Source organism: Nelumbo lutea, chromosome 4 (genome assembly GCF_056320005.1).
Source record: "Nelumbo lutea isolate HS-2025 chromosome 4, American lotus-T2T, whole genome shotgun sequence".
NCBI lineage: Eukaryota > Viridiplantae > Streptophyta > Magnoliopsida > Proteales > Nelumbonaceae > Nelumbo > Nelumbo lutea.
The window spans coordinates 21,896,184-21,968,272 of record NC_142687.1 but is presented as its reverse complement, the minus strand read 5'-3'; the positions used below and the strand labels follow the sequence as shown (position 1 = coordinate 21,968,272).

The 72,089-nt window shown below is 40.2% G+C and overlaps 1 protein-coding gene, 1 long non-coding RNA gene and 1 pseudogene across 2 annotated transcripts; all 3 read right to left on the bottom strand.

Moving 5' to 3' along the window:
* Positions 1-24,578: 24,578 nt before the first annotated feature.
* On the bottom strand, positions 24,579-27,506 carry LOC148854541 (pyrroline-5-carboxylate reductase-like; annotated as a pseudogene).
* Positions 27,507-31,449: 3,943 nt separating this feature from the next.
* On the bottom strand, positions 31,450-34,683 carry LOC148854540 (uncharacterized). Its single transcript, XR_016112296.1, has 4 exons — positions 33,720-34,683; positions 31,856-32,437; positions 31,625-31,768; positions 31,450-31,542 (listed from the first exon to the last, which is right to left on the bottom strand). It is a non-coding gene; the product is annotated as an uncharacterized LOC148854540 (long non-coding RNA).
* Positions 34,684-42,318: 7,635 nt separating this feature from the next.
* On the bottom strand, positions 42,319-64,367 carry LOC148854539 (mitochondrial import receptor subunit TOM40-1-like). The gene is made up of 11 exons (XM_088984687.1): positions 63,722-64,367; positions 58,559-58,640; positions 58,346-58,445; positions 58,129-58,224; positions 57,942-57,992; positions 57,482-57,547; positions 56,228-56,329; positions 49,537-49,605; positions 49,367-49,450; positions 48,455-48,550; positions 42,319-42,772 (listed from the first exon to the last, which is right to left on the bottom strand). Exons 1-11 carry the CDS (start codon positions 63,855-63,857, stop codon positions 42,716-42,718), a joined length of 939 nt encoding a protein of 312 aa, XP_088840813.1. The 5' UTR covers positions 63,858-64,367; the 3' UTR covers positions 42,319-42,715.
* Positions 64,368-72,089: the final 7,722 nt, after the last annotated feature.

Sequence of the window (72,089 nt, the reverse complement as noted above, 5' to 3'; positions counted from 1 at the left end):
CCGAATAAAGCAATTCCCCCCCTTCCCTCCTCACCCAAGTGAAGTTCTAGTAGACACAGAAAAGCAAATAAAAGCAAACAGAAAGGCATGGCCTCGATGGGACCATGATAATGAACCGCTCCATGTCCCCATCCGATATATATATATGGATGAGTCATGCATAATGCTGCAAATTGGATACCGAATATGGTTCAATTAAAGGTTGGGGTCCATGCATAGGATCCGAATTGATCCTCTTACATGGATCTAAAAAAAAAAAAATATTGCAGATCCCGTCCAATAATGACCCACCATGGTTACAAAATAACCCAAGCAAAAGCTCCTTTACTTCTACAACCACTTCCCCAAATTTGGGTAGGCCTTGTTCCGCTCCAGACCTAATCTATTTCATTATTGCACTGTTAATCCAAACTTATAATATATCAAAGCTCCTTCAGATGACAACAATGGTTATGTTACGTTGTGATTATTGCAATTAAACTATCAACATTAATTTGAATCACTGGAATTGAAGGCGGGGCCAAACTTTAGACAAGGCTGAGACCGTGTCCTTCTCAGACAAAGACTTGAAAGGAGGAGAACCAAACTTGTAATAATAGTACGTCCTCATCATCCTTTAACTACTTCCATGGCCCATCAAATGATCTTTTACTAACAATCACATAATATTTTCTGCGTCCACAGTTTATTTATTTATTTATTTATTACTTTTTTCCCTTCTTCTCATCAGGCTAGCTATATCCAGTACTGATGGAGCAGCCATCAATATCAAACGTTAACCCATGCCGGAAAACATGTTTTTTTTTTCTTTTCTTTTCTTTTTCCTTTTAATCCAATTTAGATTTTAGACTTACCTCTTGGAGGAATGCAAGTGAGGATTGAACTCGCAACTCCAAAATTGTGGTACAAAATCAACATCCAGGTATGGAGCAAAGCCATAACGTGTATAATTCTTACAGTCAATAACAGTGTGTAGATGAGGTATATATATAGCTAGATTAATTGATGCATTTCAAATACAGCCCTTGGAGTAACTCCTCTAAAAGGAAAGAGCACAAGAGACATTCCTAAGGAGCTAAGTTACATGCCCTAATAACCAACAAATCGCATTTCCTTTTGATCTCTTCAAAGGTCTAATTAATATATTAGCTAGCTTAATTTGTTTCATTATCCAAGTGGGTTCAAATAGAAACCAAAACCAGAAATTTTAATCTCTTTATCAGAAATGGAAATGGTACGTGGGAGCATTACTCTTGCTGTACTTAATATTTTCTTCTCTAGCTACTTTATATATGGGTCTTGTGCCCATAAAATGGCAACTAACTCATTATTAGTTGCACTTAATTTTAAGAAAGAAATTGAGCTTCTTAGAAGGATTTTCTAAATAAACAATGTTTCTGCCTCCAATTCAGGATAGAGGAAGGTTGGGTCAGTTGATAGAGTGCCCATATATCAAAATCATGTGATTTTGATCTAGCAAATTAAAAGGCTTGCCTAATTGGTTCAATTAGGGTTCTTTTTTAGATAATACCACATATTTCTGCCACATGGAGTAAGTCTAGTCTAATCCAAACCATCCACAGCAACCACAAGAAAAGGGAAGTTGTGTATTTATTATGTGATGGAGCGCGATCTGGTTGGTCTTAGCTGTTCGCTGCCTTGCTTTCTAATGGGGTAGCAGGGATCCTGAAACGGGAGAGATGGGAAAGCTCCGGGGGGAACCCGGTGTAGAGGCTCCGAAGCTCAAGTTAGAATCTTTCAAAAGCAATGTAATACCAGATAGCGCAAAGTTTTTGCATACCTCTCTTATCGGGGGGGGGGGGGGGGGGCAGGGGCTCTTATAGTCGCTTCACGTACTCGTCCCGATGCCCTTGTCAGATCGGGTATGATTACTCTGGCGCTTGTCAACTCGGCTGTCGTCCCTTCTGCTGAGACAGAACCGTCACTGCCTAACCGTCTAACTGGAGATGGCGGCGTCAGTGGCGGTGGCAGGTGGCCGTTTAGAGTGCTGCTGCCAAAACGTCAGATCCCAAGTCAGTCAGGCGTGGCGCCCTCGGGCACGGAATTCCCTGGTGCCAGGCATGGTATGACTTGTTTGGCTTTGGTGCCTAGAAGATGATGCGAAGTGCTGAGCGAGGCGGTCTTGAGCTCGGAGGTATCCCGAACTGTAACAAGGTGGGTCAGTTCGGCGAAGTGTGTCCCGAGCTGTTACAAGGTGGCAGTTCGGCGAAGTCTACCCCGAGCTGTTACAAGGTGGTAGTTCGGCGAAGTCTATCCCGAGCTGTTACAAGGCGCAGTTGGGCGAAGTCTGCCCCGAGCTGTTACAAGATGGTGGTTCGGCGAAGTCTACCCCGAGCTGTTACAAGGTGGGTTAGTTCGGTGGAGTGTGCCCTTGTTGCCGCCTAGGCTTGACCCCTTTTGCCAAGCTATCGTTTCTGCCACGTGTCTCATAATAAAGAGGTCGGGCCAAATTTTCCTTCATCAATTGCCCCCCACTCCTTGCGCCGAGGGCTTTGCCATGGTGCAGGGAGTTTTCACGAGGTGGTTGTAGATTTGTCCTGTCCTTCAAACCTTCGCTGTACGAGACGCTTTTGCTAGGGTTTTTTCGGTTTTCGAGAAGGCTGGAAACGTGCCTTACTCAAAAACGCCGGTGGTTGTGACCGTGCGTTTTAAATTTCAAACCAACTCGTGCCGCTGGGACGTGACAGCGGGTCATTTCAAAAAGGCACGCCACTGCTGTACGTACGCCGTCGACTGTCAGGGAGACGTGCGGCGCGTCAGATTCGAAAAGACGTGTGTCGAAGCGACGTCGGTTTCAAAAAGACGTGCTGACGTTTCGCTTTTTTCGGAAAGACGTGCGCCAATCACGTCTCGACTTTAAGGGTTGCGCGATTGGTAAGAACGTGGGTCGTCGGATCATCTTCAGTCTGCACGGTCGATTCTTGGTTACTGTAGCTATAAATAGTGGGGGACCCCGGTTGGTTTGTCACTTCTGCGGTTGTCTATCGAGTTCGCGTCCAACCTTCCAACTCGCGTATCTCTTCCAGCTCGCGTCAAGGCTGGTTATACAGTCTTCACGGTTCTTTAGTTTGTTCTTCAAACTTTCCAGTGAGTACTCTTGAACCTATCTTTTCCCCAATGTCTAGCTTTGATAGCTCAGACGATTCTTCGAGTAGGGCCGACGTAGGTTCCACCAACCGAGCCGTGTCCCCAGACTGCCTCAGTGACCCCGAGGTGGAGCTTGAAGACTATGAACTAGTGGGCCGAGTTGCTTCGGGCAGTTTGGCGTCTACCTCCCGCCGAGGTCGGATGCTAGACAGGTTTGGTCCTTCGACCATGACGCCTGAGGGGCTTCAATCCATACTTCTGTCCTACAATCTTCCTGGGGGGTACACATATTTCATTCCTTCGGGTAGCTTTCCTTGGGAACACGGTCCCGACGAGATCGTGATTTTTCGAGAGCAGCTCGCCGCAGGGTTGCGACTTCCTTTCCATCCCCTCCTCGTCGAAGTCATAAACCACTTCGGTGTCACCATTGGCCAGCTTCATCCGAACTCTATTCGGAACCTGGTGGGGACGATATCCCTTTTTTGCGAGCAGAATTTTGCCTTGGACTTAGAGATATTCTCCTCTATCTTGACGCTCAAGAGGCAGGCGGGTCCTCTTCCTGGGGGGAGACGGGCGTATTACCTTACTCCTCGCCAGGGTTTTAAGCTTCTGTACGATCTCCCTAACAAGGTCCCGGTGTGGAAGCGGGACTATTTCGGCGTGCAAAGTGCACAAGGATGGCCCTTTCAGACCGGGTGGGGTGAGGCCGCTCCTGACTCCGGCGTAACTCTTGATAAAGAGACGGTGAAGGGTCTCCGGCAGTGGGCACGGCAAGGCTTAAAGTGCCACCACTACTTAACGGAGGCTAAGCTTTTTGCAGCCGGCCTGAGCTCGGGTAGGTTTCTGACTATGCGGTTTCTTGCTTGCTATGTTCCTTCATTTTTTCTGATGTCGAACTCGTTCTGCAGGTGTGATGGATGCGGAGAGAACTCGCGGCGGGCGTTTGTTCCAAGGTATGAAGAGGAGGAAGCGGGTCGCCAAGCGAACTCGTACCGAGCTGCCCCTGGATGAGGAGCCCCAAGCCCCAGATCATACGACAGAGGATCTGCCTAGGGAGCCCGAAGTGACTCCACCGGTGCATGAGACTGTCGGGGCGCCTTTCGCTGAAACCACTCATACGGGCGCTCCTGCGTACTCAAGTGCTCCTCACTCTGGGTCTGCTCATACGCGGGCTGGGCCCTCAGGCTCGGGAGCTCAAGGGGAGTTTAGGAGCGTGTTGATGCCGAACTACGCTCTTCAAAAGAGTAGGGATGCTACTTTCCCCGAGGAGGTCGCGGCGTGGACCGATCTTCCCTTGAATCAGGTCGCTTGCCGCGCCGTAACACATGCAATGGTGGTAAGTGAGATTCCGTCTTCCTTTTTTATTCTGTTGCTTCTGCTGTTATTTGCTCACTTGTTTCTTTTGGTAGGTGAATTCTTCAATTCATGCCTTGGCTGGCCAAGTAGAGAGGAGCTCGCGACAGGCGCGAGCTGCTGAGGCTGCTGCTCATGCGGCTGAAGAAGCCTTCCGTGCTGTAGAGGCAAATACCCGGGCTGCTGAGGCGGCTACTTACGCTACTGAAAAGGCTGCTCGCGTCGCGATGGCCAGACAGGCGAGGTCTCAGCGTGACGCCGAGGCCATGGGGGTAGTTGTCAAGCACATGGCGGACTTGAAGTTGGATTTGCAGCATCAAGTCGAGTATCTTCAGGAGGACATTAGGGAGAAAACACAGATTTTCTCCCAAGGCATTGAAGATGCCAAAAAGAAGGCAGTTGAAGACTATATTGCCTCCCCGCGTTTTGACGATCTGATGGTGGACTCTTACAGGAGGGGGTTCAAGTTGAGCCGGTGGATGATCCGGAATACATACCCCGACCTCGATGTAAGTGCCATAACCACTTCGCGCATAACTCAGGAGATGGCCAATGCTGTCGATGGCGAGCCAGATTCTGAAGGAGAGGCAGGGCCTTCGGGTGTTGTTGAAGTGCCTTCCGATGGCGAAGAAGTAGCTCCGGGAATGTAAATTTTTTTTTTTTTTTTGCCAATGTACTGTTTCTTGCAATGGAGTCTTTTTCCCCTTGCTCATCTTCCCCGAGCTGTTTCTTTGCCGGGTTTTTAGATTTTTGTGGTCTTTTATGCTGTGAACTAATTTTTTGCCGAGCTGATAATGTGCTGAAGTTCCTCGGCTTGCCTTGTGGCACGGCCTGACTCCGTCCACTTCGCTAGGTGGTTTATAGGTAGTATCGCCTCAAGTTCACGATGTTCCACGTTCGGGGTACTCGTTTGCCTTCCAAGGTTTCGAGTTCATATGCGCCCCCGAGCGCTGTTTTTACTTTATAGGGACCTTCCCAATTAGGTCCAAGCTTGCCGACGCCGGGTTCGGGCACCATAATTTTCCGGAGGACCAGGTCGCCGAATCGGAAGCTTCGCCGCTTTACTCTGCTATTGTAGTAGCGGGCTACCTACTGCTGGTATGCCGCTATTCGGATGTGCGCGAGGTCCCTTACCTCGTCCAGTAGGTCGAGGTTGGTGCGTAACTCGTCTCCGTTCGTCCGATCGTTGTACGTTTCTAATCGCAACGTTGGTATTTCGATTTCCGCCGGGATCACCGCTTCAGTGCCGTAGGTGAGGTTGAAGGGGGTTTCTCCCGTGGCTGCTTTTTCGGTCATTCGGTGAGCCCATAAGACACTTGGTAGCTCATTGGCCCACAATCCCTTAGCTCAATCCAGACGTGCTTTCAGTCCGCGCAGGATGGCTCTGTTCATTACTTCGCCTGACTGTTTGCCTGTGGGTGCGCGACTGACGTGAAATTTTGCCGAATCCCCATGTCCTGGCACCATTCTTGGAACTTGATATCCTCGAACTGTTTGCCGTTGTCGGAAATTAGAACCCGAGGTAATCCGAAGCGACATACTATGTTCTTCCAAAAGAAGTTCTGTATGTTTCGGGTCGTAACAGTTGCCAGAGGTTCGGCTTCTATCCACTTCGTAAAATAATCTACCGCAACAACTAAGAATTTTCGCCCGCCTGCTGCTGGTGGGAATGGCCCGAGGAGGTCGATGCCCCATTGTGCAAAGGGCCACGGGCTGGCGAGGTATTTGAGGTCGGAGGCAGGTTGATGGTGGATGTTAGCGTGCTTCTGACACTTGTCGCATTTTCTAACGAGCTCGACAGCTTCTGCCTTCATCGTTGGCCAATAGTATCCTTGTCAAAGTGCCTTTTGGGCGAGTGCTCTGCCCCCCAAGTGTCCGCCGCACAGGCCTTCATGAGTGTCGCGGAGTACAAACTCGGCTTCGGTAGGTCGCAGGCACTGCAAATAGGGGAGCGTGTACGACCGTCGGTACAACCATTCGTCTATTATGACATATTTGGCCGCCTGGCGCTGCACCCTTTTTGCGGCATTGCGTTCTACAGGGAGGGTTCCGTCTATCAGGAAGCTCGCGAGTGGATCGATCCAGCTCGGCTCTGCTTCTAAGATGGGAGCGACCTCCTCTGTCCCCCCGAGAATACTAGGCCGAGGTAAGTCCTCTATGTACACAGTTCTCATACTGTTGTGACTCGTGCTGGCTAACCGGGACAGGGCGTCGGCCTCAGTGTTTTCGGACCTCGGGATTTGCCTGATGATGTGTGACCAGAAGTTGAGCAGGGCTTCTTTTACTTTGGCCAAATATGCAATCATGGAGAGATCGCATGCTTCGTACTCGCCGGTAACTTGGTTTACCACGAACTGAGAATTGCTGCAGATGACCAAGTGTTTTGCCTTTAACTTTCGCGCTAGGTCCAGCCCGGCGATTAGTGCTTCGTACTCTGCCTCGTTGTTGGATGCCGCGAACTCAAAGCGTAGCGCGTACTCTACTTTTGTGCTGCTCGGGCCGCACAAGACTATTCCAGCTCCGCTGCCCTGCCGGTTCGAGGAACCTTCCACGTGAAGGATCCAGGGCTCCTCATCCCAATTCGCTCTTCGCCTGATCAGGAGAGATGCCACACTGGATGCTACTTCACGGGGTTCGAACTCTATGGGCACAGGAGCTCCGGGTTCGCCGCAAATGGGGACCTCGGGCTCGACCTGCGGGGCTTTGTGGCTGAAAGTGCACTCGGCGATAAAATCTACCAAAGCTTGGGCCTTGATAGCGGTTCTCGGTTTGTACTGGAGATCGTACTCGCTGAGTTCGATGGCCCATTTCGTCAGTCGACCGGAGACTTCAGGTTTAAGTAAAACTTGTCTGAGAGGCTTGTCAGTTAGGACAATGATTGTATGAGCCTGGAAGTACGGGCGGAGTTTCCGAGCTGCTATTACTAGGGCGTATGCTAGTTTTTCTATCTCCGGGTACCTTGCCTCTGCTCCCTGCAAAATCTTACTAACATAATATATGGGTCGCTCGCCGAGAGGTACAGTTGTAAGACCTCGCCCACCTTGGGCCGGGCTAAGGTTGGTATACTAGCAAGGTAACCTTTTAGTTCGTCGAACGCGAACTGGCAGTCCTGGGTCCATTCGAACCCTTTGCCTTTGACTACCTTGAAGAAGGGTAGGCAGCGGTCTGCTGACTTGGATAAGAAGCGGCTTAGAGCGGCTATGCGGCCGTTTAGCCTCTGGACCTCTTTTACTTTCCGAGGTGGTTTCATATCTAGAACGGCTTTTACTTTGTCCGGGTTGGCCTCAATACCGCGCCAATTGACAATGTAGCCTAGGAACTTGCCCGAGGTGACGACGAAGACACACTTGTTGGGATTCAACTTCATGCTAAAGTGTCACAGGATTTGGAAAACAGAATCTAAGTCTTGTATTAACTCTTGTGAAAACTGAGTTTTGACGACCATGTCGTCTACATAGCACTCTATCTTCGTACCAATCAGGGGCCGAAACAGCTTATTTACAAGTCTTTGGAAGGTTGCCCTGGCGTTTTTTAGTCCGAAGGGCATGACTTTGTAGCAATAAAGGCCGAACTCGGTAATGAAGTTGGTTTTTTCTTCGTCGGATGGGTCCATCCTAACTTGGTTGTAGCACGAGTAGGCGTCCAGGAAGCTTAGCAACTCGTTTCCCGAGGTCGCGTCCACTAGGCGGTCAATTCTGGGGAGGGGGAAGCAGTCTTTCGGGCAAGCTCGGTTCAGGTCGGTATAGTCGACGCACATGCGCCACTTGTTGTTTGCCTTTTTTACCAACACCGGGTTGGCCACCCAGCTCGGGTAGTGGACTTCCCTTATGAAGTTTGCTGCGAGGAGCTTCTCAACCTCCTCGTCGACCGCTCTCCAGCATTCTGGGGCTAAGTTGCGTTTCTTCTGTCTAACGGGTCTGAATACAGGGTCAGTATTAAGCTTGTGAGTTATCAGTCCGGGGCTAATGCCGGGCATGTCGGCCGCGGACCAGGCAAAAATATCTAAATTTTGGAGTAAAAAACTTACTAGTTCGGCTCGTAGGGGATCTTCGATGGAAGCTCCGATGCTTAGTGTGCGAGCTGGGTCCGTAGCTGAAGCCTGGATTGCGACTGTTTCCTCCGTGGGCGAAGCTCGCTCCTCACCTTGCTCCACCGGCTGCTCCAGCTCGAGGTCGTCGGCTGTCTTGGTTTTTCCCTTTAGGGCGGCAATGTAGCACTTGCGGGACTCGAGCTGGTCGCCCCGCGCTACCCCTATACTAAAGTCCGTAGGGAACTTCATGGCCAAATAGTAGGTGGAGACCGCCGCCCGTAGACATGCGTGATCGGCCGCCCTATTATGGCACTGTATGGGGAGGGGGTCGCGACTACCAGGAAATCATGGTTGAGTCTGACCACACAAGGCCATGTGCCGACTTCCACAGGGACAGTTATTTTCCCGAGGGGCCTAACTTCCTCTCCGCTGAAACCTACCAGGGGAGTGTTCGCGGGCTTCAGCTCGCTCCTCTTTAACTGCAGCTGGTCAAATGCCGATTTGAAGAGGATGTCCGTTGAGCTGCCCGAATCTACGAGCACGCGCCTGACCTCGAAATCGCTAATCCTTAGCTTAATGACAAGCGCGTCATCATGGGGGTAGTGGACTCCTCGCGCGTCGTCCTCCATAAAAAAGATTGGCTCTTCGGTCTTTGGCCTCTTTGGGGGGTTCCTTTCTTCGAGGGCCACTTCACGAACTGAAGTCCGGGCTGATGCCGAGGTACACCCCGCTACTACGGATCCTCCCACTATTACATGGATGGTTCCCCGAACTGGCCTCTCTTCCGGAGGCTGCTTCTGCAACGGTTCAGCAGGTCTGTTGCTAGACTCGGGTGCATCCTTTTTTTGCTCCCCTTGCCGACCTGCTTTATTGTTATTGTTGTGTTGTACAAAATTTCTCAAGTATCCGCGACGGATGAGTCCCTCTATCTCGTCGCGGAGGTTATTACATTGTTCGGTGCTATGACCATGGTCTCGATGGAAACTACAATACAAATTCTTGTTTCTATCGTTCGGATTTCCCTTCAGGCGAGGTGGCCACTTAACGTACGGAGCGTCTTTGATCGTCATTAAGATCTCTGCCCGCCTCGTGTTCAACGGCGTATAGTTCGTCCGAACTACTAAGGGGGCCCGGAAGGACTGGTTCGGCTTCGGCTCCCGGGTCGGGTTTTTTCTACTCACCGGGTTGGAGAGCTCGCCTTTTCTCTTTCTTTTCTCATTCCCGCCTTCGGTTCGTTGATTGATCTCTTCCTCAGTCTTCATGAACTTATCCGCGAGTTTGAGGAATTCGGCCACGGTCGCGGGCTGGTTGGCCACCATGTGCCATTTGAACTCTTTGTGTGTCACCCCTCTTTTGGCCGTCGCGAGCTGCACTGCGGGGTCCAACCGTGGTATTTGCAATCATGCCTCATTGAACCACTTGATGTAGCCCCGAATAGACTCTCCTTCTCTTTGGACCACTCCGAATATGCTTTCCTCTGTTCTGGGGCACCGTCGGCTGGTGACGAAGTGCGTGGTGAACACTTGCACGAACTGGGCCCAACACTTTATCGACCCGGGGGCCAGGTTCCTGTACCAAGTGCAGGCTACCCCCCTGAGGGTGGTGGTAAAGGCCAGGCACATGCACGATTCGCTAGCCCTGGCGAGGTGCATTTGCGACTGAAAGGCGTCAACGTGGTCGTTGGGGTCGAAGGACCCGTCGTACTTGTCCAGAGGTGGGAGTTTGAAGTCTCTGGGTAAGGGGACCAACAGGAGTTCCGATGCGAGGGGGGTAGGAACGGAGAGAGCCGGGGTAGCCCCTACCTCGTCCGAGCTCGTGGCTTTGCCTCTGACTTCCGACAAGGCACGGGTGGCGGTCTAGCGGCTTCGCCGGCGCCTTCGCCGTTGAGCGGGCCTTGTGCTAGCGCTACTGGCCTCCGTGTTACCGACCTCGATGGGCCCGGAGTGCTGGTAGTCCGCCGCCAGGGCGCTGAATCGATTCTTGGTGAGCGGGAGCTCGGGCTTGGAGCGTCGGGGTGCCGACCTCGCGGGCGAGGTTCCCGACCCACCCGCGGGTTGCGAGGCGGGGATGACATTTATCTCTCTTCGGCCTGGGGACGAGGCTTGACTATTGGGGTGGTTTTGGGGCCGGGAGGCCTTCGCCTGGCGGGGGCGCCCATCCTGTAGAGAGGCCTTGACCGGCCTCGAAGCGGGGTGGCGAGGTGGAAGTAGTGGTTGGTTCAGTGGTAGTTGGGGGAACTGCTGTTGGTAGTGATACTGGGAGATGTTGTGCAGCACTTGGTGCTGGTAAAGCTGGTGTTGCTGGAACTGTTGCATTTGGGCTTGCATTGCCCGCATGCACTGCACCAGGTCCTCCAACCGGTTTTGGCTAGCTGCCAGGGGGACGGTAGTTGGTTCAGTGAAAGTCGTCTCAATGGGGAGATGAAAGGGGACGTTTGTGGTAGGAGGGTTTACGGGTGCCACTGTTTGTGGCGCGTTCAGGATGGGGATCCCATCCGCCGAAAGGGGGATGGTGAACTGTCCAACGCACACTACGGGGACCTGAAGTTGCTCCCCGGTGGCGTTTGTCTCCGTGCCGCGTCCGGTGTTGCTGGAAGAGGCCATGAGTATTGGGATTTTTAAAGAAGAAAGGGGGTATCGAAGTTTGGAGGGAGGCTTTTTGAAGCGTTTCCCACAGACGGCGCCAATTGATGGAGTGCGATCCGGCTGGTCTTAGCTGTCCGCTGCCTTGCTTTCTAACGGGGTAGCAGGGATCCTGAAACGGGAGAGATGGGAAAGCTCCGGGGGGAGCCCGGTGTAGAGGCTCCGAAGCTCAAGTTAGAATCTTTCAAAAGCAAGGTAATACCAGATAGCGCAAAGTTTTTGCATACCTCTCTTATCAGGGGGGCAGGGGGCTCTTATAGTCGCTTTGCGTACTCGTCCCGAGGCCCTTGTCAGATCGGGTATGATTACTCTGGCGCTTGTCAACTCGGCTGTCGTCCCTTCTGCTGAGATAGAACCGTCATTGCCTAACCGTCTAACTGGAGATGGCGGCGTCAGTGGCGGTGGCAGGTGGCCGTTTAGAGTGCTGCTGCCAAAACGTCAGATCCCAAGTCAGTCAGGCGTGGGCGCCATCGGGCACGGAATTTCCTGGTGCCAGGCATGGTATGACTTGTTTGGCTTTGGTGCCTAGAAGATGATGCGAAGTGATGAGCCAGGCGGTCTTGAGCTCGGAGGTATCCCGAACTGTAACAAGGTGGGTCAGTTCGGCGAAGTGTGTCCCGAGCTGTTACAAGGTGGCAGTTCGGCGAAGTCTACCCCGAGCTGTTACAAGGTGGTAGTTCGGCGAAGTCTATCCCGAGCTGTTACAAGGCGCAGTTGGGCGAATTCTACCCCGAGCTGTTACAAGGACACGTTAATTGAAATTTTAACAGTTATAAAAGGGTGGAAAGGGAAACATGTTGAACCCATTTGAGGGCTAGCTAGCATATCCCTATATTGAAGATTCATGGATTTCGATCTCTCCCCTAAACAAGCTGACCAGAAAACCTTTTTTAGAGTAGGTACATCTGCAGCCGCAGCACTCCCTTGTGGTAGTGGTCATGTTTTCAATGGAGGAAAGGGGGATTGTAATATGAATCATTTTTCGTCATTCTGTTCTATTCAGTGCCATTATCTATACATCGACTTGTCACTATCTTGTGCATCACACGATCCTGGGGTGACCTGCTCTGTCTGGGGAGAGTTTTCTACTAAATTCACCCCCTCCTCACTCCTCACCCTGATATCCACCTGCAGGCTAGCTGAAGCTTCTCTACCACTACCTTTAAACGGTCCCATATAATATTGAAGAAATAGAGTGATCTTTTCTCTTGCCTCGTTCTGGTCTGTCCCTTGGGCCCAGGTTATTCCTACGCTGCCGTTGTTGGGCCTACAACGCTGAATATGGGATCCGGTTCCACCGAAACCATTGCTATTGCTAACCCATCGCATCCTTCCGGCGACCTATCTCCATCACTTTGAGATCTTCTACTTCCCCCAACCGATCCCCTAAACCGGCTAGACCGTCTCCTCCGAGGTTAAAGGAATCTCCCCCTCGAGACAGATGCTTCTCACCACGAGCATCGCTCACTGAAGCCCCCCCCCCCCCAAGTCCCAACCAGAGTGCGGACAAATAAAGGTGCCCACCTGGTCCAATAACCTTACCATGGAAGGCATGCTGTTACACGAGTTTCATCCCCTCCACCTCCATATTTAGAGTGATAGAAGAACCTTTTTGGCTATTGGGTCATCAGCGTACGTAGTCTTACATATATACCAATAAACTGTATGTTGAGGTATAAAACCAAATATGAGAACTTGAATAAAACATTGCATAATTGACTGGATTTGGTCCTCACACCGTCCTCTTAAATTATATAACTAATTAAGTTAATTATATAGTAGAAGAGACACGTATCTCTGATGCATTGGCTGGTATCGAAAAAGACGCCCATGTTCCATAAATGAGTGATTACATTCAATTAATTCCATAAAAAAGGGGGGGAACTGAATCGGTTGTGAATGAATTTACATAACCCCATATATATTTGATTTTTAATTCAAAAAATCACAAAATTCTGAGAAAATAAGGAAGCAATATAATATATATGAGAAGAGAGAATGGACAACTGCATTGTTTTAAGTATATAGAATAGATCTATCAAGCACAGAAGGGTTTAGAAGACGAGTTGTGTAGTTGGTAAGTTCTCGTAAGTAGCTACGGTTAGGTGGTGGTGCGTTAAAAGCAGTCCATGTCTTCACTGTACGTCCTCCAATCATGTGGTAGTTTAATTAAGGCTTTTAGCTCAACAACCTAGCCAGCTTTGCCATGTTAAAGCTAATCGTTTCCTTGGCATTTCTTCAAAAATCCAGAATTGCAATGTGAACCACCGAGGTTACTTGGGAAAGTTTCTTATACAAGGTGGGGTGTGGAGATTATGTCATTCAAGTCTGCACTAAAATATTACCCACATCGATCCAAACGACCCTTATTCTGATTAATAGTTTGGACAGCCTACCTTATTCTTCCGGGTCTATTGTGGAATGAAAATTCAGTCTTTTTATTTATTGAGATTTTGAACATCAAGAAAGTTCAGGTGTGGAGGTCCTCTCTCATCAAATTAAGTCCATTTGAGTCCTTCGATAGGGTTAATTTATACGGTAAATGTTACATAGTGTATGTACCCTAAGATTCAATCAGATTGATGTACTGGTACATTTATTGTAAATAAATATTAATACAGAATTGATTCATGTTATTATGGTGAATTTCTATGTAATGTCCTTAAATTGGACACTTATGAGACTCGTGTTAGTTTAGAATCTTCACAGCCGTTGAATAGACTTAGAGAGGTTTATCCTGTCAAGACTGACACTAATGTGCTGCCAAGAAAGTTGGGGTGGTTTGTCTCAGCTGCTAGGGTAAGACTTGGAGCACGTGTAGTGTGGGTTTGATTAAAACTCTAAACCGGACCATTTTCCAATTATGTCCTGGACCTTGAAGATAGATGAGCAAAACCGGAAAGTTACACCTAACCCCTAGACTCGATTCTGGAACTGCACTAGGTGTAGGATTTGACTGTCTTTGATATGCCAATCAGTGAGATCCTTAGAGGGGGTCAAAACTTAGGTATTTTAGAGCAGTCTAAGAATTCACCTGAGTGGGTAATCATAGTGACAGAATCAGCTGCTTTGTCGGAGAAAGTAAATGATCGGGGAATGCACTCTCTCTTATGGAAACCTAAACTGCTGGTAGTTGATTTCAAACTTCTTGAGATTTGTTTTTGCAAAATATATTTATATATAGATATACATATATATTATGATTTCACAAAATATTTGTAAAATGTTTTAATTCCCGGGATCCATGTGAGTAGAGAGTGCAACACTGTACCTTGCGGCCGAGGGAGAGGTCATCTCTTGTCGGGCAGTGTTTGATCATTATGGGCTGAGAGGTTAAGTGTAAGACCATTTAGGGTTTTACCTAATGGGCTAATCTTACATAAGTCCATAGTCCTTGGGCCTTCATAAGGTGCCTAGACCCAATGACCATTTAGTGTAAATGTTAGGCTTGCTAAGAGCCCATACTGATGGGTTTAGGGGTTCACTGTTTTTAGTAGTGAATTCAATCAGGCCTTGTAACAAAGGCTAGGCTGAACCAATATGGCTTTTGTGGAGATCAATGCTAAGGTCTCACGCCATACAAAGAGAACCAAACTACCTAACATTTAAAAGGGAAAGTAAGCCATATGACTTAATGGGCCTAAAGCCCATTTCAAACTAGGCTTAAGTGATTTAAGTAAATGGGGCGAATTAGGTTTATAATCTTATTAGGATCAGCAAGAGGATAAGATATGTCTTATCCACTTAAGAGTCCAAATCCAAATATCATATTTGGATCAAAAACTCTTTCCTAATTAGATTAGGAAGCTGATCCAAAGAAGGTTATAAATAAGGGGGTGAATTCCTCAATTAAACATAATTCAGCATTCTGCGGTTTTCTTCCTCAGCTCTTGTCGCCCCTACCCAGTTCGATCTCCACTCTTGGATTTGATCAAGATTAGATCTTGATATAGTTTCTTGCTAGAAGAAACAACCTGAAATCATGCTCACAACCCATTGCATGATTCTTACTGAAGAACCTCCTTACTAATCCTAACTCAACATAAGCTATGTCATCTTCAATGGAGGCGGGTTTTGGTGACTTCTTTGGGCATCAACACCTACGTTGGGAGTTATTTCCATTGATTCCGTATCAAGTATATCCCTCTCCCTCTTTTGGTTTCAGATCTAGTCCAGTTTGTTTCAATAACAAACCTTGAAAAGTGGAGTTTTTCTAAATTAGGGAATACAATTCCCAGATGGGAGAAAGAAATTTTTAAAATTTCTCCCAACCACCTTGCACGGTTTGGCCATCTATATGATGAATCTCCCATCCCTTCAGTGAGCTAGGTTTAAATCTTGAACCAAATCAGACATAATTTGAACCTGCGCAAATGGGCAGAATCAATTCTACCCAATTTGCGTAGATTAATGTTTTATAAGAATTCGGTTCTCAGTAATGGGGCGTATGATCTAAAAATTAATTTTTTATTCTGATTTAATTATGAATGGTTCCGTGATTATTTCGTGGATGTGTGGGTTGTATGTGTGGTGGAGATCGAAATCTTAATGGCGCCAAGATTTGCGCACCCTACATATTTTCTATTCTATTATTTTGGTCTATAAATATTTTTTTATTTTCTAGACAAAATGCATAGGATTTGATTTGATATAATTAATAGAAAATTAGGGTTTTCTATTTTTTTATATTGGAAAAAGTGCTAGTTCGCATAGAGGAGAAGAAGACATTTCACAGATACAGGATTTGCAATCTGCGATTTGCAAATATTGAATGTGCTACCTACGATTAACCTTTGTTTTGCAGGTTTGCAGATTGTCCAAGAACATCACACTACAACCCTCTGATTTATTTTCTTGCTGATCTTGATTGTCTTTTTCAGCAATAATTAGTTTTCAAATCATGTTCTTGAAATTGCATATTGTTTTAGACACCAAACCCTAGGCCGAATTTGACCTAGGTTTGGTCCAATCTGGTTGGACTGAACCCATGGTTTGATGGGCTTAGTTTTCTGACCCAAATTCGGTTATGGACTAAGGGTTTAATGGCCTATCACAAGATGCAATTTGGCCTACTCCTGTAAAACCCAATTTTAGTGAATTAAAATTGTTTTAGCCCATTTTTAGCGTAATTGCTATATGAGTCGAACTGCCTTTTGTAGTTCAGTCCATATACCTAAATAATGTTATTTGATAATATTATGGGTTTTAATGGGTTGATAATATTTTAATTTTAATTAATTAGGGTTTTACAGTTTTTGTGATTGATTGGATCAAGTCATGCATATGGATGTATGTGATGCATGATGTGCCAAGTACATGGGCCATAAGCACTTGGCCCATGTTCATTCTTTAGTGGCTCTCTATGCATACCATGGCTAAATGCACATCATTGTCATGGTGTCCTAAAGATCATTAGATGATCTCCCTTTCAATGGGCCCCACATCAGCTTCCTCCTCAAGAGGAATTGTGCGGAACCCTAACCGTTTTGGGCCCATTTGAATCTGACTTTAAGAAAGTCAGTGGGAGCTACTTTGGTTTGACCTAAATCAGATCTAGGTACGTAACAACTTGTTCCCTCCAGATATATAAGTGCTTGTGATAGGGAGATTCATGTGATGAACTCTCTGAAGGCCTTCCGTCATTAGCATGAAAATGGGCTTATCAGTAATGAGGAGATGCACTATAAAATTGGGCTATCCATTTGTTGGTGAGTCTGTTTGATTATTTCATAAGATGATAGGGGCGTCATAGACCGATGTGGGAGGGGTTTATCCTAAAATGGAAGACTTTCTCATGGCACCTTGGCGTTCACGAATATGGCGGGTCTGCACTTACTGAAAAGAAAGGTTTAACCTAAAATGGCAATAAACCTTGTCTGACAGAGGCCAAAGGGAAAGCTCATAAGATGAGTGGATATGACCCTTCACAGAAGTTTGTGGGGTTATGCAGCTGAAACAGTTGGCTTCGTGTACTGTATGTGATTTTTCACAGTTGGCTCAGAGATGAATAAATGGAAATGGAACATAGACTAAAAGTTTTTTCTATGTAATTAACATGAATCAATTTAGATTGTGAACTAATAATTTGCATTGCCTTTACCAGAAATGGCAAACAGACAGTTCGCCAAATTGTTGGATGACAACAAACTTAAGGGCCCAAACTATGCTAACTGGTTCTGTAACCTAATGTTGGTTCTGACGTCCGAAAAACTGGACAAGTTTGCTAAAAACCCTGCTCTGGATCATCTGGGTGATAGGGCTTTTGAGGCCCGTAAGAAGGAGTATCAAGAATGGGAAGAGAAGAACTCTCTTACCCGATGTTTTATCATAGCCTCTTTAGATAATCCGATACAGAGACAATTCAATCAAATTGAAGTGTCCAAGGATATCCTGGATAGTTTAAGGACAATGTATGAAGAGTAGAATCATTCTATTCGACAGAAGGTCCTAAAACTGTTTATGACTGCAAAAAAAAAATGACGGAGAACCAATAGGTTCATGACCATTGTCTAAAGATAATGGGCTACATTAATGAACTAGAGATGACACCAAAATTAATGGGCTACATCAATGAACTAGGACGACACCAAAATTGATGTCGTCCTAAATTCATTGCCTCCCTCCTTCAATAAGTTTATCATGAACTATAACATGAATAAGTTAAGTGATATCCTTCAGAAACTCAGAAATATATTGCAGAGGGTTGAAGAACTGATTAAGAAGGACAAGCCGATAGCTATGCTTATTGAAGGTGGCAATTCGGTTAAGAAAAAGAGGAAGCCAAAGAAGAAGCCATAGAAAAAGGTTAGCAAGCCTAAAAAGCAAAAGTAGGACAAGACATCAAATGTCTGTCACTTTTGCAAGTACACTGGCCACTAGAAAAGAAACTATCCACAATATCTAGATACTAAGAAACAAGGTAATTTTGAATCTTTTGTCATAGAGAGCAATTTGTTGGTCAATTCTACTTCCTGGTGTATTGACTCTAGGGCTTCTATTCATGCATGTAGCACATTGTAGGGGTTCAAGACAAGTAGAAAGTTAAGTAATGGAGAAATAACTCTCTACATGGGAACTTCTACAATAGTTGCAGCTACAGTTATAGGAACTGTTATTTTCAGAGAAGACATTATTGTACTTAAAGATTGTCTTTATGTGCCAACATTAAGAAGAAATTTGATTTCTATTTCAAAACTATGCATGTATGGTTATTCTATTTTATTCAGTAATGTGATTACTATTAAACGAAATAACAAATTTCTCATTTACAGAGAACTTGAGAATGGTCTCTATGTTCTCCATCATTCTCTAAAAATAAACATAACTAAAACTATGTCAAAAATAATCCCCAATAAAAGAACTCGTGATATAATTAGTCCCACGTGCTTGTGGCATTATCAACTTAGTCATATTAATATAGATCGTATCACAAGGTTGGTAAATGATGGTCCTTTGAATTTTCTAACTATTGAAGATCTTCCAACTTGTGAACATTGCCTTTAGGGTAAGATGATGAAACGACCATTTACGAGTAAGCCTGAAAGATCTATAAACACTCTTGACCTGATACATACTAATGTATGTGGTCCCATGAATGTTAGGACACGTAACCAGAATGTTTATTTTATAATATTTATCGATGACTTTTCACGGTATGGTTACGTGTACTTAATGAGACACACATTTGAATCCTTTGAAAAGTTCAAGGAGTTCAGGCAAGATGTTGAGAATAGTTGGGGAGACAAATTAAGGCCCTTCGATCAGATCGAGGAGGCGAATATCTCTCTGATGAATTAAGGGACTACTTAAAGGAAATGGGATTGTATCACAACTAGCTCCTCCTGCAACACTACAATTAAACAGTGTAACAGAGAGGAGAAATCGAACTCTATTAGATATGGTCCTTTCACTTCTCGTCCACTCAAAGTTACTTATATCCTTTTGGGGTTTTGCATTAGAGACTACGATTTACGTGCTAAATCAAGTTCCAAATAAATCCATTTTTAAGACTCCATATGAGTTATAGACTGGTAAGAAACCAAGTGTAAGACACTTGAAAATTCGGAAAGGTCTGGCACATGTTAAAAGAATAAGTGCTAACAAATTGGAACCCAAAACCAGTCATTGTCTATTTGTAGGATACCCCAAAAGCTCTGTAGATTACTTATTCTATGATCCAAAAGAGTAAAAGGTGTTTTACAGTCGAAATGCCTCTTCCTAGAGAAAGATTACATCCTAAACAATCATCATCAGGAAGTTGTTCTTAATGAGGAGAGCCTAGGGGTAGTGGGAGATGTCTCACAAGCTGCAGATAATAACCAACCTAGAATGTCTACCTGAGTATCCAAGCCTCCAGTTCATTATGGCTATGATCAAGAAAGTAACTTGATGGAAGCCACGATAAATGAGAAAGATCCCATGACTAATACAGAAGCTATGTTGGACATAAATTCCTTGAAGTGGGTACATGCCATGAAAGCTGAGATGGACTCGATGAAGACCAACAAGGTTTGGACTCTTGTAAACCCACCCCTTGGGTTGAAAGCAATTAGTTACAAATGAATCTACAAGAGGAAGAAGGACCCTGATGGTAACATTGAGACCTATAAAGCTTGTCTTGTGGCGAAATGGTACACTCAGAAAAAGGGAATCGATTATGAGAAAACATTTTCGCCAATGGCTATGCTTAAGTCTATTATGATCCTACTAGTTGTAGCAGCACACTATGATTACGGGATTTGGTAAATGGATGTCAAAACCGCATTCCTAAACGGTGATCTTACCGAAGATGTCTACATGCAACAACCACAATGATTCATTGCTACAGGTCAGGAACACATGGTGTATAAACTTAATCGATCCATATATGGACTTAAGCTAACTTTTAGGAGCTGGAACATCCGATTTGACTCTACCATCAAATAGTTTGACTTTGAGCAAAATTTGAATGAGCCATATGTTTATAGGAAGATAGTGGGAGATGAGGTTACGTTCTTGGTTCTGTATGTAGATGACATTCTACTCATTAGGAATGATGTAGGAATGTTAACTATAGTGAAAGTGTGGCTTTCACAACAATCCTCCATGAAAGATCTTGGAGAAGCCTCTTACATCTTGGGACTTCGACTCTATAGAGCTAGATCGAAAAGGATAATATGATTATCCTAGTCTACTTACATTGACAAGACTGTCAAAAGATACGGCATAGAGAATTTCAAGAAAGGAAATGTTCCTTTCAAGCATGGAGTCACTCTCTCCAAGGGTATGTCTCCCAAGACTCTCGAGGAGATTGAGGGCATAAGAGAGGTTCCATATGCCTCAGCCGTAGGGAGTATCATGTATGTCATGCTATGCACTTGACCTGATAATGCTCAGATAGTGAGTGGTAAGTAGATATCAATCTAACACAGGACAGGAGTATTGGACAGCTGTAAAAAACATATTGAAATGCCTTCAAGGGACAAATGAGTTTTGTTTAGTATTCAATGGTAGTTCACTACAGATCTTAGGGTATACCGATGCCGACTTCCGGACAGACCCAAATAATAGAAAATCTACATCTTGTTACATCTTTACGATGGGGTCTTATGTAATAAGAAAAATAGTCCACGACCCAATCCAAGTACATTGTCGTAAGTAAGGCTGTCTAATGAATGAAGTTGTTCATTCTAGAATTAGGAATTCAGTACATCATCCACACAACTGTTGTGTGACAATATTGGGTCTACGGGAGGTTATTGTTAGAATGTAGCATCAGCAGAGAATGTGGTAGACCCATTGACTAAGCCACTAACACAAAAAGTGTTCAAGAAACATGTGGACAGTTTGGGACTAAGACTTGTATCCGATTGGACCTAAGTGCAAGTGGGAGCTATTAGATAGTGTATGCCCTTAGCTCCAATCAAATTGATGTACTGGTGCATTTATTGTAAATGACTATTACTATATAATTGACTCATGTTATTATGGTGTGTCTGTGTAATACCCTTACGCCACAAAATGAGCTTTATAGGTCTTAATGTTACCATCAAGCCCTTCTTCCTCTTGTAAATCCATTTGCAACTAATTATTTTCACCACAGGGGATGGATTTTTAAGAATTCAAACCTTATTGGTCTTCATCGAATTCATCTCGACTTTCATGATATCTACCAACTTCAAAAAATCTATATCCAATAGTAAAGTACTTTGGAATTTATTTCTTGAACAAACATAAATATAACAATTAAAGCTACATAGACAACAATGAAAGCTAGGAAATATGGGCCTTCTTTACTTAGCAATCTTTACAAAACTACTATACTTTATCTCTTCTAGTTAGTTAGGTGGTGACGTGACGTTTTAAAGAACCGGGATCTGCTCCACATTTTCCTACACTTCCATTCAGTCTGATGTGCACAGGAAAAAACAAAAAGTGCAGTAGATCCGACCTCTGTTTCGGTTTGTATTTTGTCGTTTGATCAAGGTTCAAAGTATAAATTAATACGTATGGCATTGTATCGTGTGCTGTATACGGTATCGAAGGTCTTGGATTTGATAAATATTGAGATTTTGGGGGTTTTGATAGTTTAATGTATCAGTAGTCATCCTCCGTAGCTTATCTGTCATTTATTAGACTGAATAAAATGAATAAAGTTTCAACTGTTCGAAATGAACAATATGCGATTTTTGGGCATTCTGCCTATGGATATTTTCAACATCAAAAAAGTTAAAATGTTGTATTTATTTGCAAGCAGACCTGCCAATTGGGTTGGGTAGATTGGGTTCACGTTGAGTCAAGGGTTGGATTGGATTTTGGGGTTGGGTTGTCAAATGCTAGACTCTAACCCTAAATGTTAGGATTGATTCGTAGGTCAATTCGGGTCATCTCAAAAAATAACTGAATTTTAAACAATAAATAAAAAACACATGAAAAATGTCAAAATTAAAGAAATTAATCTTAAAATTTTAAATATAAAAAAAAATAACTTGAACATTTAACAATTCAAAGAGTAAAGACTAAATAGTAAAAATTAAATAGTGGCAACTTCTAACAATGCATAAATAGTCCCAATTAGACCTAACAACCGGATCAACGGGTTTACCCATGACCCAACCCAATCCAACCCAAAAAAGGGTTGGGGTTTGTTGTTTGGGTCAACTTTTTGCCAAGTCTATTTGCAATAGTATAAAATGGGCCCATTTGGGAGAAGGTTCAGCTCAGCTGGTTGGGCTGCTATGAAGAGGATATGACTAGTTCTTCATTTAACAAACAGTAAATTTGGGCTTTCCCAATTTTTCACCAAACACAATTTATGGGCTGTCCATTTGGGCCCATCTCAAAAAGGTTGACAACGCTGGGCTTCAGCCCTCCCAAATAGACACTAAACAATAAGCTTATGTTTGGTTTGAAGGGAAAAGTAGGGAAAAGAAAAGAAATGTAAGGAAATCTATACAAGGTTTGTAAAAGTTTTTTTCCTTCAAACCAAACACAGCCTAAGTGTAATTTACCAGGCCAGGCAAAGAACTATGGTGCAAGCCCTGGTTGGGTCCTGAGAGGCCGACTGTGATATGTAGTTTTTTATTCAGTAACATTTACATTTGTTTGCCATGCAAATTTCATTTACATTGGTGTAAATATATGCATGAGAGTGTAAGTAGGCATAGTATAAATTCTGGTTTACATAGTTAACTGCCAAGTGAGCAGTGATTCATCAGTTGATTTGTTAGCTGGTTCGTTCCATTTGAGATGGGGGGGGTTATGAGTGTGGTGCTGCACTATGCAATGGCCCCTATAAGCAGGGGCATAGCTAGGAAATTTTTATAGGGGGGGTCAAAACCTAAAGTAGTGGATTAGGGAGAGGGATAAATGTAAATGGGCTCATAGGGGGCCAACCATTGGATTGGGGAATAGGGGAAGGAAGAATTTACATGAAAATTTGTATTAATAGTAGGGGATTTTTGGACCTAGAGGGGGCCATGGCTCCCCTGAGTCCGCCCCTGCCTATGAGGGATTCGGGCATATCACCAAATACCCCGCAAAAAATTCTGGTTTTGACTTGCTTCTGGTTTGACTTAGAGTTAAGAGGAGGATTATTTGATGGGGATTGAGGTATGAGGCAAGATGACATAGTGCTATTGTGGTAAGAAGAAGGTGGTGCAAATTTTACATCAATTTTTAAAATGCATAATCTATGCATGCCAATGAGACAAAAAAAAAATGCAAATTTGATGTTAGATAAGAATGTAAATCATAATTACAAATAAAATAGATGTAAAACCGAACCAAGTGCAAAATTTGTTTTTAGTTATGTTTTGCACCACTAATGACCAGAATAACAATATCGGTGGGAGTAGAAGTGCATTGATTCAAGTTAGGAATGCAATTGTAGTAGAAATGTAGAATGAAGCAGAACAGAACGAACATATTCAGACAACTACGCCAGGCTATGGTCTCTCTAGCGATGAACATAATGAACATTCTAAAATCGCGGCTGAGGATCTATCTATATATATAGCAAGATCGTCCACGCCACTATGACTCTCCTTGTTCCAAACCCCATTTCCTAATTTTCTGTTTTTTTTTTTATTTTTTTATTTTCACATAATTACTCATTAAACCAATAAGGAAATAGCACAGGCTTAACTATTTCTAACAATCATGAGGGATTTGTTTTTCTAATGTTTAGCCAATTAGCACCACTTTCCCCCACTTTCTCCTAAATTATCTCTAATTCCTATTTTTCTCTTAAATTATCTCTAATTTAGTAGAGGGATTCTCTCCTAAACTATCTCTAATTCATATTTATCCCCTCCCTTGCTTTTTATCTACATCTATCTAAATAAAATTTTAATTCAAAATTTTTAAAATTATTTAAATATTATAACGAAATTATATACTAATTTTAAAATTATTTATTCAAAACACAAAAATTAAGGGTAAAAAACTTAAACTTCCCTTGAGTTTTGCACTAAATACTGACACCTTCCCTTTTTTTTACAATGGACTCAAGACGTCCCCTGTAAAGTAGTTAGCCATTAGATATAACAGAATAGTTTAAAAAGACAAATATGGCCCTTTTCGGTCCTGTTAACACCAATTATCTTTTGATCCCTTCGTAATGTTTGATTCATTAACATTAATTACTTGACATAAAAAACCCTTCTGTAAAGAGGGCTCCCTTCTTCTCAGTCAATGAGTTCCTCTCTGGTGAAAGTCTTTGATTCTTTTAATATGTAATTCTGACTTATTAATCTATTTTCAAACGATAAAATTGAATACTGAAAAATTCAGGACCATCACACGTAGACCAGTATGAATCTCTAATTCCGTGTGATCAGAAATGTCTCTTTAATTTATTAGCTCCTGGCCAATATAAACCAAAAAAGAATGTCAGAATATCGGTAAGTAATATTATAAGGTCAACTTTGAGATACTTCTTTGCTCTGCTTAGCAGCAGCAACAAGTCAAAAACATTGATCATCAAGGCACCACAGAATCCACACTTTTTCTAACTCATGTATCCCAACAATCTGTAGTTCCTCCGAGTGATTCATCTTTTAACTAACCTGCAGGATGGTACGTTCCCTGTGTTATTGGCCGTAGGCGCTGCTCCCAGAACTGTTTGAGAAGTCAGCCCAATGTAAGAACACTCAAACTAGTAACTGCATCAAATTGAACAATATTTTCTCGTCAACATTTCCTATCTTTCCAATGGCTCCAAGCAAATTAGCAATCAGTTCGCCATATCTTATGTAGCGGTTTCTTCCAAGCGCATTACCGTTGTTATTGCTTGACGGCTCTGGCCAACTACATACAGCAAGAGTACTGTTTAACATCACTCTTATAAATCGGCTGTGACTAACCCGCCAACCCTGCAAATCAAGCACTTTAATTAGTAGCAGTGGCTTTAACTCAAAACCACCTTCGCAAAGAAAATCACCTCATCGTTGTCTTCAGCTACCTCCTCATTGTGGTGGGAAATTGTGATATCGGAAGAGTGAAAAGCCTTTTCGCAATCAAAATCCTTGTGAGTAGTTCAGATCCTTGAAGCAGACTAGACACTTGATCTCATCACTCCTTTAGGCTATAGTGATGACACTCTGTATCTACAGTTCTCGGTTCTCATCACTCCTATAGGCTATAGTGATGACGCTCTGTATCCTTAGAGCCTCTATTGTTAGAACCAGTGCTTCTGACGCTTTGTATCTACAGTTCTTGGTTCTCGCCTCTCGGGTATCTGATTTCCTTTCCTAGCTAGAAACTTGTCCTTCTTCCCAAATGTCTGATCTAATATGAAGATTTTCTGAAGCTCTCTACCACTGGTCTTTGACCTTGACACACAGCACTGGGTCCTTGCACTCTCTTCTCCGTCTTTCCTAGAATTAGAAATTGAGTTCGTCTTTTGTTAAAAAGAAATGCGATTGTAGAGGAGTACTATTGGACTTTTGAAAAAGTTTATTAGTACGCGAAGTCACATGAAACAAATATTTGAGGGATTTTGTCCGATCATGTCATGCCAAAGGGGAGGTCTCAGTCCATTTTGAAAAAAAGAGGGGTGGTCTTAGTATTTAGAGAAAAAAGCAGGGGAGGTTCAAGTCTTTTACCCTTTAAAAATTAATTATCATACAATATTTAATAATATTTATATTATTAATAATTCTATGTTTTACAAAATTCAGCATAAAATTATATAGTAACAATATAAATTATAATTTTTGAATTATTCAATTTAAATATTATTCAAATAATAAATATTTAACATTAAAAAATAAAATATTTTTTAAATATTTCAATAACTAAATATCTTAAATAAAAAGCATTACAAATATTTAAATAATTATATAAAAATATTTAATATAATGTAATAACATTAAAATAAATAAAATTCAAAAAATGAAAATTTTTAAATATTTTACATATTATTTAAAATTTTAAATAACAAAATATTTAACATGACAATTTTTAAATAGTTAAAATAACAAAATTATGTAATAAATTTAAAAATTTTCTTAAAAGTAGAAAAACAGTTATAATATATTTCACAATACTTAATAATAATTTAGTACTTTACAAAATTAATAACAATTTTTTTAATAATAATACTAATTATAATTTTTAAGATTATTAAATTCAATAAATAATTAATATTTTAAAATTTTAAATAAAAATATTTATTTAAATAAATAAATAATATTGTAAATAACTAATTGCACTTATATAAATTTATAATTATAGAAAATAGCTTTCAAAACAAATTAACATTTGTTAGTAATAATTTTACAATAATAGTGTATATTCATTATATATTTATATATACTGAAATTAATATTTATTTTACTTTTAGTAATTATTTATTGTATTTTTTTATCAATATGTTTTCAATATTTTTCATAAATTTACTTTTATTAACTATGTATTTTTTAATTTGTTTATTAGTATTTATTAAAGATTAAACTATTATCTGAGATTACACTATTTATTGACTAATTTAATATATTTTTAGTATTGTATTTTTATAGTTATTATATTTTTATTAGATATCTATTGCCTTTTTGTTATAAATTTATTTCAATAATTGTGTAATTATGGTATAAATTTTCAATAATTATTGGATATTAAATTATTGTTATTTATTAGAGATTTGACTATTAATTTAGCTGAAATTAGGAGTATTCAATGATTGGTTCAATTCAATTACAGGTTGTTTCGCCAACCAAATCAACATGGTCAGGTCGGGAGTTTGTCATCGAAACCAATTAACCATTAGTGAAAAACCCACCAACTTGGGTTGTATTGGTTTGGGTCTATTTTTGGTTTGCTTTGTTTTTTCAAAAGATTTAAACTTTAAAAAAAAAATTTAAATCTAATAACTTATAGTGGTATTATTAAAAATAAATTTGTGAAATAAATTATTTTCGACTAAGAAATATGGGAATTTTACACTTTTTCATAATAAATAATTATATTTAAAATATAAAATATATATCTATGGTCGGGTCATTCAGTTTTGGTCAATTTACAAATAGCCAAATTGAAACTAACCTAACTTGGTCGGGTTGAAAAATTACTAAATCAAAGTCGATCGGAAATACTAGAAAACCGACCAACTCAGGTTGAGTTCGATCGGATTAATTATTAAAAAGTTAAAACATAAAATAATTATATACTCTCATGTATTTCTATTGTTTAACTTCCGCTTAAAAGAGCTCGTGCACCACACGAGTCCCCACTAGTACTATATTATATAGTGACATAGGCCACATCAACAGCTCTCTCCTTCTCCCATTCCCCCTTCTCTCATTTTTCCATAATGCTCTCTCCTTTGTCTCTTACTCATTCCCAGCTCTCTCATTAACTCTCTTTCCTCACCTTCCTTTACCCTGCCCTTCCATTATGCCATGTCATCATGCCTATCAACCAATCTTAAAGATTCTAAATCATTAAATAAAATGAAGCTTGCTAAAACGTAGCTACATACGGTGAAAGGTTTCCTTCTCCTTCCCTCTCCCAAACTCAAACTCCTCTCTATCAATGTCCTCTATTCAACATCCCACATATCTTTTCAGCACCAGGTATGTTTCCCATGTTTTATTTTCTATTCATTCCCATATCTTCTTCTCTTCTCTGTTTCAAAGTTCTTCCTCACTATTCATACTGTGTGTGTGTGTGAAATTTTCAGTCTTGGGTAGCTATCAGCTGTTGATAAATGCCCTCTTCAACTACCCATTACTCAAACCCATTTTGAAACAAACGGGTAAGGAAGGCTCCATAAGCGGGAAAATGTAACATCTTTTCAACTTTTTTCTACACTTGGAGGGCCGGGTCAACCTGACCCGTGATTCTTAAACTGCTTATTTAAATAATTAAATAGTTAGACTATTACTACAAAACGGGTCTTAAATGACCCGCTATTATCACCCCGACCATTTAATAAAAACCATTAGCAGCATACTCCATACAGTAACTTTACTTTATTGCCAAAAAAAAAAAAAAAAATACAAGGCAACTTTGTTAATTAAGTTGAAATAATAATCTAAAAAAACATTAAGTTAGACTTCATCAGTAACTTTGACCTTAACTTCATTAATTCAAAATATGACCATAAAAGCAAAATACATTACTGTAGTTAACGTAATTTGGTTAAATTAAAAGTTGACACTGGATTCACTTCATTAACATTAAGTTAAATATTAATTCACGTAAACAATTGATGCACATGAGAAGTATAATTAATACGTTAATGTAGTTAGGATAATTTGGTTAGCACGATCTATAACAAAATTAGTTTTAAGAAGCCCAAATTAATTTAACTAAATTAATTAATATTTGTTCAATAACTCATTCACTTAAGGGAATTAGTTAATTAATGTATAGTTAAATTTGGTGTCCTTCATTCAATTAATTAATTTAGATAATATAAATTTGGGTCAATTAATTAAATTTAGATATGTATTTAATTTAAATTGATTTATCCGAATGGGTTAGTTTTGGGGGTAGAAATACCCGGGTCAATTACATAAACTAAATTTATTAATTCTATTTAATTTAGGTATAGTTAAGTGATTTACTTAATTCGTTAAGTAAAAGTTATAGTTAATTAAATCAATTAATGTAGTTGAAAATTCATTCAATTAAGTGAATTACTTAATTTATTAATTAGTAAATTAATGGAACCAATTTCACATTAATGACACAAACAAAATACATAACTAAAATATGGAATATTTATTAAACACAATGCATTGTTAAAAATTATTTATATTTGTCATTTTAGATTTACATTTCTTCCTTTGCTTATTTAATTAGATGCATTTGGTAAAGTTCTAAGTTTGGTAATACCTGATAGACATGGATCATTTTATAATTAATATTAAGGGAAAGGGAAAAATATGCAATTACAAAAAAAGAAGTACATGCCATATATTGGCTCGAACAATTAAGAAAAGTAAGATAGTTCTCCAATGAATAATGTTCCTATCGGGCTCTACCCCCACCCAGTCAAGGCAGGTTTTTTGACGATTGATTGAGGTTAACCCTGAAACTTTGAGGATCGGGAATGGAGAGTGGTGTCTGTCCACCCCGCCCTGTTCTAGGTAGGTTTAGAAAAAGAAAAATTACAAGTTGAGTGACCAAGGCGGGGTGGAGCAAATTTGGGGATTGAAATGGGGATGGGGTTGAAATTTTTATCCCTGCTAAAATACAGGGCAAGTTATTTGAGTTGGGAATCGATAACGAGGCATGCAAAATCCCATTGCCATTCCTACATGGGACTCTTTCTGGTTTCTGCTTCAATTTCCCATAAGAAAGCTTGTGCATTAATATAGTGTCGTTATCCCCTGCGATTGTGTCCTAAGTATAGTATAGTGTATCTCTTAGGCTTTGTAACTAAGAAAAAAAGAATGAAATTTTGTCACAGATTACAATTTTACAAAGTACAACAGTAAGCTGCCTGGGGAAACCTCACTATAGACACGTCGGGATCTGGGACAAATTTGTCTTGCAGTGTATTCTGTCACCATCTCCAAGCTGTCTGTAGCGTGGTCGCTATTTATCCGGCAGCAGTTACTTGCTGTTACTCCATTTATAAATCTTATAATTAATATTAGTAATTAAAAGGGTCATTTACTTGCCCACCTCTTATAGCTTTATTGTTCAACCCTTTAGTTTTGCATTTTACAAAAACTCCTTTGCAATTATTTTACTTATTCAACACTCCGACAAAAACCATTTGTATTTTCATTTGATCATTTGACCTATTAAAGACAGTGGAAAATGTAAAGGGCATGGATTCAAGATTTTTTATTCCGAAAAAACCCCTAAAAGTTCTCATCACATGTAGTCCACCCATTTTCCAAACAAAAGTTATGATGTTGGGATTTGGGAGAGAATTTATTTGTTTTTTAAAAGGTTGATAGGAAAATTTTTAGGGCTATTTTTTAGAATGAGAACCTTAGACCAACCCCTTTCTTATTTTTAGTGTGCCTTAAGGTTGTGTTTGGTTTGAAGGAAAAAGAACTGAAAGGAAAGGTAGGAAAACTTTTACAAACCATCTATAAGTTTTCCTATCTTTTCCTTCCTTTCCCTAATTTTTCATTCAAACCAAACATAGCCCAAGGGTTTCTTGTGGCCAATAAAAATTGTTCTTGATGGAGGGTCAATTAAGTAAAACATATATAAACTATGAGAGTGTTTAAATAATATGCAACTTAGGTTTTAGTAAGTACATGAAACTATAGGAGTGTCTAAATAAATGACCCTAGTAAAAATAACATTTACCCACTTGGGACCTGCATGGATACTCCGACCATGAATTATCTGGTCCAGCCAGCCCTACTTTCCACTGAACCTATGGTGGAACCAGTCCAGGCCGTGACAAAAAAAAACGCCAGGCCCAGTTGCTAACTCCACTCTAAATTCATGAACCACTCCCAGTTTCTACCTTGTCACCTCCCATATATTGAACGGCATGAGACTCTCTCTATGTTGTACAGCAAGCAGCTTTTCTTGGGTGTTTGTTCTTCCATCTTGCTACCCCACGGTTCCGTTTACCTTGTCCACATCTCACCCTCATTGAATTACCCCTCACATGGACTGTAACTCTGTAAGAATAAGAATTATGCTGCAACTATTTAATTTTTAGGTTGTTTTTGGTTGTAGTGCAATTTTATTTGCACTAGTACAAAGACTTGGGTGTGCAAATGAAAATAATGCAAATTTCTGGTTTAATTTGGCTTTACTGTATTCTGCTTCAGGTCTTATTTACTTTATTTGTATTTCAATCAAATAAAATAAGGTAAATTTTGAAATAAAAATAAAACAGAAACCATTTGCACTACCATGATTTTGCATCAGTGCAAATAAATTCACATTGCAACCAAACACAGCCTAGGACTAATGGTCTCCACAAATACTGATCAATTGGCTTACAAATATTACCATGTTTTAATGAACATCAGGGTTTAGGGCATGGGAACCATCGGCAATCCCGTAAAAGCTGATGTGTGCGAAAGAGCGATGGGTGATGATGCCGTGTGATGTCTGGAATTTTGTCTAGATCAGAAGAGCGAAACAAACAAGTTTCCAGTTTGCTAATAAGCTTATAGGCTGCTCATACCAAAGAGATACGATTGTCAAGTCTATGGATCTTACGTTGTTAAGTAGGCCTGTTGGACCACCCAATAAAGAAAAGATGTGCAACAGTCTTGTCGCATTTTAATTCTTAAGCCCCACCTGTGACACATTAACAGCAATGAAAGAGACGATTCCTTTTTTTTTTTTTTGGGGGGGGGGGAGGGGGGAGAAGGAGGGAGTAAGCGGCGGCTATGCAAATTGAGATTGGACATCAAACAAGAGTCACGTATCTGTGTTCAGAGCAACCAATCATTCGATCGGGAGGCTATTATATTCCAATCACCTGGCCAGTGTCAACTATATATGAAGGTCTTTGTGTCTTGAGCGTCTTGGATTACACACACAATTGACATTACTGAACTCAAAGTTTTTCTGTTACCTTGAAAAGCTCTGTACTATAAACAATTCTGCTCCATGATCAGATTTGAGGTACCAAGAACTTTGCCCAAAAAAAACTCCCTTTTTGAGAGACATGATTCCACTTCTACAGGCTCAAATCTTTGTTTGGATGACTCATCCCTAGCTGCAACAAAAACAACCCGTGTTAGAGCGTGTTATCTGTATATGCATCCAAAAGACCCAATTGCTGAATATTGTGTATGCATGATACCTCTCCATCAGAATGACTACTGTGTGGTATCGTAGCCTTAGCTATGATGGGCAGATCAATGTCAGCCACATACCCCATGTTTGAAAGAATCTTCGACTTCATATAATTCTATGAGCGCAGAAGCATTTGCAAGATGAAGATATATAGAAAAAGCCATTGCAAGAACCAACCACCATCAACTAGCTAAACTGCAAATCATATCCACTGTACCTCTCTCTAGCTCTCCCCACGGTGCCACTTCTCTATAAATTCCTTCATTTAACGAGATGGAACTTTCTTTTCATATTACTCGACATCATGACTAATCCATATTTATACCACACCCACCCGCCCAAAGAGAAAATGGAGAATTACACCAACGCCCAAGACCTCCAATTGATATTGCTCCAACTGAAGCAGAGACATAAAGGAGAAGAGCCCTACCACTTGGTGTTCTTGTTCCTACACTTCAATAACCATTTAATCAACACCAGATGGCCATACAGTCCCCTCGCAATGATGGCCTAACGAATACAATGATTTAGCTCTGGGCCAAATTTTATTTTGTTGTCATGTGCTCAGGTTCTCTGATCTTTGTTTGAACTATAGGAAGAAGGTGATTGGTTCATTTAGAGACTATTAAGATATATCAGAAGCCTCATAAAATAGAGCAACACAGAGCAAAAGCAAGACAGGGATGAGAAGTTAATTACTACAATCGACTTCGATATATTGTTTTGTTTTGACAGCACAAGGTGTTATTAGAAAGTGAAGTATGCAATTGACCAAAACTGGTTTGAACTTTACGGGTAATAACCGTTAACTGTGAGGTTGGGGTGAATTAAGAAGCAATAATACCATCGTTTGTACGTACCCACTTGTGTTTTTTATTTATTTATTTTTACCGAAAACACTAAAAAGGAAGAGGGAAGAAAAAAGAGAATATCAGAATATGATCAGACCATCTCCAATCCCACACACAGCTCACAGCTTCTTGCTCTTCTTCCAGCTCAGGAAAAGCAACCAAAAGCTGAAACCACTGCTGACCCCCCATGGCCATTAATGGACAAACCAGTGAGGGTCCACTGCTTTCTATTTTTCTACTTTCGTCCGCCAAAATTAAAGAAGGAAATGTAACCGTATCACTTCGATTTGATTTCTTTGATTGACAATTTTCCTTTTTCTCCCTTGAATTCTTCTTCAGAGAAAAAATAAAGAACAGTTTGATTTCGTGTCATCTAATGTTCATTTTTCCATTAAAGGTCTTCCTATTTTTTTTCTTATATTCAACAATTTATTGAAGATAGCAAGTTAAACAAAGATAATATGGAAATAATCAAATTTAAAGAACTTTGCATGAAGTTGGGGAAGAAAGAGTTAAAATACATATTATTTGCAATGCTACTGTAATTAAGAAAAATACAATACAATTTACAGAAAATGAAGTAAATTTTGCAAATGGATATATAAAACAATTCCAAAAGTAAAAGCTGCTGAATACGAGTAAGAACGCGATCTGAATGGTCTTCGGATCCCGAGATACCAAAAAGATTAAAAAAAAGAAAAAGAAATCGTGAGGAGTGAAGCAACAAAAAAGATCTAGGGTTTCACAGTTTGGCTTCCTCAGAAGAGCTAGAGCTATGGCTTATATGGCTTGTACATGATGTTTGTTTAAATGAAAAGAATCTGCAGAATAGAAACACTAAAACTAACCAGAAGATCCTTTCTTATTTTTTTACTGTAATAGAGAAAATTAGATCTGGTTCAAATCTAAACAAGGAGAACGTTTTTACAGTCAAAATGCAGCATGCTTATGATATCCTGAACCAGATCTAGCTTTTCCTCGCTCGAATTCTAGCAAAGCAGAGAGATAAGCGATCGTTACCTCGTGAAGATGGGATCTTGGAGAGAGGAGGAGAACGCGGAGGAAATTAACAAAATCTTTTCATGTTTTCCCACAGCTTTCTTGAGCTTTGTACTGAGATGTGGTCGATGTACTTTGCTTTCATTTGCTTGAGACATAGAGAGAGAGAGAGAGAGAGAGAGAGAGAGAAACCGACCTGAGTACTAAGTTCAAGAAAGCCGTGGAAAAGCATGTAGGATCTTACTGATCTTATTTTTCGGATCTCCTTGTTTCTCTCTTCATCCACTCTTTTCTTTTATCTTCTTCGAACTGAAATCTATGGGAAGAACAAGCAACAAGTAAATTAAGGAAAGAAAACAAGTAAGAAATGTATTTAAACCAAGGAAAGAAATGGTTGTAAGAGAAGAAAAATTGTAGAATTATAGCAAAAATCAGGGTGAGGGGTGAAAATAAGGAAATCAAACTTTGTAGAATAATCATTAAACCTTCTTTTTTTTACGAAAAAAGGAACAATTATATTAAGTAGATCTCAAAGCAAGATGCAAAGGAGCAAAACAGTGCAACAAATGTTAATTTCCGAGTTTAAACGATCGAAAACCCAAAACCGGCGTATCAGAAGATCAAGAGTGGAGATGAGAGAGAACCGCAGCAGCCCAGCAAAAAGGTTAAACATGCCCGGAAAATTGTCATTAGAACATAAAAAGTAAATCCAGAAACGAGAAGAAATCAGCCATGGAAATCAATTTATATGACGAGGGAAATATATTACAGAAAAATTGGAGCGAAAAAAAAAAAAAAAACAGAACGTAAAGAAACGAGGCAGCAGAGTAAACAAAAATGGAAAGAAAAAAATAGCTGTTAATATTATTAGGTAGCCTAAGCTCTCGACAAAGCAAGAGCCTTTAAATAAAGATGAGAAAGGGTGGAAAAGAGGAAATGAGCAAGAAGACGACGAAGAGAGAGAGAGAGAGAGTAATTCAGCTGCTCGCTCCACCTTTGGTTCATGGCTCTTAACTGCTTTACCACACGTGTGACAATCGAATAAAATGACACCACGTGTCGTAGGCCGTAATCGGCGGTTCCCGAGGGAGATAGATGAATCATGAAATATTATTTAATAAACCGATAATGAAGTGGATTGATGATTCAACGACCGCGCTCTCATGGAATAAATCAGGTGCGCTCTTTCGTCTACCGTCACTCCAGTGGAACTGGAAGGTTGTATACTTATATTTTTTTGTCTTTAATCCAATAGATAATAAACACGTACAAGAACACCAATGAGAGCGCGCTCATTGGATCACCAGTGTAACGAAGTGGGAACCGGTCGGATTGGACCGGGAGGTGTCAGAGTGCGCTCCGTGGGAGGCGGTGGGCGAAGAACGAGGGGGAGAGGGAGACAAGATAGAAGCATAAAAGAATAGGAGGGAGGGGGGAGGTCGAAGGTTTCCGATGAGTAATCGTTTTCAAATCTGTTGCTTGGAGTGACCTGCGCACCAATTTCCCATCATTCCGGCCTGTGCGCCGGGTTATGCGCCGACGATTCTCCTCCGCCAACTCGGTTGGTCTGAGATGGATGAATCATGAATGCGTATTGGAGGATGTCAGGATGGTGTTTCAACTTTCAATCTGAAGGGGAGAGAGAGGGCCAGAGCCCAGAGGGGTTGATCAGCATCAGGCTCCCCAGTTTCCATGGGTGATCGGTCCCTAGACGGCTAGACCCTCCCTACTAGTCTAGTCTACTACTAATAGTGGGACCCACAGCGCCAGCGCCACCACCACCACCAGTCCACCACCAGGTCCAGGTCCCCCTCGTCTCTCGGCCACTGACGCCACCATCTCTCTCTCTCTCTCTCATCGTCCTGACATTTTGTTTTGTCTCCGACGAATAAAATAAGCAAGGCTTTTTATCGGGTGGTGGGAATCCCCACTACGATAGGCCAGCTGGGAGGGTACTAAGGCACCGAGAATTGGCTCTTGAACGCAGACAGGTTTGCTGTCGCCACTCGCCAGCGGCACTCTCTGGCTCCCGAAATGTGCTGGACACCATCCCATCCTGTCTCCATTAATCACCCACCCCGCATAATAAGGCCTAAGGGGAGAGTTTTACTTGCTGCAGCCTGTGCCCTATAGCCTGTAGGGGGATTTTCTCTGCACTGCTTCTTCACCACTTATAGGATAATTTTTGCAAATCACAGTAACACTTGCTACTAATTACCTAATCCTGGAATTCGACCAGGATCCAGCAAAGATTAATTAATTGCTCAATCAAATACGGGTCCCTTTTGAACTTGTCTCTCAGATTTTGGAGAGTGTTTGAAAGGAAATTTTACTTTGAAACACATTAAATTTTGAGACCCGGCCAAGGACGATATGGCTGAACTCGCCACGTGGAAAGAACCCAACATGGCAAAGTAGTTGTAGCTTCGAACAGTATTTTTCAAGCTACCCCTTCTCGATCGTTTACAAGGAGGTAGTACCGGACCGGCCGGCCCTCCTTGGCTTTTCTACATGATATATATAATACGTAATCATCTCACATGCACAATGTATGTCTGCTAAATGGAAATATGGAGCAATGCTGGTACTGGACCTAAACTTAAAGCCTCTAAAGGTAGCTCCTGATTCAGAAGAAGACAAAAGCTGTCTAGGCGCCCTTCTTTCGGTATCGTCCACAAACCACATGCGTTCAAGAATCTTACATCCAATTCAGCATCTCACGTCAAACAAAATACATGACGCATTAAGACATGCAGCCTCAGTATAATTTCTAATATGTTCCACAGAGTAACAGGCTATAAATAGAAATCTATGATTTTACTTTGAAATTAAGCAAGACAAGCACTAGAAATCTTTCTCTTTTTTTTTTTCGATCGAAAACATAGATTTCAACATCGACCATCCTGATTTTGGTAACTGATCATTTTATGAGATATTGGGTTTTTTTTTCTCACCACTTTAATTATATATTCGTTATTATTTTGAAGATGGCATCCTGCTAAGGCAGTAGAGATGGTTAAGGGTTCGTACCACGGACGTCGATTCAAATGTTCCCACCTGCAAAACAACTTATTGATCAAAATTTTCATCTCATTATCCTTGAAAATGCAATTGCGCTCACACTTCAAACAATCTTACATCACGGAGGATCATCAGTGAAACAAGATAACGAGAAAGAGGTAGGGTAAGGAAAGCAAGGTGCAGTTTAGGTAAATTTTTTTATTTTGAAGTATTTTCATACTTTTGAAACTAAAAAATATATATGGTTGTGTTTGTTTAGCATGATTTTTTTTTTTCATTTTTTGAGTAACATAGAATGATAGAAAAGCACAAAACTGGATTTTATTATTTCATACCTTTGAGCCTTTGAAATAATTTATAATTTAAAACATGTACGTAAACTAAGGTGCTGTTCACTACTGTTTATATCTCGTGGATGGACCATTTCGGTCCACGCCACGAGATGAAAGTAGCATTCAGTTCATTGTGGACAGGACCGGTCCACATTATCTTGTGGACCAGTCCAATCCACACCCTAATTTCTTGGCAACAGCTTCTTCTCATGGATGATTTCTTCCACGGGTTGCCTTTGATATTGTGTTTCACGCACAGTATCTATAACCCTATATCTTGTTCAAGGTCTCCTCTGCCAAACCTCTGCTATTATGCTCCACCACCTCTGCTGTGCTCCACCGACGCCATCCAAGTTCTTCACCAAAGGTAAGACCCTTGTTGCATCCTTTTTTAATTTTTAACAACATTCTCTCTTTTTTTTCTTCTCTTCATCGAACCACTGCATTGCTTTCTTGTTTTTTTTATTGGTTTTTTTGTTTCTTTCTAGGTATTGTGTTGGTGGGTTGGTGATCACAATCTCCAACTCTGAGCTTGAGCATGTGTGTTCTTTAGTTTTGGTTTGTCCACAAATCCAACCATAAGGTCCATAACCATCAGTAACAGTGGTCATCAATCCAACCATAGGTCTAGGTCATGTATTGGTAGTTATAGTAAATCGAAATGCAGCAGTGGCAGCCCAAAGCTATTTTCTTATTGATGCTCAAAAGAAGATAGTCTCTGATTTCAGTCCTTGTTGATCACTGATTTGGAAGATGGCCCAATCTGGCAGGTGATGGACTGGTGGTTTTATAAAATCAGAATGCAACAATCAACATTTGCGGTCATTTTCTCTCCTTTCTCTCTTTTATTCTTCTCCTTTTATCTTGATCATCTTTTCTTCCATTATTTAACTCTATTACAAATTTCAAATTTCTTTTTATTCTATGACAAACAAGTAGAAAATACTTAAAACCAAATTATACCTATGAATTTGCACAAAATTCCACTGATCACATTTTCTTGTGATTCAACAGTCCTTGGATTTTTGCCCGAGCTTTCTTATTTGGGTCACCAATAGGATGATACTCCCTATTAACCTCCACCACCTGCTTTGCAGATGAGAGTAGAGTTGGTCTTTGAATATGAAAGTTACTATTTTCAAGTCCACAGAACTTATTAGTTTGCATAAATTGTTAGATGTCATGCTTATCTTGCAAAATATTTCTCATATCAATTGTTTAAATATTACTTTTTAATATTTTTGTCAATAAAATATTAATTTTCTTACTTAATTCTTTAATTTTTATATTTTTTAATGTTTTTATCAATAAAATAATATTTTTTTAAAATTTAATATATATTTTAATTATTTTACTATTGTTTTATAATAAAAAATTGATCTTTTTTGTTAATATTAATTCATTGATGCATTTTTTAAAATATTTATCATACAAAATGCAAAAATTACATATGTATGATTAACTGTGTATGTCATTCATTCGATGTACATGAGATACATGGAATCAAAGAAGTGTAGTGTGGACCATACCACAAAACACCACTATGGGTGTGGGCTGGTCCTATCCACACAATTTGTCCACAGTTCATAACAGCTATGGACTGTGGTGTGGTGTGGATTGGTCCCTGCCACAAGGTGTGGTGTGGACCAATCCACACCCACCAATTTCTCATCCACGCTAGAGAATACCCCCTAAATGTGTGGTAATTCCCCACCATATATCAACTAGGAATGGCAACAGGGCGGGTTTGGGGTGGGACACCCCCTCCCCATCCTCACCCCAAAATCACAATACCTTGCCCCGTACTTGCCCCATCCCCGGTGGCGGGGTGGGGCATCCATTCCCCATCGGGGACAGGGAATCCCCGAATTTTTCCCACTCCAAGGCAATTACTTAAAAAGTATCTATTTTATGGACAATTTATACATAGGATATAGGAATTTGAAGGTCTTTTAGAATTTAATTATAATACTTTAGGGGTAATTCAAAAATAAAATTATGGGATCCTAGGATTTTAAAAGTTTAGGGAAAACTTGGGGATATTTTAAATATCAATTTTAAGCCTAGAGATATTTTACTAATTTACCTTTAGGTTCACAGAATTATATACAAAACTATCCCCGCCCGGTACCCAGTTCGGGGAAATTTATTTTCCCTGTCCCCGCCCCGTTCGGGGCAAGGCCCCGATTTCACAGGGGAAATTTCCATCCCTAATATCAACATATATGGAATGTATTTAAACATTAGGAGTATATAAATGTCATGTGGCATCTTAATGTATTTAATGACATGTTTATGATGTGTTGCAACATATATATATATATATATATATATATACACACATGGCATTTGAATGTATTCAATGATGCATATGTGTCAATAACATCATACATGAATGACATTTAGCATTGAACTATTTTCAACCAAATGTCTTATACCATATGACTACATATATGGATGTTATATGGCATTTGAATATACCATATAGTAGTAATATATCCAAATGCCATATTTTATTTTTATTTTTAAAAATATAATTTTGAAAAAAAAAATCCATTCAAATGGTTTTAGAAGTAAAAATATGAAAGTAAAACATAAATCAACCCAAAAACAGCTCTAGACAACATACCATATCACATAAAGCATGTATAAAAACTTCCATGCTATCGGGCAGGCAATGAAGTCAAATTTCCAATATTTGATTTGGGAAAAAGAAAAAATACAAGCTTTTCCATTGAGAGAGTATTTCACATTGCAGATAATTGAAGCATCATTTTCGGTTGAAAATTTCATCTCAGGGCCTATTTGTTTTCTGGATTTTGAGAGGGGGAAAGTTGATCAATGGAATTTTCGTTCTCATTAACCAAGATACCCATGTTCTTTTTTTATTTGTGGGGTCTGTAGAAAATTTATTTTCCCTAGGTATCAATTACACGGGGTAAATGATACCTGTCCCCTAGGTGGGTAAGTAACCTTCCCACCTGAGGGAAAGTAGCCAACACTTGGATGTGACAAATTTGCCCCTTTTAAAAATGGAATTTTATGGCTAAAATAGTCATTATCTTATTTACCTGGAAAACAAAAGAACATGGGTAAATGCATTTATGATTTACCTGTATAAGTGTTTCATGGGACATACTTACCCGGATAAATAATTTCCCAAAAAGCGAGCGGGGCCTCTGTGTATTATTGTTGGACTCAGGTTTAGTCTCACTCTCAATCGCCTAGGTCTGCCCAAAATACTTGCCAACAAACAAGTTTTTTAACCCTTGGCACTCCTTTTTTTTTTTTTGCTTCATCTTTTCTATTTTAGAAGTTGTGGCGATAAGTTTCCCTTCTTCAACTTTGTTTGTTTTTCATTCTTCCATCTCGAACTACCTTAATTCGATTAGGAAGTAAAAAAATGTGGTAATCAAGAATAGAAAGCAAAGGTGAAACTTGAGCATGTGGGCATTTTCCATTTTGTTAATTCTACGTATGGTTGTTAAGGGTAATTGTTAGCCAGCAACCAAACATCCGCATGCGTGTTGTTGGCAAATACACAACTGGACGTCTGGATGTACACAGTCGCACAGACCATAAAATCTGTTGGTACTGAAGCTTCAATTGCTAAGCTGTGCTTTTGTAAGAAGAAAGCCAACACGTTATGTTCTTTTTTACAGTTTTTCTTCTCAAACAAGGGATTTGTGATTCTGGATTTAGTTTCGGCACATTGGAGACTACAGAACCAAAAGCAACTAATACTACTTTACCAACTATCTTATGGCTTTATGTTGGATTTGAACTGAAGCTTAAACCCAAGTGATCTGGTCCACTTACCCTTACATATAATAAGAGTAGATTAGAGGCTTCATGGAATTCTTAGACTCGTGAAAATGTTGAAACGACCTTGTGTTTGGCTGTTTTCTTTTGGGCTTTGCTCAGATTTCAGAATGTAGCTGTGAAAATGGAATTAGTGCATGACAAAAAGGACTTATTTTGCAGAAGAAAAATATCCTTACGCATTAGCTCAATTATATCTTCATTTTAAAAAGGGGCATTTCATGTTTTTTCACTGGGGAATTGGTTATGGGCATATTTGGTTTGTGAAAAACGGAAGGTGCCCAAATCAGTTTCAAATTTCCATTTCATGATTTTAAGTTGGGTAGTCGTATAGGACACATTTATTAGCTGTTCAGCGATGCTGTTAAAAAAGCCCTGCGCAACTGAAGCCATGCACATCCTGAACCTGTAGCAACCAGGCTCCATGTAAGGGGGATATATGCCACTACGTCAATAGATATGGTGTTATTACGGTCGGAAAAGTATCGTTGCCCTTTAGTTTGGTCGTACACTTGATTTTCCTTCTGGGTAGTTGGAAGTTGGAACACCTTCCCGCCTTTCTGCCCCATTGAATCCATCGCTAATCTATCTTCAATTTGCAGTATTGTTGGTTTATAACATTAGTCTTAATCTGTTAGTTTGTCTAACAGACCGATCACTCTGCAAAGAATTAACAAAGCTGACTGCTTAAAGGCATGTACAAGGTCAGACCCAGAATAGAAAAATATTTATAATAAAATAAACAAACAGAGAAAAACAAAAAGAAAGCTTGGAGAAGCTTGACACATGGCCCTGCAAAATCGAAACCATCTAAAAAATACTTTTGGGTACCTGACTTACCTGCTTTAAATTCAGAATACCAAAAGCTCCCTTTACCAGTTCAGGCAACATGGAGTAAGATAGAATTTACTACACTGTGGAAATACAGAGGTCAATTTTATGCTCAATGACTCGTGACAGTGGGGGTTCTAACATCAGATGAAACGGGCTGACACCGGAAATCCATATTCATTAGGATTTTGTCCTTGTATTTCTACCTCCATAGATAGAATTTACTACACTGTTGAAATACGCAAGGTGCCTGTAGCACAATACAGAGGTCAATTTTATGCTCAATGACTGTGACAGTGGGGGTTCTAACATCAGATGAACGGGCTGACACCGGAAATCCATATTCATTAGGATTTTGTCCTTGTATTTCTACCTCCATAAATTTTCTTATGGCAGTTATATTATCTTTCACTTTATTTCTTCTTTCATTTAGTAGCAGACAGTGATCCGGCATCATCCAGTTTTAACTTACCGGCCAAAGAAGGTGCCTTTGTCATTACTCATCAGAGCTGTTATAAAACCATACTAAGGACAGTAATACAGTCGGTGCAATATAACGTGCTCAGTCGGTTTTCGTTCCTGCAAAGTGAAAGCCAGAGCAAAGGCTGCCAGAATTACTAGAAAGACTCAGTTGCTTTAGCATACAGTTCAATGATAGAACAGTGAAACAAAATCAATAGGGGCCAAACATCTTGACCTTGCATTATTTGAACTAAATTCTTTCTCAGCCCTAGATCAAAAATCCCAACCTTGAATTCCAAGATTATCTATAATGACAACCAAAGAGAGATATATGTTCTTGATGTAATTCAGCCGACTCAGTACAAAATATAACTGAGATTCTTTTTCTTTTTTTGAACAAAAAGAAGAAATCGACACTCCCATCCAAAACTAATTAAGATGCTGAAAAAAATGAGTGCAAATAGAACTGACGAACCAGGCAATGCAGGTTAAAATATGAGCATGTTGAGAAACAATAAACCCATGTAAGTGGACGACAGGCCTTTTAATCTATTCTCCTACTGTCAAGCCAAATCCGAATTTGTAGTCTTTCTTCCAATGATCAATCTGCAGACAGGAAAGTGTAACACAGTTATGTAAAAGCTACAAAGCAAAGGGCCACGCCCTGGCTCCAAGAAGCAAATAACTTCTGCCTGGTAAAAACTATAATACCCTTGTAAACAAAACCACAAATTGTCAATTAAAGAATATATAAACTTCTGGGTTCTAGAACTCTCAATGGATCAGATCAATATTCCAACTTAATCCAAATATGGCTCAATTAAGCCAGATACACATCTCCAATGGAAATTCACCCCTACCCCTATCAGATCTAATCAAGATTTTTCACCCAGTTAGCTTGCTGGTTGTAGCCAGTGTTAGAAGGCACTGAGGCGAGTCGTTGAGGTATACACCTCTCAAAAATAGAGGTGGTAGCCTCTTAGTAGAGGGGCAAGGCACCTGAGGCAAGGCATTTACGCCTCACCACCATGGACCTCAAATTGGTCAGGCATAAGCCTCGAATAAAAAGCATTAAAACTGAAAAAAAATATTACGAATTAGTTATAATACTTTTTAAATTTTAAGAAAAATAATTATTTAGTTATTTATAAATAAAATAAAATAAACCAATCTATACTAACAATTTTCACATAATACTTCCCTTAAATGAAAATTGTCATTTGTTTTTCTCTTACTAAATGTACATGTTAGAATAGGGTTTATTTTTCCCAAATCTAATTATAATGAACAAAAATACCCTTGTACCAACAGAACCCACCTTTTATAGCTTTAATTCTTCGTCGTTTATAAATTATATTATATTGAAAAAAGATCTAAAAATATATAAATTAGGTAAAAGTATTTTTATTTAGTAAAAAAGGGCTATAAATATAAAATAAAATTCAAAAAAGTAACATTAAAAAGAACATAATTTAATAAAATTAAATATATATATATTAACTATGAAAGAAAAAATATATTTGAAAATATATAAGGAAATATATATACATATAAATGTATATATTAACTAATTTAGATAAACAGAGTTATAAACATAAAATAAAATAAAATAAAAACATAAGGCTCATATTAAAAAGAATATGTATGTAATAAAAAGAAAATATATAAGTTGGCTATAAAATGAAATAAATTGTCTCTATATACATACATGCGTATGAACATTATATTTATATACATAAATTTATAAAATTATATTTATACTTTGAGGTTTATGCCTCAAGGCTTACACCTCACCTCTTCGGTACCCAACTACCTTGACTCCACCTTTAGTCTTCTAAAACCTTGGTTGTAGCGAAGGCCCAGGATGGCATCTTGCCTTCTAGCAGCATTTTTCACTCTTACAACATATAATTCTAAAACCACCTAAAACAGAGAAATGGAGCCAATAATAAAATAGCTTTTCCTTTTTTTGTGTTCCCCTTTTCTAAAGAGTTGCACAGATTCTAGGACCACTGCAAATGTTCCACATTTACAGCATTGTTCAAAGTATCATACTCTCGATGTGCAAATTGTGTATCAAGAGTTTCAGTTGACAGAAACACCTTTTTTTAACATCTTGGTCATAGCCACCTAAGGGATGGATTTTTTTAAAGTAAAAAGCATATACCTAGGGTAGTTCCTTAGGTTCCATAACCACATTTCCTTAATAATTATCCATAATTTTCACAAGTACAAACTTCATGTTGAAATATAGAAAATTAACATGCTTATAAGGAAAAGAAGAAAGAAAAGAAAATTAAAAAAATATGGGGGTTGAACCCCTATTTTGTTATAGGAAAAGAAGAAGAAAATACAGCATTTAGCAATGTTTGTGTTGATTAAACCATAGCAAATCACACTCACACACACACACACACACACACACACACACACACACACACACACACACACACACACACATATATAGAGAGAGAGAATCTTTGGGCTCTTCTCCGTTCGCCTTCACATGCCCAACACGTGTGAAATTTTAAATGTAAAACCCAATGGGAGACGTATGTGTAAAAACCCAAGTGTAAACCCCAATGTTAAATGTAAAATCCAATGGGAGATGCATGTCTAAAAACCAAAGTGTAAAACCCAATCTCACTTTATTGAGCCACCATTTTTCTTTAACTCTCGTGTAAAAACCATTGTGTGATATTCATAAGCATTTGCTAATTACAAAAGTGCCATTATTTATTTCCTTGAATTTTCTACTAATTACAAAAGTGTCATTATTTATCTCCTTGAATTTTCTATTAATTACAAAAGTGCCATTGAAAGCAATCATTGTCTCTTTTTTAGTTATGCATATGGCATTAAGTTTTCATGTAATTACAACACTGCCATCAACATGTAATTACAATATTGCTACAAATTTGTTATTACTCTTTATACTTTTCATTTATTACCTCTCTCTCTCTCTCTCTCTCTCTCTCTCTCTCTCTCTCTCTCTCTCTCTAAGGTTGTCAATGGTTCGGGTTGGACCTGATGAACCCAAACCAATTGGGTCAAATTGGATTCGGTTCCTGATATATTGCCCCAATTCTTGTCAGGTCGAAGCCTGTTCCACCCAGTCATGAATTATAAATATATTATTTATATTGCATTTTTGTAAATTTGTTATATTATTTATTTTTTATAAAAAAAATGTATATATGATGAAAATAGTTGAAAAGATACTTGTCGTTTTGTTTTTCTTTATTTAAATTGTTATATTTTAATAATTTATTAATTTTTAAAAAATCAAATCAGATTGGATCAGATTCGAAAATATAACTTCCTCATCGAATTCAAATTCAGACCCATGTTTTATCATATCCAACCGGATCTTCGGATTGGATCTACAATTAATAGTGTCGGATCGGATTTGGATATACCCCTTATTCAAATCCAATCTGATCCATCTGCGTCCCTAGTCAATGGGTCGAGTTGAACCTGATGGGCCCAAACCGATTGGGTCAGTTTGGTTTTCGGTTCATGATTTATTGTCCTAATTCTTGTCGGGTCAAAGCCGGTTCCACCCAGTCATGAAATAATTTGGAGTCGGGTCTAAATTCTAAAATTATATAGGAGATAGTCCACTCAAAGATCTCTTCCCTGACCTTTACACTTTGTCAAACTTCAAAGGAGAAACAGTAAGCATTTTGGGTAATCCTGGCCCAAATGGGTCAATTGGAATCTGGGTTTTAGGAGGGGCCTCAGGGAAAATGAATGTGCCTCTTTAGTCCACTTACTGGATCTGTTAGGACAAGTTCATTTGGACCCATCCTTGGAAGATTCTAGAATTTGGAAAGGCTCCTTAGATGGCCTCTTCTCTTGTTCCTCCTCCTTTAATGTTCTTGCCACACCTAGTAACCCGGTTGGGGACTTCCCTGTAAAAGAAATTTGGAGTAAGCCTATTCCCCAAAAATTCAAGCCTTTTGTTGGGAAATTTTCATTAGCAAAGTTAGAACTTGCGATATGCTGTAGAGAAGAAGGCCTTTTGCTTGTCTTTCTCCTCACATGTGCTCCCTTTGTAAGGAAAGTGGTGAGACCTTGACACATCTATTATTATCTTGTTCCTTTGTGCATCACATTTGGGATTCTTTTTTGTCTTCTCTTTGGTTGCAGGTGGGTTCCCCCTCAAGATGTGGTAGGACTTTTCAACAGAAACTTTTTGAGGCAATCAAAGAAAAGGAAGGTTATGTGGAAAACTACAAAGGCAGTTGTTTGTTGGGTAATATGGGAAGAAATGAATAACAGAATATTTTTGGATAAGAGTAGAACAAGGAAGAAGGTAATCGACACAATTAAAGTTAAAGTAGCTCATTGGATAAGATCTTTACATATCTTTCAAGAGTTCTTACTCACAGACATTATAAGATCCTGGACAAAAGTAGCGCAATCTTCAAGAGTGAAAGAGAGATAAGGATGGAATTTTGATGGAAATCTCCAAATGGTGACAAGATTAAACTGAATTTTGATGGAAGCTCCTTTGGAAATCAGGGACTGTCAGGTATCGAGGGAGTAATCAGAAATTCTGAAAGGAGAATATTAGCATTGTTCTTTGGACCTATCGGCATGGGCAATTCTCTAAAAGCTGAGTTAATGGCATTGCTACAAGGATTGAAGATAGCTAAGCAACTAGGAATGAGGCATGTTGAGGTTGAAGAGAACTCCAAGGTGATCATCTCTTGGGCTAAAAACAATAGAACTACTCCGTAGACTTTCAAACAAGTGATAAGGGAAGTGGAAAATGTGGCAAGGGAGGTAGAGGCTGAATTTAAATGGGTTAGAAGGAGTGCAAATGGGTTAGCTGATTATGTTGCTAAACAAGAGGCTTTGAGGCACCAATTGTTTTGGGCTGCATTGTAAAGAGGGACAGAAATATGTAATAGTGTGGGAGCTCTAACCCCATACACAAAGTTGTAAAACTTTTTAACTCTAATTTCAAATAAAATTCTCCTTTGCTGATCAAAAAAAATTCTAAAAATATATACATTGAATTGGAAATTTGTGAGTCTAATGTGACCTCGGGCTGGGCTACAGTATTGGGCCAAAGCTTGGGCTAAAAATTTGTAGGGCCAGGCCCAAACCAAGTGTAAAGACAAAACTTAGGACCAAGCCTATAATTTTTTGGCCAAGCTAGGCCTTTTCATCTACACCTATTTAACATCTCAATTGAAATCCATGGAACGAAAGCAAACTGATGTTTTAAAACATTTCCTCTTCTCTCAATCTCTCTCTCCAAGAATTCAACCGCTTCCTCCATCCCTCCCCCATATTCCCCCAACGCCTCTAATAGTATGCACTTGTTAAAATGTCTTAGTTAAATGTATTTTTTAAGATTTTATTAATTATTTTAAAGTTATTATTTGTAATTGTAAAATTATTTGTTTTAAAATTTGAGTAATTAATGTAATTTAAGTATTTAATTATATTAACTAAATTAATAATTAATTGATTTGCCAATAGTTATTTAATTAAGTTAAATTGACTAAATTAACTAATTAAGTAACACTAAATTAATTTGCTTCATTTCTTCAAATAGTTAGCATTAAATCTGCCCATATGAATAAAATTATTAAATGGGTTGTGTGTTCTTATCAACCCCTGCAATGCAGGGGCACTCCGCTAGTAACAAAATAATAAAAAGAAATTAGTATATAAACACACAAAATGAATATTTTAGTTTAATAAATTCTATTTTCTAGAATTATAAACTCAAAAAATTAAGAATACAGAAGTATTTTATATTTATAACACAATGTACAAAACTCCTTGGCGATTAGGTGAGGCAAGCCTCCAAGGGCGCTTGTCACCTAGTCGTTGCCTTGACAACTATGATCTTGGTTCTATACTTTCACATGGGTCCTGCCATATCACCTTTTAATGTTTAAAAAAAAAAGATTGAAATCACCTAACTCCACTAAAATAGCATATCAGTGACCCTGAAAACTGATGCAATATGCCTTGTATCAGGCGTATCGTATCGATATTTTGAACCTTGGGCTCAGTTTGGATAGATTACAAATACAAATATGTACAGTGCAAATACATACAAAATACAAGGTCTTGCACTATACATTTTTGTGTTTGTTATTCCTTCCAAACTGAGCCTTGATTTACAATACAGGTAGGAAATACAAAAGCCCCTTTTTTCATCTGAGGAGATTCTAAGTTCTAACCAGATTTCTGAATCCATTAGTAGTTGGCAAAGAAGAATTTAACCAAGAAAAGTACTACATGGCAAACATCCATACTCACCTCAGCAGAAAGAATAAAATTGAGACCCATGTTCAATCTCTCTTCCAGAAAAGCAGCAGTGCAACCATTAGAATCTATCTTCCCCCTCAGACGACACTGCAGAAAATTCAAGCTTTAAAAACATAGAAACATATAAAACCATTTTTTTTCCTTTTTAATAGATGTTTTGAGTATTCATGCATTCAAACCAAACAAAAATTAATGTAACCCACAAGGGAGATGCAGGAAGTAAATTATTGAGAAGGATAAAATAAGCACTGTGATAACTAAAAATCACATTAGAAAAGATTTATTATTTATCAGAGATTAATAGTAATATGCAGGTGCTACAGAGAGATTTCCTTTAGCTCTCCAAACAGTAATTTCCAGAACTTTGGCTTTGGCTTGTTCAAAGATAATGAAGACCATGACCATTACAATGAAAGACTGAGTATAATCTCTGTTAATGGCAACATGAAACAACCTGAAAGAAGGACAAATGTAGAAAGGGATGGGCATAAAAGGAATTATGGAATTGAAGAAGAAAAGGCTTGTATGTGTCCTTTTTCAATAGTCTCAAATGGACAAGACTTTTTTTTCATAAGAAATGGACAAGACAACTTTTATAGAAGAGATGACTGTCTATTGAACTTCTTTATTCATTTTCAAAATCATTTGTAAGAAAATGAAGGATAAATTGACTAGCACAAAAATAACATTACAACAATAACAGTTTTCTAGAAAAGAATCCCTTTGCAGTTACTTCAATTGTTTAGGCACCAAATACTAAACCATATTATATATAAGTAATTGGGAGAGGATCTGTCTGTCAGGTCATATAGTGAGGCAATCTGAACAAAGCAGAAAATATCAGAAGACAATTTGCAAGAATGAATTGATCTCTTAGATGTGGGTGTCATATAATAAATTTACCTGTCGGAGGACGTAATCATAACCAAAACTTGCTGTTACATCTCGTGACATGTAGTTATACATGAAATCTGATGCTAGAGAAACCTACATTACAAATAACAATATAAGACAACACACAAAGCACATCTATAAAAATAGGTACTATAACTTCTATCAAAAGGCAACCCTACCTTCTCAGATACCTTCTGAACATAGCTGAGGGCAACCATTCCAGTACTGGCAACTTGCCCTGTAGCAACCTGCAGGAAGCAAATCAGATCCTTTCCAAGTGTAAAATAATCACATGATTTTTAGTTGAAAACAAATTTTATCAGTCATCAGCCATCATTTGTTACATCAAGCCATGTACCAAATAGAAACTGAAAGCACCACACTACCACTACCAGTTGGAGGATTAAAGCTACTATTAACAATGAGGTAATAAAAATACAAAATGCAATGGCATTTGAAGATCGATAAAGCAGTTGAAAGGAAGTACCAACCAGTAAAGCATTGGGAATTATTTTCCTGGGAAGAGAAGAGTTGGCAAAAAAAAGGCATTTGTAGATCTGAAAAGAAAAGAGAGGGAGAAGTGCAGAAGACTACAAGATCTTGATCAAGTTGGAGGAACACAAAATGAGGCTGATAGTGCAATTACGTTTTTCTCTTTTTTTCTGAAGATAAAATAAAAATTTATAAAAGGAAAAAAAAGAAAGAAATTACAAGAAAGGTGACCAGACCAGAAGCTACCCGATAGAAGAAAGACAACAAAACCTCCAACAAACTCAAAACCTCAAGCACATGTTCCACCTACTACTACAAACAACCTAATCTCCCAACCATAAAATTTAAGACAATCATTCAGCCGGACCTGCCCCCATCAAACCTTACAAAAACAACAGCCACACCCCAATAAACTGAAAGAAACCTAGCTCCAAAGAGATGGTCCAACACAAAAGAAACCCAGACCCATTATTTAGCTCATTTAACTGCTTGAGCAGGAACCTCACTACTCTTGGAACACTTTTTAGATTTTTTCACCTTTTTGAGAGGGCCCACACCAAGAAAGTCGCCTTCCAGCCTTGCAAAAACTTTAGAAACCTGCACCTTTTGAATATTTTTCTGCCTCCTGAAGTGCCTTGCGCATTGGGAATTTCTTTTGAATATCTGCCTCCTGAAGTGCCTTACACATTGGGAATTTTCTCAAGATCCTTAAACTTCTTAGGACTTGCATTGATTCTCTCCAGCTCCAGCACCACAATCTTCTCAACGATCTGCTCTTCCCCTTTTCTCATCATCCTCTTTATCCACATCTTCTGTGTCTGAAAATGAACTGAAGTTCACTAGAGCACCCTAAATGAAAACCAGCTTCAACATTCTTTAAGTTTTCTTCGTCATGAGTCATGACTTTTCTCCTCCAGCTCTCTAAATGCCTTTCTTGTGAATTCCTTACTCCAGAAAGGAAAAAAAAGAAAAGAAGAAAAAAACCAATGTTTTCCTGACTTCCACCTCTTTGTTAACCACTGTATCCAAATCAACCAAACTCTTAACTGCAAAAGACTCATCAAACACTACATCATCTTCTTGATGGTGTAATTATATTTGATAGGAATTATTGTAGAGATTTAGAGAGGTGAGAAAGTGACTGGCAATGATGATTACAGTATTGTGAAAGAGCAGGAGTCTCAGGGTCATAAAGAGGAAGGAACAGTCGAAGGGTTGGATTTACAGAATAAAAGTTGTGTTGAAATTCAAGTTTGTAGAGTGGGGATGGAGCTGGGCTGAAGAAGGTCTGTTATACAAAAGAATACATCTTTGCTTCATAGAAATGAGGATAAGGAGTCAGGGGAGAAAGAGAAGGAATCTACTACTACCATATATTTTACAGGGCAGAAGAACCAAAGAACCGTCCAAGTTTTAAAGATCTTTTGGCATTGTCTCCAAGAAGGTTTATAAGAAAAAGAGTGACAAAAAACTACAGAAATACCAAGTTGGTGACCAATGATATGAAAATCACTGAGTTAATTTATCTTTAACAGACAATGATTATGGGGATTCATTGAGAAATCGTTCAAAAGGGGGAAGATATTTATGGCATAGAAGATGGTGAAACAAATATGTTGTGTGGGCTTCTAAATGGGTAGTGAACCCCAATTTGGTAATGTTGTTCATTCATTCATCCTAATAAAATGTCTTTTTAAAAAGCAATTAAAACTATAAAATCATTATTTTTTGTGTGAAAACTAAGAATTTAAGACCTAACATGGACTCGTTTGGGCTTGCCTCGAGGGGCGTGGCACAAAGCCGGCCCGTAGAATCAGGAATGTAACATGTTTTACATTACATTAGCTATGTGAAGTAATGCAATTGAGTGAAAAAAGAAATTAGAGGTTTTACATGCTTGAAAATGTTTTATATGTTTGATTTTGTTTTTAAATTCCCATTTGAATATGCTTAACATCTTATGTTTATGTATTTTAATTTTAGATAATAGGTTTTTTTTAATTTTAGTTTATATCTTTTATTAATATTATGTTTAATATTTGTTGATTTTTTTTTTTGAATTTTTTGGCATTTTGTTGAATTTTTTGACATTTTTTTTATTTTTTAGCATTTTTTTATTTTTGTGCCTTGAATCAAAAAGGTGTGCGCCTCACCTTACGCCTTGCGCCTCAGGCGTAAATTGACCCCTGCACCTTTTTTGCGCCTTGCGCTTTTAAAACACTGGCCATGAATACTGACAATCAGTTTGTACCACAACTTATCTTGTTCCAAAAGCAATCTCCACAATCATTTACCCAACAAATGTTTCTGGGCCTAATATTTCCTATTCCTAGACCCCCACTATCCCTACTTCTAGAGACCACCTCCCACTTCACCAGATGATCTTTCTTTGTATCCCTTAGCTACCACAAGAAATCCCCCATTAATTTCTCCAACTGATTAGCTACTTTACTAGGGATTTTGAATGTAGATAACAAATAGACAAGCAAGTTAGATAGAGTAGACTTTATTAAGGTAATTCTTGCCCCTAAAGAGAGGTAATTTCTCTTCCACCCTGCTAGCCACTTTGAAAATCTTTCCAACACTGGACACCAAAGCTTTTAGAGTTTGGGTTCCCCCGCAAAAGGTAATCCCAAGTAATATAACGACCAACCCCCTACCTCACAACCCAATAGCCTAGCAAGGTTTTCCATCTCTTCTTCTTCTTCTTTATTTGCTCCCACTAACCACCATAACTTCCCTCCCAACTCTCTAGACTCTTATTAGATTATTAGCATTAGCCCTTGAAATCAAATCACTCAAGATATTGGCAACAAAGTTGACAAGGAAAGGGGATAGAGGATCTCCTTGTCAAAGACCCCTTCTAGCCTAAAAAGTCCCTAGATACTCCATTGACCAAAGCGGAATAGTGATCAAAGGAAATAAAACCCTTTAGCCACTTACACTATCTCACTCCAAAACCCCTAGATCTCAAAACTTCCAATGAGGATGTGATCTATTATTTGTCTCCTGAAAACAAAAGCACCTTGGAGAGATCAACGATGGACTTTTTTAATCCTCTCAGCCAACACCATAGAAATGATTTTATACGAGTTTTCCACAAGGTTTATAGGTCTAAAATCCTTTGGGTGCTTTGAATCCGCCTTCTTGGTGATCAAAGCAACAAAAGTTGCATTTGCTTTCAAATTAAACTTACCCCTCCAAGAATTCAACAAACACCTCCAAAAGATCAGCACCAATAATCTCCCAATAGTCTTGATAAAAAGCCATTGTGAGCCCATCTAGACCCAGTGATTTTGATCTCTCCATGGAAAAAATTACATCCCTTACCACATACATCCCAAAGATTTTTTCCAATACATCCAGCACCTCCCTAGAGCCCACCCTCCATTCATAATCTACTAAACTTTCTCTTTGTCTGCCTGTGCTAGCATAGATAGCTTTGAAGTGGTCTACAAATGCTCGTGCTATATGAGTTCCTTGTCAAAATTTGTTCATTCCGCTCCAACTGGAAAATAAAATTTTTCCTTTTCCTACCATTTCCAACCATGTGGAAAAAACATGTATTCCCATCACCTTCCCTTAACTTCATTCATTTAGATTTTTGTCTCCAACTAATATCCTCTTTCCTCAAAATCTCTTCAAAATCCCATTTTGGCCTCCATCTTTCATCATGTTCTTTCCCTAAAAGTCTTCTTTCCCCTTCAAGCACATCAATCTCCTCAATCTTGTGTACTATCTAGTCCTTTCTTTCCTTTATCCTCCCAAAATCCAATTTATTCCAATCCTTAATCCTAGATTTCAGCCTTCGTGATTTCTCGTAAAACTTGTACCACCTAAACTCCTACTTATCCTCTTCCCATCATTCTTTCACTTTTGGTACAAACTCAGGGTGAAGTAACCACATATTCTCAAATCCAAATGGGGACAGACCTCCTCCCATCCTTTCTTGGGATAGTCTAATTGGACAACGATCTGAAGTAGGTCTTGTTAAGGCTCTAGCTACAGACCTGGCAAAAAGTTGACCCAACCCGCGAACCCAACCCAAAAAAACAGGGTTAGGATCTCATATTTTAGATACTTGAAGTTGAGAATGACCCGATCCGACCCAACCCGGAAAAAACAGGGTTGGGTCATGGGCCAACCCGCTAACCCGATTGTTAGGTCTAATTGGGATTTCGGACTATTTATGTATTGTTAGAGATTTCCACCCTTTAACCTTTACTATTTAATGTTTGCTCTTTGAATTGAATTGTTAAATGTTCAAGTTTTTATTTTATTTTTAGAATTTTAAGGTTAATTCCTTTAATTTTGACATTTTCTTGTACTTTTTTCTTTATTTTTTAAAATTTCAGTTATTTTTTTTGGATGACCCGAATTGACCCGTGGGTAAACCCTAACCCAAACATTTAGGGTTAGGGTCTAGCATTTGCTGGCCCAACCAGAAATAACCCAACCCAAAGCGTCTTGACCCAACCCACCCATCCCAATTGCCAGGTTTATCTAGCTATCATCCTCCTCCAAGCTTCCTCCTAGCCTAAAGAAAAGAAAACCTATCTAGTTTGCTACAAGTAGGGAATTACTTCTTAATTGAATTTATTGGGATCACATAAATCACATAAATCATAAGATTCATGAACCAAATAGTAGAATTCAAAGAAAAACACGTATAATTTTTGCAGAAGGTGATTCAGACATAAGATTCAAATTGAAACTCTTGGGATTCATGATTCAAATCGCGAATTATCTCAAAAATCTAAGATTCTGACACCATTATAGGGTTCTATAATGGTGGAAATCAGACACTGTAAAAAGGCCAAATCAATTTTTTAGGGAGTTTCTCTTCTCATTCCATGCTTATTACTATGTTATTGCAGAAAGCTCTCTACTTGACAACATTAGGAAATCTCATAGAAACATAAATAGTTGTAAAGATACCGTTTCAATTTTTATTTATTATTGGTCAGCAGTAATGAATCTCTTAACTCCAAATGAAAGATAATCTGTGGTTCTGCATATAGCAGTAGAAAGCAGTGTCACAACCCCAAGACAATGATGCAAACAAGAAGCCTTACGAAGAGATACAAAATTAGAAAAAACAATGAAAAACAAAGAAAGAAAACCCTAATAAGTTGCCCAAGAAAAATCCAACCTCTCTAGCACCGCACTAGTGAGATTTGCAATCAACCTTGAAATCCATCTGAATGAGATGTTCTGTCTAGAAAGCCAAAGTTCTAGAATACTTGATGGTGTCTTAACTTCCATTGTTCATTAGAACCGTCTAACATCAATCCTTCTACAAGTAGACAACCTCAGAGTCTACCTCCACCAAAAGACACTCAAAACCTAGTAAAACATCAACCCAAGACCCATAAGAAATACCATTGTCTCTGCTCAAATCAATTCACTATGACCAATAGACCTTAAGAACACCATAAACAATCCTATGCATGGCCCCTGAATACACCTTTAATTCCTGAATGCCCGAGATTCCCAAAAAGATGCAAGGTTCAAATTGAATCAGACAACTCAATCAGAAGGGGCCATATTAGTGTGGCACATCATTTACAAATCAAAGAGCTCACAATAATCTGCTATCCTATATTCACTGCACACAGCAGAGTACTTTTAAATTCATCCTCCATCAGAATCCAATGAGCAGCTCTAATGGTAAGGAGATCAATAGAAATATGTGACAACCAGGTCCTGTTAGCGAAGATCCTTGAATTCCTTGTCTCCCAAATGTATCACAGGACAACATTCTTAATGTAACTCCAAAACAGATTCTTTCTCTCCAGGTGTTGGATATAAAGAAACTTCCGCAAACAAGCTCAAGATATAATTAGGAGGCTGCCACTTGATGCCAAAGGGGGTCGGGGTGGGAGATAAAGTGATTCAACATCTCAGTACAAAAAAAAAGTAAAGTGGATTTTGAAAACCCTACAAGATTTGATTTCATCAATTTTTTTAGGAAATCTAGATAGGAATTATTATTTTGTTACAACAATAAGTATCACACTAAGTAATCAAAGAAAAGGCAATAAATCAGGTTGAAAAAAATGAATTCTTGTGTCCAAACAAGGCATACACCATCAGAAAAAACTTTCAACTGTTAGTGCAGTAAACTGAAGCACATTTTCAGGACCAAAAGCCCCATTGAATCAATAGCACTATATTAAAAGAAAAAAAGAAGCTAACAAAAAGTTTATTTGTATATATTCATCAAAAAAAAGGTTTATTTGTATATCATGGATTATATTTATTGATGCACTGTTTGTTGCAGCATTTTCCTTTGGGAGGGAGGTAGAGCCCTTGTTAAAGATGAAAGAACACAAGGGTTTGAGAATTTGATACACGATAAGAAACTAGTAGATATACCATCTTATCTGTGTTGTATCGAGCAGCTAAACCAATTCCAGACTTCCGATGCTGACCAGCCCAAAACACTTCACTACCCAAAGACAAATGTGGAGTAACACTCTGCAGAACAATAAGTGTAATTTAAAATTAGTATGATCAGCTGAAAGAGAAAACTGATAGAATAACAATCCTAGACATACTTAGAAAGGAGATCAAACACACTAAAATCCATGACACACAGACTAAGATCAGAAGACAAATAATAATGTGTTTTATCAATTTATCCTGAAATCTGAACGCATCACAAACTTAATTCAAAAACAAGGAGCCAAAAAGCAAAAGATGTCATAATGGATAAAGGTAAACATGTTAAAAATATTAAAAAAGGCATCTATGATTTGATTTACCAGTGGATATGTGATGTACGTGTACCTATTATTTACTGGTAGGCTTGTTAAACTCTACCTCCCATCAAGTTGCAATTCCTCTTTCGCACTGCTAGTCTCTTCGCACACCTCTCTAGGATTGGGTTCAAAACCTACATTTCATGGGATTTGCACCTAGGAGAAGGCCCAAAAAGTCAAATGCCAAATAGATGCGGACCACTCTAAACACTGTGCTATAAATTCTACTTCCCTTTTCTCCATATTGACCCCATAAATGCAGCACTTTTCAAGACTGATTTTCAAATTTGAGACACCTTCAAATTTCTTCACCAGCTCCTTTAAATTCCTTACCATCCTGTGCTCTCCTTCACAGAAAATAATAATGTCATCTACAAATTGAAGGTGGGTGACAGATGTTATTTCTACCAACCTTCCAGCCCCTGGTCTCCTCCTCCCTATCCACCTTGGAAGTGAGTCTACTTAGAGCATTCACTACTAGAGTAAAGAGAAAAGGAGACAAAGGACCCCCCTGCCTTAATCATTTGTATGCCAGGAAGAAATCCCTCACTACCCCATTGACCAAAATGGTATAGTGACTCAATTTCAAGCACCCACATACCCAATTATACCATCTTTCCCCAAACCCATAATTTTCCATAGCTTCGACTAAGAAAGTCCAGTCAACCAGTCATTGACTTTCTCTAAAGATGATACCTACTTATATAGTATAGTTTTTTTTATAAAAGAGAGATTTATTATTGAAGGAAAAGAAAAGCCTCAAGGAGAAAAGCTTCAAAAAGGAGCGCAGTACTCTAGGCAATAATAAAAAAAAAATCGCATTGATGGCATAATGCATATAAAATACATTTTGAGAAATATATGCTACCTGTATGTAATTCGCACCAAATAAGGCACCATTCCCCAGTTGAAACTGAGTCCTGAAATCTTTACCCTATAAAGAATGAAAGGAAACATTCAAACTTGTGAAAAATGAAATGGCATTAGCAATAAAAGCAATATTATAATCATTTCAGCAGATCTAAAGCATTTTCTTCATCCTGATAATCAAAATGAATAACTGAATCTTTCATGACATGGAAACACCATTTGTATGAACATGATAGATGCTTAGGGAAAATAATAGTCAAAAGAAAGATAGATATGCAGGAAAAGCAACAATATATGATGCAGACATATTGATTCATGAGAAAACAACTAAATTAGGAAATTGCATTCAGATTCTAAATTTTTTTAGAAAAATAATGGATATATATAAATACATAAATACATACACACAGAGAAAGTACAACAGAAAAAAGGGGAGTTAAAAAGTAAGGGTGCCTGACCTTGTAATCAAAATTGACCATACCATGTGACATATGTGGCTCACTTGTGAGCTGTATAAAATACATGCAAGTTATTAATATCAAGAATAACTCTATCTAAAAAGACACTCATAACATGACATCCACAAATCAAAAGGAAAAAAAAAGGTATCCATATATAAAAAATTTAGAAGTAAACGTCAAAGACCTGAGAATTCGCCTTCAAGGTAAGATTATCAGTCAAATCACACTTCACTCTTGCATTAAGCCTCCCATCAGTTAATATCCTCCCAAAGAGCATTAACTGTAAGACACCAATTGACTCCACAAAGTTAAACCAAAGATCCAAGAAACATATACCTGTTTTAATTGGCTAAAAGCTATAAAAAGCCATTGAGAAAATAAATGTGGTTACAGATGCCCACCTTTGGGTCCAGAAAATTAGCGCCAAATTCATAATGTGCAGTAGGGATTTTGATGGTTTCGGAAGCTTGTGAAGGAACCTCCATAGGCCCCATGAACACACTGATAGATAGCTCAGAAGCAAATAATTACTCAAAACAAAAAGAGAAAAGTAAAATAAAAATGACATATACTGATCTCAACCCCCCTCCCTCGGGTGGAAGGAAGAAATTTACCTATGACTGAGGGAGAATTTCTGGTTGAGCCCCTTGGTGAAATCAAAGCGCATTCCCTCAAAAAGTTCCGGCTTTAAGGACACTGTCAAACACGTCAAATGGAACCCGATAACCATATTTCAAAACATGATTGACAAGATTTTCAGACTGTACTGCTTAAAGGCTTCACTACCATAGGTGCTCATTACCATAAGATTTTTTGGGGGGATAAATAACAGCCACATCATTTCAATAAAAACTCCTAACTGCCCAAACAGGCAGCAGGCCAGAAGATTATAAATACAATCAAAAAGGAAAGGAAAAAAGTTACAAATTGATTCCCGACCCTGGTCAACCCCAAACCAACTGATCCTTACAGCCCCAGATCTTGTTAAGGAGTCAACCAATACATTTAGACACCAGAAGAAAATAGAAAACGAGAATCTCTTTTGAATAGGAAAATGTAATTAAACCATTAGAAGCCAAAAAAAAAGGAAACAGGGAATAATTGCTCCAAAGCCTATACATCTACCATAATAGAGGGTAGAGAGATCCTGCTTAGGGGCTCCCAAATTTGACAGCTAAAGCAGAGTTCCATGCATGTTGGATACTCTATAAGTTATGAATTTAGTGTATGTTTAGTTTGATATTTATGTAACATATAATGTGCTTAACATTGTAAGTAGAACTCCCGGGACTCAAAAACTGTGGTAAACTGGCTGAAGAAACGGGAGGGAAAATTTTGGCAGTTAAGGAATGAGTTCAGGCACTTCAAACAGGCTTCTAAAGACATGGTTTTTCAAATAAAATGGATTAGAAGATCAGCTGATGATCTAGATAAGCAAGGAGTTAAGAGCGAATCTATGTTTTGGGCTATATTCTAGTTAGTACGATGTTTCTGTCGGGTTACTTTTTGGGCTGTGTTGTAATTAAAGGGATTGTTTTTGGGTTTGTTTGGGGCTGTGATGTATTCAGTGGACAAAGTGGAATGCTTGTCTGTCATAACTTCTTGTTGTACTTGAACAAAACACATAAATGCAGTCTAGGTCCCTAGTTACTTGTGTGTTATACATATCGAACAGTTCAAGACCCAACTACTGGGCGGTCCTACCTAATAGGGGAGGGGACAAACACCAAAACTCAACATGCTCCAAAGACACTTAACCTTCTTATTTATGCATCAACCTTGGAACTTCTTTAATTTTTTTGAAAGGTAATATAACCATTAAAAGCCAAGACCCAAAAAAGTAAGATGGTGGTATGGATCCAAAGGTGGGGTGTTCACACCCTTTTAGAGGCACCTAGAGGTGTACACAGGCGGCCCGCGCAAAGTGCGGGTTGTGTCGTGCTGGCCCGCATACCGTCACGGGTCATGCCACCCTCCCCAGTGAAAAGTTTGGGGGTTGGCCCAGCACAGCCCACGGCCCAAGCCCGTATGGGCCCGTTTCGTGCCATGTCGTGCCGCAGACCAGGCTGGCCCATGGGCCAAGCCTTAGCCCAAGCTGGGCCATGGACCGGGCCAAAGCTATTTTTGCCTATTTATTTAAAAAAAATGAAAAAAAAACTTAAAATTTTAATTTTATATGAATTTTGATGTATACAATTACTTGTATATACAATAATTAAATAAATTAGTATAATAAAATTGAAAACAATTGTTTATTTTATTAATATATTATATACTATATAATATTATATAATTATAATTTATATAATATATTATATATAAATATATAAAATATATTATATATTATATATGTAAATAGTATAAATGGGCCATGTCGGGCTGGGTCGTGCCAGCACGCAGGCCGCAGGCAGCACGACCCGCTTGGTCATGTCATGCCGGCCCGGCCCGCAGACCTAAAACCCTAGGCCCAACACAGCATAGACCATTGTGCCGGGCCAGTCCAAAGTCGGGTCAGGCCGTGCCGGGCCGTGGGCAGCACAGCCTGATTTACACCTCTAGAGGCACCTGACTCTCCAATGGTGCAGTGGAAATGGATATGGAGAGCTGGCGTCCCATCCAAGACGGCCTTCTTTGTTTGGACTCCTATTCTTGAGAAGGTTCCCACAGTAGACCGCCTGTTGGTTAGAGATAATGGGGTTTGTGGAGAAGCAGGTGAATAAGTGAACCATTTGCTGATTCATTGCCCTTTTTCTTATAAGATATGGATGCATCTTGTTAGGTTTTTGGGGGCCTGCTGGGTGAAGTCAGACAGAGTTCAAAGTCTGTTCGATTCTTGGCAGAAAGCTGTGTCCTGTAGAAGAGGAAAGCATTTGTGGTCTATGGTGCGCTTCGCTGTTTGCAGAAGTATATGGAAGGAAAGGAACAGGAGGATTTTTGAAAACAAACTCCTTTCTTTTGAATAGTTGGTGGGCAAGGTGGAAAGAGTGATTTTCAGATAGGCGGCGCTGAGAAGAGACTTTGCTGCGTTGACATTCCAGAATCTCTCTTCGAATTAGAATCAAACTATCTTTTTGTGAATATGTACATATAACCACCATACACACTACTCTCATCTAATATAATCTATACACTCTTCAACCTTGGAGCTTTTGAATGGTATCAAATGATCAATATAATTTTTGTCTCCCATTCCATATGTATGCAGCATAAGCACATGTAAACATGTTCTAAGTTAATTTTTTGAGCTCATTAATAATCAAGGTGGGACCAATAGAATGGTAGCTTCTGATAATAAGCATGCATGAGGAGGCAGGTGCTAGAATATTCTACAAATTCTGTGGCCCCAGAATCCCAGACCATGGCTTTCAGTAGCATGTTGCAAGTGTATTACATGTATGACAACAAATAGATATAATTACTATTGATTCTTGATGATCTTTATTGATACTTTTTCGTACAGCAGAACAGATTTTCTTATTGATCCATCTAGCAAGGAGATGCTACTGGGATGTCATGACACCGAATTCTCATGTGCCAAGTATCAGAACACATCTTTGAACCGCATGTAAAAAGAAAGATCTGTGCTCTAGCTATTTTTTATCTTAAATGTAAAACTAAAAGTCAACTACATAAGCTGATATCAGTATGGGAAACCAAACAAATAGCCAACTTAATGCGTCTTTGAAGAATAGAACACATAACACATGGACTTTCCAAATGAGGAAAGCAATTTCAACAACCTAGAAATCTTAGACTTGGTGGTATATTTGGTGGCCCAACAGGACTCCAAGTATGACATCCCAGGCTCGGTTACTCACAGGGGCAAGTTTCAACCCAACAACCCCTGCCAGACTGCCATGTTTATCTGGTCCCTTTTTTATGGTCATTTATCTGGTCTTTTCTACAACAAGAAAATGAAGCTTTCCATGACTAACACTGCTTGGAAAGAGTAAAATTATATTGGGTACATTACCAACTTGCGTTGGGTTAGCAAAGTCCATGGCTTATCCAGAATGTCCCTATCTGTTAATTAAACTGAGTGGAATGGACATGTGTTACCTCAATAACGCTGGACCTGTAAAAAAAAAAGGCCAAAAGTCTTCTATAGAAATCAAAGATTAGGCTTCTATGAATATCTAAAGGAAAACAAAGGCCTGTGGTGCGATTGAATTGGGGTTTTAAGGCTGTAATTTGCAACAATAAGTTCTCACATGCAAACCAAACCAAATGACCAAACGGATGAGATAAAAGGAATGATGGGTTGAGAAAGATCAGTATCAAACTGGAATTAGACACCCTCGTCTTGCTTCTTTGAGGCTTAGTTTAAGTATACCCAACAAAAGAAGCTGGACAGGACTTAAAAGTGCTCAAATATTAAGAAAACAAGTGGAATCAAATCAAATCTTGGTGATTTAATCAAATTATACTGGGAAAATCTTTCGTATATCATCTTTCATTAAAAAAATCTTTACTATTTGAAAAATCACATGAGACCTACATGAGTTGGCAACCAACTTCTTGGGCTTGCTAGAATAAGCTTACTGTTATGGCCCTTGGGCTCAATTCAACAATTAATCAGGTTTGGACTTGCTGGGGATTTTCAAAGGGACATGGAATTGAGCCAGATTCAAATGGATTTGTGAATCTGATTGCTCGTTCATCATAAGAGCTCCCAGACAGAGCGGTCAAAATAAATAAATAAGAGCCATTCTGGATAGACCATACAAATCTAGTAAGGAATGGATCCAACTTTCCTTTCTGCCTTTCACTTCTGCATCAATTGAATCAACTGAAACACAGAAGTATATTTAGAGAAGGAACACATGATATCATATTGTAAAAATATTGTCCAATGGAACCGATAACAAAAATATTCTCCTATGGGAGATTTTCCAATTCATGATAAAAATTTTCAACTCTTCCAACCACACCCAAAGGCACCAGCAAGTGAAAATACCTAGCTCTGCCCCTGGCAACAAAGGGGTGCCAGCACTGTTACCAGTTTGCTTGTTGACTCATGAGATCACATGAGAAATCATTATCTGCATTATGGTTCATGTATGTACACATACATGTCTATGTATATGTGCAGTTATTAGCACAGAGGAAGTAGATTCAATCAAAGCTAAAAACATAGGCAGTAGGCATTTACCTCTGCTTCGGATATTAAGTTTCTGATTTGATAGTTTATTACCTAGTAGTCATAAAATATATTAGACATTTTATATCAAAAAAAATGCGTTTTATAAGACTCCTTCTATGCAATCAAATGAGGCTTCCATTAAGCTCCATTATTTCTGCAGTCTACAAATTGACCCTACAATAAAAAAGGGTAAGTATTAGTTTCCGCTTCCTTTTTTTGTCTGGTAAACATTTGTCAAGCTGGTCTGCTTCTGTAATACAGTACCGTGCCCATCGCATTAGACCAGTAGATATTAATTCGTAATACACCAATATTCATATCTACCTTCCTAAGTTTTGGATTCATTAGAAGCACCATTTTATTCAAAACGAATGAAAATCAAAACCGTTCAACATAAGTCAGAATTCGTGGACATGAAACCAAAGAACTATTTCCGTTATTTCATCTATTTACCATCCAATTCACACTTAAATAACTTAAATTGAAACCAAAAAAAAAAAAAAAGATAAGAGAAACCTAAGGGCAGATAATATCATAATAACCACAATAAACTCACTTGGACTTTAATGAGAGCAAGTAAATTTGCAACAGAAAGAGAAAAGGAGATAATAGTATTATATTAAGAAACACTCACTCAAAGCTTCCCGATGGATTTCTTCGTAAGGTATGGGGCAAGGAAGATTCAAATAGTCGATTTTCTCCGCAGTCTTGGGCTCATTTCCCTTAGCGGGTGTCATAGGAGGAGGAACAACACCTATGTGGGATGCCATTCTTTAAAATCCAAAACAGGGGAGCAATGGAGAAGAATAACGACAAACCAGGTTTTGCTCTAATTGGAACTCCTATGGAACGATTTTAGCGCAACAGAACAGAGGCAGGAGGGCTGCTGAGGGGTGGATTATGCACATTAAGGGGAAAGAGGTAGTGTGGTGGTTCAGACTAAGCTCTTCCTGCCTGGGCTGCTGATTGCTGTTAGCGCAGTCAAGTGACCGATTGAAGACGGGAAGAGACAGCAATGGAGGCCAAGCTTGAAAGGGCTGTGGCTTCAGAGCTCAGGAGGGGGTTTAGGCAGGGTTTTATCACGACAACCGGGGCAACCGGGCCCAAGATCAAGAATTGCATTGACTAGAGCGGGTTTAGAGTTTAGACCTTAGATCCTAGATCGGGTCGAATGCCACCCTGACCCTGACCCGGTAAGGTAACATATTGGGCTTTTTGTTGGAAGGGAGAAGAGAAAAAATCTTCAGTTCCAGTTTTCCACCACAAAATTGTAAAACTCTACTAGTTTTTCTGTTTATCAATGTATATATAGTATAGGACTTTTGTCAGGTTTTGTTGGGTTTGGGCTTGCATTATATAATTTATAAAAAGTTGGGCTCCGCGAGACCCATAGTCCATGGTATGTTATAACTGGATTATTTAACAGCACATCCTGCACATGGATCAAGAAGAAGATCAAATATGGGAGAGTATCAAGAGAGGACTGTTGGCTCGATCAGGGGAATTGTAGTAGTACTGTATCAAGTTTGAACAACCTTGAGCTTGGTTCATTTCGTCTGGTAGAAGCTTTCCAACTGACTTTAATTCTCCGGACCCATCTTTCAATTATTTCTCTCTCTCTCTCTCAACTTTATTTAATTTGCTATCGTAGAATCTCCTTGCATGCATGTGTTCTTTTCAGTAGGTATTACATCCTTATCTTTGTATATATTCTTGTAATTAATTAACTAAATCTTACTGTAACTATATATAATCGTTACTGGGTGTTTTAACGCTTCCTCTAAATCTGTCTTAATCCGAACTTAAACTCCTTCGCGTTTAATTGTAGTTTATTTAACCCATGTTAAGTGTTAACCTAACCTCTTAGCTTTCACTTCATTTCGTTTTAATCAACGGTCTTAGGGCTGTGTGCAGCACTGCATTGGTGTTTCCCCAGAAGTGTTCAAGTTATTGCAGAAGAGGGTGGTTGTCCGGTTGACAGAAGTTCAGAAAAAATAAGTTGGTAGAAGGCGAAGAGGATCCTGCATGAGAATACGATGTCTTATATATAGAGATTTTTCTCAGATGCAAATGGCAGGTTTGTTAAGGAAATTCAAGTGCTGAATACTACTCAAGATCACAAAGTGATGGATCACGAGAAAGAAATAGTGTGGTGGAGTAATAATTAATATGGTAATGGGATGGAATTGGGGGAAAATGGAAGCAGCTGGTTCGTGACGCATGCATGGGTGGGGGAACCTATATAGTTTATCACAGGCCACATCGAGGAAGCAAAGTTGTAGACTCAACCTCTTTTCAAATATTGGGTACCAAGGTAGAGATATGGTGATGGAAATTTTGGCTAGCCGCAATTGGAAACGCAATTTTAAGAGTCATATTGGGATAAGCATGCGTATCGGAGAAAAACTATGATATGTATAGATAAACTTGAAAACACTATAAATACTTTAATAAATCATAAAAATACATCAACAACACTAAATATAAGACCTCAATAAGGTGTATATATATTAAACTAATATATTTTAATGGTTTTATGAAAAAATATATTGTAGTTAATCATAATTTCATTAAAAATTCTATGCTTAACCATAATTTATAAATTATAATTCTTAAGTTTTAATGTTTTATGGGATGGGAAAAACCCAACTCTCCTATCCAACCATAAAACATGCATTGGCAAAACTTATATGTGAAAATATAATTAATAATTATTTATATTTCAATATTTATTATTTATTATTTATTTTCAAAAAATATAAAAAACAAATAAATATTATATAATATGTTCAAAAAATAGTTAATAAAGAATAAATTTCAATTGCTTTGTGGATATGATAGATCATCCATAAAAGTTGATGAAGGAAGATTTGGCCCGACTTCACAGTTATGCGACACGTGGCAAAAGCAACAGCTCGACACAAAAGCAAGCCTAAGGCGCGAGCACCAAGGAGAGAAACCAGCGGTCCGAACTCCCTACTAGGGGCCCGAACTCACCCTTGGCCCCAAACCAGAAAGTAATCTGAACTGGCCCGCCTTGCAACAGTTCGGGACATACTTCGTCGAACTGGCCCGCCTTGTACATACCTCCGAACTCAAGACTTCGCCTCGCTCACCACTCCACCACATCACCTTTAGGGCACCAAAACCAAACAAACCATACTATGCCTGACACTGAGGAAGTCCGTACCCGAGGGCGCCGCCCCTGACTGACTTGGGATCTGACGCTTGACGGCTGCACTCTAAACGACCACCTGCCACCACCTCCGGGCACCGCCATCTCCCATTAGAGAGACGGTTAGGCAGTGGCGGTTCTGTCCCAGCAGAAAGGACGGCAACCGAATTGACAGACGCAAGGGTAATCATACCCGACCTGACAAGGGCCTCGAAAAGAGTGCGCGAAGTGGTTATAAAAGGCCCAGCTGCCCCCAACAAACGAGGTATGTGAACTTTGCGCTATCTGGTCTACACTTTTCCTTTGAGAGATTACTGACTTGAGCTTCGGAGTTATCATACAGGGTTCCCCCCGGAGTTCTCTCATCTTTCCCGTTTCAGGCTCCCCGACGCTCCAGCTCAAAGGCGAATTCGTTGACAGCTAAGACCGGCCGAAATGCGCTCCATCAATTGGCGTCGTCTGTGGGAACGCTTCTAAAAGCCTCCCTCTAAATCTCTTTTACCTACCCTTCTTTCTAAAACTCTAACACCGAAATGGCCTCCTCCAGTAGTGCCGGACGTGGAACCGAAACAGCCACTACCGGAGAACAACTGCATGTTCCGGCGGTGTGCATTAGGCAGTTCACCATCCCCCTTTCAGTGGATGGGATCCCAAGTTTGAATGTGCCACAAGCGGTGGCACCTCCGAACACTCCCTCGTTGAACATTCCCCTTCCACTCCCCATCGAAACAAACTTCGCGGAACCAACTGCTGTCCCACTAGCAGCCCGCCAAAACCAGCTAGATGACCTCATTCAATGCATGCGGGCAATGCAGGCCCAAATGCAGCAATTCCAGTAGCACCAACTCCATCAACACCAGGTGTTGCACCACCTCTCCCAACACCATTATCAGCAACAGTTCCCTCAGCTACCCTTGAACCAACCACTGCTTCCACCCCGGCACCCCGTTTCAAAGCCGGTCAAGGCCTCCCCTCAAAGTGGATGACCTCACCAAGGAGAGGCTTCCCGACCACAGAACCCCCCTAATAGTCAGGCCTCATCCCCGGGCCGTAAGCAAAGAAAGATCACCCCCGCCTCGCAGCTCGCGGGTGGGTCAGGAACCTCGCCCACGAAGTCACCCCAGCGCTCCAAGCCCGAGTTCCCACTCACAGAGAACCGCTTCAGCGCCTTAGCAGCAAGCCAACATTCCGGACCCGTCGAGCTCGGCAACACAGAGGCCAGCAGCGCCAGCACCAGGCCCACTCAAAGAAGGCACTAGCGAAGTCGCCGAACTGCTACCCGTGTGCTACCCGAGCTCAGAGGCAAGGAAGAAACGAGCTTGGGCGATGTAAAAACCGCCCCCATTCTCTCAGTTCCTTCCCCCCTTTCAGCAGAACTTTTGGCAGTCCCCTTGCCTAGAGATTTCAAACTCCCTTCTCTTGACAAGTATGATGGGTCCTTTGACCCCAACGACCACGTCGACGCGTTCCAGTCGCAAATGCACCTCGCTAGGGCAAGCGAGTCATGCATGTGCGTGGCCTTCACCACCACCTTCAGAGGGGTGGTTCGCACCTAGTACCGAAACCTAGCTTCCGGGTCAATAAGAAGCTGACCCCAGTTCGTGCAGATCTTCACTACGCACTTTGTTACCAGCAAAAGGTGTCCCAGAACCGAGGAAAGTATCTTCGGGGTAATCCAAAGAGAGGGAGAACCCATCCGAAGCTACATCAAACGGTTCAATGAAGCATGTTTGCAGATCCCTCAGTTAGACCCCACGGTACAGCTCGTCGCGGCCAAAAGAGGGGTGACGCACAAAGAGTTCAAGTGGCACATGGTGGCCAGCCAGCCAACAGTCGTGGCCAACTTCCTCAAGATCGCGGACAAGTTTATGAGAACAGAGGAAGAGATCAACCAGAGAAACTAAGGAAGGGTTGAAAAAAGAAAAAGAGAAGGCGAGCCCTCCAACCCCAGCGATAGAAGAGGCCAGAACCGAGAGGCGAAACCAAGCCAGCCATCCCGAGCTCCCTTAGCAGTTCGGACGGATTACACGCCATTGAACACAAGGCGGACCGAGATCCTGATGACGATCAAGGACGCCCCTTACGTAAAGTGGCCACCTCACCAGAACAGCAACCCCAACGAGAGGAACAAAAATTTATATTGTAGTTTTCATAAAAATCACGGTCATAGCACTGAGCAATATAATAATCTCCGCGACGAGATAGAAGGACTCACCCGTCGCGGGTACTTAAGAAATTTTGTACATTATGACAATAGTAATAAAGCAGGTCGGCAAGGGGAACACGGGAAGGATGTCCCCGAGCCAAGCAACAGACCGGCCAAAGCCTTGCAGCGACTTCCCCCAGAAGAAAGGCCAGTCCGGGGAACCATCCACGTGATAGTGGGCGGTTCGGTGGTGGCAGGATGCACTTCGGCGGCAGCAAGGACATTAGTTCGTGAAGCAGCCCGAGAGGAGCATAACCCTCCCAAGAGGCCGAAGAAGGAAGAACCAATCTTTTTTACAAAAGACGACGCGCAAGGCGTTCACTAACCCCATGACGACGCGCTCGTCATAAAGCTAAGGATCAACGACTTCGAAGTCCAACGCGTACTGGTAGACTCAGGCAGTTCGGCGGACATCCTATTCAAATCGGCGTTTGACCAATTGCAGTTGTAGAAAAGTGAATTGAAACCCGTGCACATTCCTCTGGTGGGCTTCAGTGGAGAGGAAGTCAGGCCCCTGGGGAAGATAACGGTACCTGTGGAAGTCGGCACATGGCCATGCGCGGAAAGACTCAACCATGATTTTCTGGTGGTCGCAACCCCCTCCCCATACAACGCCATAATAGGGCGACCAATTACGCATATTCTGTGTGCTGTAGTCTCCACCTATTATCTGGCAATGAAGTTCCCAACGGACTTCGGTGTGGGGGTAGCGCGGGGCGACCAACTTGAGTCCCGCAAATGCTATGTCGCCGCCCTAAAGGGAAAAACCAAGGCAGCTGACAACCTCGAACTGGAGCGGCCTGCGGAGCAGGGCGAGGAACGAGCTTCACCCACTGAGGAAACAGTCGTAGTCCCGACCTCGGCTACAGATCCGGTGCGAATACTCCAGATCGGTGCCTCCATCAAGGAGCCTTTGCAAACTAAACTGGTAAGTTTCTTACTCCAAAATTTAGATATTTTTGCATAGTCCGCGGCAGATATGCCCGGTATTGACTCTGGCCTTATAACTCACAAGCTTAACACTGACCCTGTAGTTAGACCCATTAAACAGAAGAAACGCAATTTAGACCCGGAGCATTGGAGGGCGGTCGACGAAGAAGTCGAAAATCTCCTCACAGCGGACTTCATAAGGGAAGTTCATTACCCGAGCTGGGTAGCCAACCTAGTGCTGGTGAAAAAAGCCAACGGCAAGTGGCGCATGTGCATCGATTACACCGACCTGAACCGAGCTTGCCCAAAATACTGCTTCCCCTTACCTTGAATTGACCACCTAGTGGACGCGACCTCGGGACATGAGTTGCTAAGCTTCCTGGACGCCTACTTAGGCTACAACCAGATCAAGATGGACCAGTCTGACAAAAAAAAAACCAGCTTCATTATCGAGTTCGACCTGTACTATTACAAGGTCATGCCCTCCGGACTAAAGAATGCTGTTGCTGGGGCCATTCCCGCCAGCAAGAGGAGGGAGAAAATTCCTACTTGTGGCAGTGGATTACTTTACGAAGTGGATAGAAGCCGAACCTATGGCAACAGTTACGGCCCGAAACATACAAAACTTCTTTTGGAAGAACATAGTATGTCATTTCGGGTTACCTTGGGTACTAATTTCCGACAACGACAAGCAGTTCGAGGATATAAAGTTCCAAGAGTGGTGCCAGAACATGGGGATTCGACAGAACTTCACATCAGTCGCGCACCCGCAGGCAAACGGTCAGACGGAAGTTACGAATAGAGCCATCCTGCGCAGACTGAAAGCACGTCTAGATCGAGCTAAGGGATTGTGGGCCGAAGAGCTACCAAGCGTTTTATGGGCCCACCGAACTATAGAAAAAACCGCCACGGGAGAAACCCCCTTCAACCTCACCTACGGCACTGAAGCAATGATCCCGATGGAAATCGAAGTACCAACATTGCGACTACAAACATACAACGATCGGACAAGCAGAGATGAGTTACAGACCAACCTTGACTTACTGGACGAGGTAAGGGACCTCGCGCACATCCGAACAATGGCCTATTAGCAGCAGGTAGCTCGCTACTACAATGCCAGAGTAAAGCAGCGAAGCTTCCGGGTCGGCGACCTGGTCCTTCGTAAGATTATGGTGCCCGAACCAGGCGTAGGCAAACTTGGACCAAACTGGGAAGGGCCCTATAAAGTAAAGAGAGCGCTCGGGGGGGCATACGAGCTCGAAACCTTAGAGGGCAAACAAGTACCTCGGGCGTGGAACATTGTGAACTTAAGGCGATACTACCTATAAACAGCCAAGCGGAGTGGATGAAATGGCTTCAAGGGCCTAAGGGCCATGATGCAGAGCCAAGAGGAACCTCGACGTAAGCAAGCAAAGAAAAGTCGGGCATATTATCAGCTCGGCAAAAAAAATCAGTTCGCTACAAAAGCCTTGGGGCCGAAATAGGTCGCATAAGTATAATAACCCGGACGAGAGTGGCATATTATCAGATCAACAAAGAATCAGTTCGGGAAAAAGAACACTTAGGCAAAAAGATTGTCTATTCCGTTGCAAGAAACAGGAGTACATTGGCCATCAGAAGGCACTTCAAAAAAAAAATCTTTACATGCCCGGAGCTACTTCTTCGCCATCAGAAGGCACTTCAACAACACCCGAAGGCCCTGCCTCTCCTTCAGAATCCAGCTCACCATCGACAGCATTGGCCATCTCCTGAGTTATACGCGAAGTGGATATGGCACTAACATCGAGGTCGGGGTACGTGTTTCGGATCATCCACCGACTCAGCTTGAACCCCTTTCTGTAAGAATCCACCATCATATCGTCAAAACGCGGAGAGGCAATATAGTCTTCAACGGCCTTCTTCTTGGCATCTTCAATGCCTTGGGAAAAATCTGCGTTTTCTCCCTGATGTCCTCCGAAAGATATTCGACTTGATGCTGCAAGTCCAACTTCAAGTCCGCCATGTGTTTGACGACTACCCCCATGGCCTCGGCATCACGCTGAGACATCGCCTGCCTGGCCATGGCGACACGAGCAACTTCTTCGGCAGCATAAGCGGCGGCCTCAGTAGCTCGGGTATTCGCCTCGGCAGCACGGAAAGCCTCTTCAGCAGCGTGGGCGGCAGCCTCAGCAGCTCGCGCCTGTCGCGAGCTCCTCTCCACTTGGACTGCTAAGGCGTGAATTGAAGAATTCACCTACCAAAAGAAACAAGTGAGCAACAACAGCAAAAGCGATAGAAAATGAAGGCAGACGAAATCTGACTTACCACCATAGCGTGTGTTACGGCATGGCAGGCGACCTGATTCAAAGGAAGATCAGTCCATGCCGCGATCTCCTCGGGGAAAGTAGCCTTCCTACTCTTCTGAAGAGCGTAGTTCGGCGTCAACATGCTCCTGAACTCCCCTTGAGCTCCCAAGCCCGAGGGCCCAGCTCGCATATGAGCGGACCCAGAGTGAACAGGAGCACTGGAGTATGTAGGAGCACCCGTATGAGTGGTCTCAGCGTAAGGCGCCCCGGTAGTTTCATGCATCGGTGGAGTCACCTCGGGCTCCCTGGGCAGATCCTCCGACGTGTGGCCTGGAACTTGAGGCTCCTCATCTGGGGGCAGCTCGGTACGAGTTTGCTTGGTGACCCGCTTCCTCCTCTTCATGCC

Excerpts from the sequence above, each read along its gene's own strand:
- LOC148854539 (XM_088984687.1), bottom strand. The coding sequence starts at position 63,857 with ATGGCATCCCACATAGGTGTTGTTCCTCCTCCTATGACACCCGCTAAG. Across the intron at positions 57,993-58,128 it reads CCTTGAAGGCGAATTCTCAG|CTCACAAGTGAGCCACATAT; the intron begins GTCTTTGACGTT and ends TATTTTATACAG. Across the intron at positions 48,551-49,366 it reads ATGATTACGTCCTCCGACAG|TGTCGTCTGAGGGGGAAGAT; the intron begins GTAAATTTATTA and ends AATTTTCTGCAG.